The sequence below is a fragment of the Phoenix dactylifera genome, chromosome 15 (genome assembly GCF_009389715.1).
Source record: "Phoenix dactylifera cultivar Barhee BC4 chromosome 15, palm_55x_up_171113_PBpolish2nd_filt_p, whole genome shotgun sequence".
In the NCBI taxonomy this organism is placed as follows: domain Eukaryota; kingdom Viridiplantae; phylum Streptophyta; class Magnoliopsida; order Arecales; family Arecaceae; genus Phoenix; species Phoenix dactylifera.
The window spans coordinates 7,390,457-7,461,458 of record NC_052406.1 but is presented as its reverse complement, the minus strand read 5'-3'; the positions used below and the strand labels follow the sequence as shown (position 1 = coordinate 7,461,458).

Below are 71,002 nucleotides of genomic sequence, written 5' to 3'. Positions count from 1 at the left end.
TTACTCTTCATAGCTTCGCCTTGCTCCCCTGGTACCACACCTGGGGGGCGTTTGCTGTTCGTGATCTCAAGGAGCTGGTAGGTCATATACAGCCACTTGGATTCTTGCTCACAGAAGCTAGGCAATGCCCTCGAGATCAAACAGGACTGGCCCACCAACATGTCTCCAGAGCCACAACAAGAGGGAAGCTTGAGATCACGAATCCAATCACCCTTCCGAAGGAGTCGCTGAAATCAATCTTTCCAGCTCCCAAAGCTACAAATCCACAATATGGACGGGCAAAAGGAAAAGAATTATCAGTGGTAGCACCCAAATCAAATCTCTTATTCAACCATACTAAAATGAACCAAAACCAGATTGACAAAAGGGGCCAAAAAGAAATCTTCCACTAAGAACAACTCTACAAGTAATTGCTTGCAGACCAAATTCACGGATTTGGAACAGGAAAAACCAGTAAAAATTGAAATCTTCCAATGCCTTCTGAAAAAATCACCAATCAGAACAGCTAAATCACGGTTCCACTCAAACAAAAGCACAAACTTCCATTAAATTTGATCTAAGGAGGGATTTGCAGCTGAAAAGAAAAAGAACGCAAAGAAAAGAAAAAACCAAAAAACCAAAACAACAACGCCACCACCCGAAAAAAACAAACTTGGAGGAAATAAAAACCTAGAACGACGAGTTCCCAGCACCAGACCTCCCAATTTCCACCCAAAAATTACAAACAACAACACCTCATTCCTCCACGAGCGATCGAAGCTTTTTCAAAGATCTGCCACTAAGAAACCCATACCACTAGACAAAAATCAGAAACCCCTCCCCGCCCACCCGCACCGCCACCAGCGGCCCAAAACCAAAAAAAAAAAATACTTTTTTTTTCTTCTTGCCCCTTCCCGAGCAGGAATGGATTGAGATCTCGACCTCGGGAGCTAAAATATGGGAGGAAAAACGAGAAAAAAAATCTAAAAACTTACAGCAAGATTGGGAGGAAAGCTACTCGATTGCGAATCAATTTTCCCGATTACTTTGCCAAATCATTTCATCAAAATCCTCCGTTTTCTCTCATTCTCTCTTCTACTTCGTCCTTCGAATTCTTCTCTGCGGACTTCGCCCAAAATCTGGAGAGCTTCGCATGGGTCTGTGGGGACTGCGACTCGGCCCTTTGTCCCACCACCCCCACCTCCCTCCCTCCCCCTTTATTTATTTTTCCCCACATTTTAAAAAATAATTTCTTTTTCTAATTTTTAAAATTAATTTATATAATATATATACATTGCATTAAAACGAGAATTTTCAACATTTCAAATAAATACGGTATACCCAATAAAATTAGAAAACAAACTACTTAGTATCCTAGACAACTTAATTTTTCTCTCCGATCTATAAAATGCTTTCAATGAAAAAAATCACATAAGCAGTCATTCAATTCGTAATTTTATTAATCTCTCTAAATATATATTTGATTTAAAAAATAATTATATTTTTTATCGACATCCAAATATTTCGATGCAGAATGATCTTTTACCTTAAGTAGGCAGGGGTGACGTCTAGGTATTTTCTGAATGCTAGACTTTTTTTTAAAAAAAAAACTCTTTCTTAAGCATTTTTGCCGCCTGTGTGATCAGAAGTGCCCTTTCATGATTTCAAAGTATATGATTCACACTATTGAAAGTCACTTCCGACGAGAAGTGACAATTTAAAAAATACATCCGAATCGTAAAAGATCTATCTGTCTAGATTTATTCATCCGAATCGTAAAAAATCTATCTAGATCTATCCATCCGAATCAAGTATGGTTTTAAATTTCCGATCCATTCAACTCGTCCTGACATGTTTACCCCATTTCAAATTTAACCTATTTAAAAAATCTACTTAACCCATTTAAGATTCACTGAATATATTTAATTTGTTTACCATGATTTAATTTATTTATTAAATGAGTTATTGGTTTAATAAGGATTTCGTGTTCATATTTTGATTTTTTGATCAATTTAATAAATAGATTAAATTTTGAGCTGATGGATATAGGCATTGCAATTATGAGATGAGGCAACAAAGCAATCAAGGCAACCCTAGCTGAACCAATTATAAAACCAAAGCATTATGTTACTAAAATTGATCATCATTCTATTTATCGGGTCCTGTCACAAATCATTAAAATTCAATTTTTTTTAAATTTTTTTTTTGCATGAATACCCTTCTAAATATCAAATTTTACATGAATATTCTTTTAAAATTGATATTTGTATGTATACCCTCGTAAAACACTTATTTTGTTATTCTATTTTTTTATCCTTATTCTTGCATATGTAACTATGGCATCTAACGCCATTAAAAAATTAATGGTTTCATATTAAAATGACTAAAATATTCTTAATAAATAGATATGCAAATAAAAAAAATTATAAGATGGTCGCGATAGAGGAACCATATTTAATTCAAAAAAATATGGTTTTTATTAACGGTGTTAGAAGAACCATTGTATTAGGAGAATTTGCGCAAAAATAGTATTTTATGAGAGTACAGAAATAAATATAAATTTTTAGAAGGGTACTTATGCAAAAAAAAAAAAATTCTTTTATAAAAAGTCAAAAAAATAATTTCAAAATTTTATTTTATTTTTAATTCAAAAAAATATGGTTTTTATTAACGGTGTTAGAAGAACCATTGTATTAGAAGAATTTGCGCAAAAATAGTATTTTATGAGGGTACAGAAATAAATATAAATTTTTAGAAGGGTACTTATGAAGAAAAAAAAAATCTTTTATAAAAAGTCAAAAAAATAATATGAGAAAGTGAAACTGGGTCGCTAAAACATGTACCCGTGTACCTTCCACCATGATTCCACCATGATTCAAAGCTAACAAGCCCAACCCATTTTGCATGGATACAAATACAATAGATAGTCAAGTGGAACACAAGATGAACAATCTTTAGAAGCCATAGCTCCATGAAATGCCAATAGGATTCAGGGGCAAGCAGTGGTCTGAGTTTCTTATCCAGAGAATGGGGTGCAGTTTTTTTTTTTGGTTAACTTATAGAGGGAGAGAGAGAGAGAGAGAGAGAGCATGGAATGCATTGTTTCTGGACTAATTGGAAAAGATCAGTAGTTTGATTCATTTCTCCAATTAAAGTGTTACAATCAATTGTCACTAAATGGTGTCCCCGGAGGGGGATAATCTTATGGTGACGTAGAATGGTCGGTCTTATCTCGAAGTATATGATGCTTTAGTGGTTGATTTGTTCGTGATTCCCTTCAATTCAATTGGTTCTCAAGTCATGCCGTAGTTTCAGTTGCTTAACGTGGAGGCGTCACTAATAAATCCAATTGCGACCAAAGCTCGTTGTAATCTTTGATTGATTACTTCATTTTATAGTCTAAGTTTTCTTTTCATGGCCAACCTTTTCCATCCGACATGGGAGCCGGCATTAGTGCTGCTTAGCATGATTTGGCTTTAATAATATGATATTTGGCAATATTTGGCATCATTGTGATTGTTTATAGCAAGTTCGGATGTATCTTAGGGACTTATTATTATAAAATTAAAAGTATCATTAGGTAATGCCAATTTTGAAAAATTCTAAAGTCAGTTTCTTTTTTTTTTTGATGATGATGATGATGATGACAAGATTGATAAATCAAAAGGAAATAATCAACTTGATGGTGTTATAAGAAAACAAAACCTGCAGCTGCTTGACACCAGTTTCTTTCTCAGCATCTTTCTTAAGATGATATTTTCCATTCATTAGCTACATGGACTCTCAAAAGTCTGTCATAAGGCTCCAAAAACGTCACAAAACATACACAAGATCCTGAAGACCTTTAGCTTCTTGCTTAATGATGGGATGATCATGTGGCATTAAACTTGATTCATGTGGCATTATAGACGATAAGTTTGCGATTCAATAAAACTATGTTACGTTCACAAGGTTTATTGTTTACTATTGCATGATACATGTGATTTGGTCCAAAGTTACAATTTAGGTGGTTACTATTTAATAATTAATGAAAATTAATTTGTTGACAAACAAAATATGATCGGTTTTTTGTTTTTTTATTAAGTTTGTAACTAGAAAATTGGAGTTACTATAACAATAGACGATGGTTTTGATGGCAAAATGAATACCAACTTCCATTTAAAAAATAATTTAAAGTTAAATATTTTAAATATTTTTTAAGATAACTTTATTCAACTCCTTTGACTCAAATTTTAAAAAATATAAAAATTGATGCAAGTAGGGTTCATGCCCTCTTTTCTTTTATTGATCAATTGATGAATCAAAACTGAGGTATTTAATCTCTATTTGTAATAATAAGGTCCATCTTTGTACAATTTAATCCAGTTTCCTCTCCTAATTCGATGAGGATTAATTTTTCAAAAATAGAAATAATCAGTAAAAATAAATATAAAAAGACTATAAGAGGTATATTTCGACTTCTATATCGACTTTATTTTCTATTGCTTTACTTAATTCTTTCTGCATTAGGAGATACATCCTATCACCTTTTTTTTTAAAAAAAAAGATTTAACCAGCCATTTTGGAGCTCAAACGATGGAATTTTAGTCCGTTTGTACGCCTTTAGGTGTAAATCTCGAAAAGTTACCTGATTTGAAAAGAAAAAAGATTATCTCAATCGAATATCGTATGACCAAGTTTTGGTCTCCAAAAATTTGGAGCAATTTGGCTTTCTAATATGATGGATCTAGCTCCCAGATCCCGTCTTACCCTAATCCTAATAGCCAAAGTGGTTCACATCAAATCTAGTGATCAACCTACATTATTTTTAAAATTTGTCAAATAATATGCTTGGTGTCTTTTTGTTACTCTTCCCCGTGTGTATAATTTTTAAACTAGTTTCTATTCTAATGAACAAAAATGAACATAATGACCTCTATTTTATTTAGCAACTTGGTAGCGAAAAAATATAGAATACTGAACTTCTTGTTTTGATTGTGCATACTAAGTGGTGGTTGGCTTGGTTTATGCTCCACTCTGTGCAAAACCTTTTGAGACCTTCTAAGCCTCAAAGTAACACAATTTATTAGCAGCATTGTGATCCATTGCAATGCATCTGTAATTTTTGTAAAGCTCTTATTGAGTTAGTGCAAAAACGTGCAATAAATATCCTACATCTTGATAACATATCTTAGAAACCTAGGTTTTAGATTCAGTTATCAAAATTGCCGAACATGATTTAACTCTTCATTCATGTAATGGAAAAGCCCTTTAAAGAGGAAAAGTATATGGGGTCCAGAACATGGTATCTGATGAGCAAATGTCCCTCCTTTATCGTAATTCTCAATCCTCTAATTTTTAAGGCGAACTACATGTTATTTGTGGACAATTTACATTAATTGCATTTATAGAAGGATATATTTTAAATTAAATATATTATTTAATTATTGGATTTGCAAGAAACAAGTATTTTTCATGGAAGATCTCTGCAACTAATGCAAATTCCTTGGCTTGAATGACCAACCATAGAATTTGCCATACATCTCAAACTCTCCTCTCACCTTGCACTCCCATCTTTTTGATAGCTGCATGTCCCATGCTTTTAGAGAGGAGAGACCCATGGAAGTACAATGCCGAGAAGTACAAATGTTGATCTTCTTACTTTCCTCCCCAAGAAGTACATCAAGTCAAAAGGTGAGCCAGCCATAACTGTGGGAGATACAGAAAACTTTATTCACTTCCTTCTAAGCAGCATAAAATCAAAGGTTTGGCATTTTTTTTTAACATGGTCTCCTTTTTTTTTTGTTGAAATATTTTTTTGCTTTGCTGTCTTTTAGTACTAATTTGTTCATGAGAAAAGAAATTCACTGAAATATATTTTCTAAAAAACTGATGCCTGAATATACGATGTTCGAGATAATAAGTTTTGTATATTTAATTATTGATTATAAACAAATATAAAATTACAAAGTAATTTATATTTGATTGAGTATCTAAAGTTATATAAAATATCTATTATGTTCGAAAAAATCTTATTTCATTCTATCTAAAAATTTAAAAATATTTTGAAAAAAATATTCCAATTTATTTTAAAAAAATCTAATTAAATTGTTATTTTTCTATTCATTATAGTTTTTCCTCCTCCTCTTTCTGAGAGCCAAACTAGTGCTTAAGTGCAATGGGTTCCAAAGTAGAAGAGGAGGAAGACGGCTATTCTGACTCATGAGATTGTAGCCATGTATCAGCACATGCTCTTTTCTCTAATATGAAATGATAAAAAATTAGTTGGTCGATTTAAAACTTGTATCTGAATTAATGACTTAAATCCAATGCGTAATTAACTAAAGTGGTTATTAGACTTGAACCACCTTCATTAATTAATTGTTAATCAACCACAAATTAGGGAAATGGATTCAACTGCCTAAAATTTTAGCATTCAGTACCGAAACGATTTTCCTGCATAACAACCATTACCACCCCACGACCTAGTTTTACAAGCAGTTTAAAAGAGAGCGAGAATTTCATATGCGTTTGGTGTGAGGAGCCGGTCTATAAAATAATAAAAAAAAGCGAGAATATCACCTGATATTATCAATTTTCTTGAAAATATCGTGCCTAGAAATGGGTTGGCACAAGCGATCCTTTTTGATCAGCCTCTCTCGCATATGCATAAGCTCTGTGAGTATCTTTTTGGTAGAGAAGTAGCAAACATTGGTTAAACAAAATTGTGGAGTTACAATTATTTTTAGCAGCAGGTTAAGTTGGAACTAAGGTGTTTCTATTTATTACAAAATCAATATTTTCCATATAATCTCATGGTTAAATTGATTTATTTGGTATTGCTGGATCAGAAATAAACAACAGATATAGTGAGAAAAATATCAGGGCAAAATCCTATGTGAAGAGAAGTTGCGTCCATTATGTCCATCTAAAGTTTGCAATAAGTTGGTATCTTTTGATGGTAGGGGCACTGCTCTTCTTATTTTGCTCTTGTAACATGTAATTCATGATCAGTGGGTGTATTTTGTTGATAGGGGCATCGTTCTTCTCATTTTGCACCTAAGTCATGGCTAGCACTAATACCAACTTGCTAGGTTATAGCCATGCTAGCAAAAAGTTTCCAATTAATGCTTAATTATTTTAGGGTACAAGTTATGTTGCCGGTTACTAGCATTAGATGCAACCAAACGGATATGATTTGATGTGCATACTATACGACTAGTTAAAGTAATGTGCATCCAAATTTTGGTTGTGTTACCATTGGAAATTGATTTGACTAGAGCGACGACTTGGCTAGGTCGCTGGAGTGCTCGATGGTTGATCACTCAGAATGTTGAAGTCGGTAGAAAGTCATGATGTGCCTCTAAGGTGGCGAGGTGGTAGTTGATATGCTTGGGTACCGACTGCTCCTACACCAATCGTCTCCAAGATGGTGCTTGGAAAAGAAGATCGTGCTTGAACCTTCACTCCAATGCAGTATTTGACATGAAACAGCAAAGGTGAAAAAGTTCTTTTGCTAGAGAGTGCCTGACAGGAAATTCTCTGATGTCTAAATCAGACAAGCTCTTAGAGAGAACAAGCTAGATATTGTGAGAGCCGCAGAGCGATGGCATAAAGGCGTGTAAGGACTCCAGAGCACTTACCTGGAGGGTCTCGGAGATTGGTTTGTAAAGACAAGGGTTGGTGTCCATTGTCAAGGGTTTCAGGCATACAAATTGGCCATCTTTGGTAACCAATCACACATCTCGAAGGTCATATGCAGTCGTTTTGTTTGCGTATCACATTCCGCGTATCTTGCCCATGCGGTTAAAAAAATAATTCGCGATTGTGGTCAAAATGTTGCCAGTTGAGAAAAGATTTTAAAATTCAAAGGATTCTCCATGTGCCTCTAGACTGGCTACATGGCAGGCTTTGACTAGTTTGCTTGAGGAATTTATCGCGAGTTCTGATTGGTCAGTCTGCCATATCGATTGTGATTGGTTTCGAGGCACACCACTTGTCCCTCACTTTCAAGGCCGAGCTAACTTGTTGGCTCGGGCAATGAAAGTAAACTTGCTAATGAGACCGAGCAATCGAGGTGAACCGTAATGCCAAATCAAGCTGTGCAAGCAGACTTGCCCCCTGTTTGGTTCCGCTACAGGTTGGAAATTATTGAAGAGGGCATTTCATCCATCAATTTTACACATCCTGGTAGCAAATCATAGCTTTTAATCTTATCATGGTTCCATTTTGCTTCCTAGGGATGCGTGTTGAATCGAGTTGACCTTAGATCTGAGTTACTTAATTCTACTGCTTGTGGCATGACTTAGGTTGCAGCCGCTAATTTTCATTAAAATTTCATTGACCTATGATCTCAAGCAATTTAGTTCTATCTTTATTCACAAAATCAATCTAATCATATCTTCCTTTATTCGATTCAAGCTGCTTATAGCACAAGGACCTCTCATACTCGAGCTACCAATTAACTAAACGATATTTAAACCATTGCTCCCACAAATCCATTAAATATATCACCAAGACGATTTCTATGTACGTTAATCTTCACCCATCATACCAATTTGCCAACTCCCCCATGCAACGGACTAACATGTAGTTGTGTGATTAGCTTTTTTTAATATTATCGCTATAAAATATAGTGACACGAGCAGCCAGCCGTGATGCATGGAGCTTAATGCCCTAACTTTGTTTAGTCTAATCGCACCATTACTCTTCTAATAATTTGTAAGAGGTTAAGCAAAATCCAATCACGTAGACCCCTTTGCACGAACGGGCTGAAAACACGTGTACGGCTGGCATCTAAAGGCGCGTGGGTGTGTGATCCATTATTGGGTGGTGAGAAAGGTTGAAGCGTAGGCATGAATTTGGGAAACGTTTTCCAAGGCTAAAAGTTCAAACTATATTTCTAAAATATATTTGATAAACAAATTTTAATTATATTTTTAGTATAATATATATTAATATATAAATATATAATATAGTATAATATTACTATAATATAATATAATATTATTATAATATAGTAATCTAATATTTATACTATAGTATAATAATATATAACAATAAAGAAGCTCTAAACTTTATAGTATAATGCTTCTTCCAAAAAGCTGTCTCAATTTTTTTTACCAAACATCCATATTCCATCTAAAAGTGCTTTTGAAGGGCCAAAAAGTGCTTTCTGGCCCTTCAAAAGCTATGTCAAACGAAGCCTTAGTTTTGGATGCAAAAGAAACCTATAAATACCTATAAAATTGTCAAATGAGTAAAGTTTGACTATTGTTATTAATTAGTTGGAGAGAATATTTATATTTACTTTATTAAATTTCACATTGTTTCACAAATGATTAAGGTAGATGCAAACATTTAGTGCATCAATCAAATTAAATTAAATTAAATTTTATTTTATAATATAGTAGGTAAGAGCTTCGTGCACAAGGCTACCTTTTTTATTTTTTTGAAATGTGGCCTACAAGATGAGTCAAAATACATGCAGTGGAGAAAACTATGAGCATGATGACGATAAAAGCATAGCGTGGTGGACCTTTCTTTAAAGGAAGTAAGATCGAAGTTTTCTTGTTGATTATTTTTTAGACTTTGGTCGCAATTACTCGAAACAAACAGGAAAAGACATCATACTAAGGACATTCTTTGAAGATAATGCAGCACTAACATCAAGATTTAAAATTGTAAGAAGGTTTAGCACGCATAATATGCGGCTGAAGTAGAAAGCCTAAAGCTTCTTTTTTATATAAATATTTTATCGAAAAGGAAAAATGAGACCATTGAAAGGCAAGCACAACATCTCTATAGTTGTATCCTAGGACTAGATTCAAAGGATTAAATCCAAATAGTTGATTTCATGGTATATAAAGTTTAGATTTTGTTAGATACATTTATCTGGGCTTGGATTGATCTTGAATGAATTTTAATTTAAGTTTGAGAAGTGTGAAATAATAATAATAATAATAATAATAATAAAACTTAAATCAACTTGTTAGTTCATAGCTCGCAAAGATAATTCCAATAAATAGATTTATATTTTTCATAATATATTATATGCATCAATGCAAAATTTTATCTACTAATCTACATATGCCCCACAAACCTTCTCTTTCTCTCTTTGTGATCCATCAATTAGGTAAAACCGCAGCTCCAATGTACCCCCATGAAATTGAAATGCACCACTAATGCTAGGGCATAAATGGAGAGAAATCGGTCAATGTTTATATGCCCCACAATCTTTCCCACTCAATCTTTCCGGCCAACACGGCCAAGCCTCTTTCCGGTCGACAAGGATGGCGAAACAGACCGCTAAACGCTTCCCATCCAATGAAATCAAAACTTTAACCGGTGAGATCAAATTCTCAATTAAGTGACACCTAGGGTGCCAACAACACCCTCTAGAAGCAGTGATGATAAAAAGGAGGAACGAAAAGGAGATCAAAGAATCGTTCCACGCTAAAAGGCTGGCCTTAATTTCTTTCCCCCCCCTCCTTTCTTTTTCATTCATGTTGGCAGAATTCAGTGGCTAAATCCGGAAGAGAGAGTTCTCATTAGTGGGCACATGACCCTGTCACGCCCTTTCCCAAGGACCAAAGCTGCGAGGCTGAGATGCTTGTAGGGCCCTCACCCCAGGAGGAGCTGTGCGACAAGGGATCGATTCCTATTTCCAAGTCCACTTCTACGATCGTGGAGGGCTACATCAAAGGGGAATCTTGGCTTGGAAAAGAGAGAAAAAGGGGTTAGTTTAGCTAACACTCTGCAGGACCCAGTACTAAAGCGACGGGCATGATTTAATAAAGTTGTGAGCTGGCTCAGCCCAACTCAGAATGCAAGAAATCCTTATTTTGAAAATTTAAAGTTAATTATTAATATTAATTATCTGAGGATTTATGTAGGCATATGTTTAGTCATGTTGTGGAAATAAAGGGGTCTGGACTTAGTCCCACATCGACTAAATAGCAGAGAGGTCTGTTCCTTAAATAGAGGGGGCTACCCCTTTCTCTTCAGAGACGCCTTTTGCGGGGCAAAATCGTACGTTGGAAAGAGACTATAAAACCCCCTTCAAAGCGGACAATACCTCTGAGGAGAAGCAGTCGCTTCCGCTATTTAGACCGGTGGGGACGAGGTCGGAGGGCGGCAGATCCCCTTGTAGCACTAGACGCGCGGGCCGAAGGCTGATCTTCTTTGACCTCATCACTGGTGGGCCATGCAGGTCCCCTTGACCTTGGCACAGACCTCCCCGCTGGGGGGGCTATGTTGTGGGAATAAAAAGGTTTGGACTTAGTCCCACATCGACTAAATAGCAGATAGGTTTGTTCCTTAAATGAAGGGGGCTACCTTTTTCTCTTCAGAGGTGCTTTTTGCGGGACAAAACCGTGCGTTAAGAAAGACTATGAAACCCCCTTCAAAGCGGACAATATTTCTGAGGAGAAGCAGTCGCTTCCGCTATTTAAACCGGTGGGGGTGAGGTCGGAGGGCGGCAGATCCCCGTAGCGCTGGACGTGCGGGTCGGAGGCCAATCTCCCTTGACTTCACCAAGTCCCACATCAGTTATTCATTAAGTAAATCTTAAGTTCTTATATAGGATCAAGAAACCCAAATAATATCATCCAATTAATCATTTTGGATGAGATCTTGAGTTGTCACAAATTAGAACGATAAATATGATTTAGATGCACTACTCCTCTTGACGATTCCACATATCGAGGCCGGAATGGGATCGGGTGTAATGGATCTAAAAACATAGTTTCCACTTTGGAGCAAACCTAAACTTGATTAATATTAATAATAATAATATTAATATTAATCAAATATCTCATATTTCTTAGAACAATTGGGGGAAAAAAATGAAAGGGTTGTCTTGTGTTTACTATTATGCATCTTTATCTTTTCCCCACTTTTTCGTGAGCCATCTAATCCGCTGTTCAGTTAACCTTTTTATAAAAATGAATATGAAATTTTTTTACTAATAAGAGGAGCTACTTTCTTGATGAAATATTTAGCCATCTCAATGCGCTTACCAGGAACAAATTTTTCCCCTGCCAGATTATATAATCGATAGAACACAGCAAATCTAACTGATATTATGTAGTAAATTCTTGTGGTATGTTCCAAGTTTAAGACTTCAACTCCGAGCTGCCAGATTAAAATAACTTTGTTTTTAATCTGAAAAAAAAGGGGGACTCTATAGCTTCAACAATTAAGCATCACTCGGCTAGAACTCCAAGTTGCCTCAATGTGAAAGCTAGGCTAATCTAGGTCTTGGGTTCTCTTTTGCAAACCATAGTGTTAAAACTTTATTAGGTGGCGAAGTACTGAAATCAGAAATGGATTCCTTACCTACCAATGCTGCGAGAGCATTAGCAACGCGTCGATCTCTTTGGTTGGGACGCGGAGTCGACGGGTCTCGGCGTCAAGGTTCCACACGCCATTGATGGACAAGTGGAGTAGGATGGGAATGGTATTATATTAGGAGGTGGGTGACCATCAAAAGCATTCAAGCCTCAGCTTTTCCCTGTTCATTTGTTATACTTCGGCCTTAATCTATTGAGCAAATCAAGCGTAGGCTCTCTGTTAGTTACCCAATTTTGTATTGTTTCTCGTTGTTTTGTGTGAGCACAAGAAAAGTGTATCATGGTTATCTGGAGCTTTGAGCCATGGAGATGGAAGTAGGCATACCACCTTGTATGGCTTGAGAGCATGTAAGGGCACAAATGGACTGTATTTGGTCTTAACTCTTAATTGGAGGTATCAACCAAGTTACCCATAAAGTCCATTGATAGTTAGTTGTACTAGAAATCTACAATTGGATTTGTTTTTTTCTTTTTTTTTTTGTTGTTGTTGTTATTAATAGTTGTAAACATATTAGCAACCGGATATGTGCAATATATGTTAGAGAGAAAAAAACAAAAAAAGAAAAATTAAAACATATTATTTGCAAACTATTAAATTTTTATTTATAAATGTTAAAAATATTGTATGAGGTAATTTGTAATAAGTAATATTTAATCCCTAGCAATAATTATCATATTTCATTCACATTAGATTTTAAAAAATAATCCAGAATCTTTTCTAGTCTAATAGAATTAAGAAATATTCGAACAAACTAATATAATGAAGTCCATCAAAATACGAAGTTCAAAATATTTAAAGACATCCCTTTCTTAAAGTTAAAATATTTATGATCAATAATAAATAGAAACAATTTATATGCACAATAAATAAAGCATAAGAAATGAGTATGAAGTTTTACTTACCAGAGTAATTGAAAATATGCATGGTAGCAAAAGAAAACAAAATCCAGTTTGTGGGTATTTGGAAAGTAACAAAAAGATAATTACTTGATTCACTCCTCAAAACAGCCAATATTTGCTTCTCTCTCTCTCTCTCTCCTTTCTCAAAAGAATGGCTGCTCAAATTTCCGATCTAAATAAAATAATCATAAGAAATTATTTTCTATACTGCGTGCACCAGCTGGATGTGCATATTTTTGTGGATTTCATTCATTATGCGCTCGTCTTGGTAATTGGCTCACAATAACGTGTCTCAATGATTGATTGCGTGCATGGCCATGCTGTGCATGTCATGTAAGTAATATTTTTTCCAGTATTACATGATGCTTTAAATTAAGAGCAATCCATGGTCTGTTTCAAAGGTGGGTCCAAATTGGGCTGGTTCCATGTAAAACCTACATTCTCGTGACACAGTTGAGTCTAGAATCTAGGACCGCCACAATTTTAAGGAGCAAGGATGAGTCTCCTTTCATTATGTTAATTATGCTTATAATGTTGCTGTACTTTCATTAAAGCTAACCACAGAGGGTAATCCTGTGGTAAAACCAATCCTGATTCCACCTGCCATGTCATCATGCAACATCATCATTCCTTGGAAGCTGGATACCATAGACCTCTCAAATTACCTGCTGCTCAAATTGTATAAGAAGTGCTCCTCATGTATTAGAGGTTGACAAGTGTCTGCTAAAGCCTTGCACTATGAGATAACATCCCCAAAGAGTTGAACCAAGAACACACTTCAAGCAGAGCAGTGGTGTTACCCACCAGGGAATACCCAATTCACACGGCAAGCCAAACATTCAAATCCTTTTTTTTTTTAGAAAAAAGATCTTTTTCAGCATCAACTTCTAACTTCTAAATCATTTCCGTGTGCTATGTTTACTGCCTCAATGCCTTCCTCTAATAATACTAGCCGACTAATATCATGAAGGGCTGACTCACAAACCAATCATACAACATTTTTATGATGCAATTTGGCACTAAACAATGAGCGCAATCTTATGTCTTGTTTGACTCTTAAATGCAAATGGCTCCCTGCATGTTGAAGTCTTTCCCCGTCCATTCTTACTCCTACCAGACTCCTAAATGCAATTTCCCACATTCCACCACACTCAAACTAATCTTTCTCTAGAGAGCACAGAGCAGTCCCTTAAACACACATGAATGTATCAAAAACATCATGAAGCTTTGCAGTATATCAACGGCACTAATCTTCTTGAAGAAAACTGCCATCTCTAACTTCCTCATTATGACACCCCCAAGAAGATCAAAAAGAGACTAAAAATTCCTTTTTCTAATTCCTCATTATGACACCCCAAACTTCCTCTCTCTCTCTCCCTTTTTTCAAGAAAAGTGAGGGCGAGGGAGTGAATTCAAAGTTAATTGGCACTAATTCAAAGTTAATTCCTCATTAGGTACCACAATCCTATAATTTTAACAACTGCACTAATTGGCATCCAATGGAAGTAGAAAATTGTTGTTATAATCTACAAGCAGCAGGGGAGGGAAGGTTTTCAGGGAAGCTAGAAATCTCAAATGCTGAATTCATACCGAACCATAAGAAGTTATTTAGAAGTTAATTAATTTTCAACGTTCTTGAAATCCCCCGATAATTAATACCGAACGTTCTTGAAATACCGAACGTTCTTTATCTTTATGAACCATAAGAGTTCATTAATTTAGAAGTTATTTGCGACATTCCCCCGATAATTACTTCCCCCGATAATTTTCAACGGTCATTTTCCCCTCATATTCTGTAGCAGATGACCTTATCATATAAGGTCATTTTCCCCGATAATTACTTCCCCCGATAATTTTGCCTGAGATTACAATGTTCAATTCCCTAGCAGATTTAAAGACCTCATATGTCCTAGCAAAAGAAAAAAAAAAACTTATATGAAAAATTCAAAGAAATTGGGCTAGATTTCCTATTGGATCATATGTTACATAGCTCATTGATACAAGGCCCATATCAACCTAATTCCTCTCCAACCCAAGTCTTATGGTACAAAAAGAAAAAAACCTCCATATTTTTTTTTCCTGCAGTCCGACAGGCTTATTATAGAAGAGATTTAGGTCAAGACTAAGAAAAAAAAAGGAGTTAGATAGGCTGATAGATCCATTTTTTTTAGAAATTCCAACTCAATTCTACTGAATTTCAAAGCTAGCTGTAAAATTCTGAAAGTCGAATATAGCAGAGCAAGCATATAAAATTGATATTAAATGAAAGTAACTAAGATAGAGCTAATTAACGGATCATACATGGCCGGAGACCAATGAGTGCATTGGCTGAACAGAAAGTAAATAACCACATATCTCAGCCATCATCACATTGTACATCTTAAGCTCTAGTACTCATCTCCTTCATCTTCCTCACCTTCAGCTGATTCAGCCCCAACTTCTTCGTAATCCTTCTCGAGCGCAGCAAGATCTTCCCGAGCCTCGGAGAACTCTCCTTCCTCCATGCCCTCACCAACGTACCAGTGCACAAACGCCCTCTTGGCATACATGAGATCAAACTTGTGGTCGATCCTCGAGAACACTTCCGCCACGCTGGTAGAGTTCGAGATCATGCACACCGCCCGCTGAACCTTGGCGAGGTCGCCGCCGGGCACGACGGTCGGCGGCTGGTAGTTGATACCGCACTTGAACCCCGTCGGGCACCAGTCCACGAACTGGATGGTGCGCTTGGTCTTGATGGTGGCGACGGCGGCATTGACATCCTTGGGGACGACATCCCCCCGATACATGAGGCAGCAGGCCATGTACTTGCCGTGCCTCGGGTCGCACTTGGCCATCATGGAGGAAGGCTCGAATGCGCTGTTGGTGATCTCCGCCACCGACAATTGCTCGTGGTAGGCCTTCTCGGCAGAGATCACCGGAGCGTAGGAGGAGAGCATGAAGTGGATTCTCGGGTAGGGCACGAGGTTGGTCTGGAACTCGGTCACATCCACATTCAGAGCACCATCGAACCGGAGCGAGGCAGTCAGCGATGAAATCACCTGGGAGACGAGTCGGTTCAGATTGGTGTAGGTGGGGCGCTCGATGTCGAGGGATCGGCGGCAGATGTCGTAGATAGCCTCGTTATCGAGGAGCACGGCGACATCGGTGTGCTCGAGGAGGGAGTGGGTGGAGAGGACGCTGTTGTAAGGCTCGACGACGGAGGTTGAGACCTGAGGGGAAGGGTAGACGGTGAAGCCGAGCTTCGACTTCTTGCCGTAGTCCACCGAGAGCCTCTCCAGGAGCAGGGAACCGAGCCCGGAGCCAGTCCCGCCACCAACCGCGTGGAACACCAGGAACCCCTGGAGGCCGGTGCAGTTGTCGGCCAGCTTCCGGATCCGGTCCAGGCAAAGGTCCACAATCTCCTTCCCGACTGCGTCATTTCAACAAACGCATTAGAATTGGTGTTCAAAAGCTAAGATAGATAATCCAAAATCAGCATTTTCTTTTTTGGCTGTTGTTTTACTTGTGTAGTGGCCACGAGCGAAGTTGTTGGCGGCGTCCTCCTTGCCGCTGATGAGCTGCTCGGGGTGGAAGAGCTGGCGGTAGGCCCCGGTGCGGACCTCGTCGATCACGGTGGGCTCGAGGTCGAGAAACACGGCACGGGGAACGTGCTTGCCGGCACCGGTCTCACTGAAGAAGGTGTTGAAGGCATCGTCGCCTCCACCGACGGTCTTGTCGCTTGGCATCTGGCCATCGGGCTGCAAAGAAGAGGAAACCCAACGTCATCAAACATTTGGGAGAACAATAAATGGAGCTTGTTATCAAGTATGAGAGAAGGGATTTACCTGGATGCCGTGTTCGAGGCAGTAGAGCTCCCAGCAGGCGTTGCCGACCTGGATGCCGGCCTGGCCGATGTGGATGGAAATGCACTCTCTCATGTTTCCTTTCGAGTTCAACAAGGGGAGAGAGAAGAAGAAAGAAAGAGAGGGCGCTTTGGGCTAAGGCGTTTGCGAAGACGCCTTGGAGAAGAGGAAGGGATGCAGGGTTCAGGGAATGTGAGATGAGGGAAGAAGGGAAGGGGGTGGAGAGGATTTATAAGGAGGAGGAAGGGTTGGGGAATGGGGATAGCCGTTAGAGGCGGAGAGCCACTGGCTTTTAGAAATTGCAACGGGATCCAGCTGGCAGTGACCGTTGCGGGTGAACGAGCGGCCCGGACGTTTGAAATTTAAAATTTTGAAATTTGAATCATCGGGAGTGCTTCGCAGGTTCCGCTGTGATTCGTTGGACTCGAAATGATGGGGGTAGCCCGTTGCGAGACCGTTTTGGACCGTTATGTTTGGACACGACGCATGTTTCATGTCGTATTCGATCCTAGTGGGTTCAGCCCGAGGGAAATAGGGACCGGCTTGGTGGACCAAGTAAAAGGAACAAACCACCCAGCAACAAGAACTTTGTTACCCAAAAAAAAACAAGCAACGAGAACTCAAATTGACCATCTTTATCTTGATACAAAGAATCAATCTGTTTGTTCTTAACAAGTTCTTGATCTAATTGGGAGAAACAACAAATTTGTTCAACTCACTTAACTTGAATTTTGTAAGAAACTAAAAAAATTGATAAAAACATGATCTAGAATCTAGCATTGATCGCTAAGTGTGTTGAACCTCGTAGAGATTGTTGTTATATCGTACTGCTTATAAGTTACCTAATTTCTATAAAAAAAAAAACTCAACTCGACCATATACAAGCAAGTTAAGATTTTTGGAAGTTTGTGTTAGGAAAAATTTAAATGTACACGCGGCCCGAAATTTGGCCGCGTGCGCGTTACGCGGATGCGTTTGAAAACGCGTCTGCAAAATTACCATATTGCCCCTATGAAAATTTCTATATAAACTCTTTGTTTTCATCTCTTTTATACACAAGAAAAATTTGAGAAAAATAGTAAAAAAAAATTCTGAAAAAATTCTTCTTCCTCTTAGCCACTTCCAAATTTTGTTTTTACATTTTTATTCAGTTTATTTAGTTCTTTTCATTTCGCTCTTTGCTGGATCTGCAAGTCCGATCGGGTTTGACTTCTTTCGAGACGTGCCGAAGAAAAAGTTGTAGGGTCGTCGTATCTTCGAGAGAGATTGCCGGAAGACCCAATCGTGGGGGCAAATACTTCTTTGGAACAGCGTCTACGCGCTTCGACCTTTCTTCAATCAGGCTACTTTCTTCTACTTTTATTTTTAATTTAATATTAGTAGATTTGTAGGATTTGAAATTTTATGATATAAATTTATTAAATGCATAGATTTATTTTGTGCTAGATTAGATTTATTTTGCATTGAAATAAAATTATTTAGATGCCCAATAATATGCATGTATATTATTCCCTTTAAGATTTTCCATTAATCGAATTAATAGATTTATTTGTTTATTTATATGCTATATTGCTAACAATCCAAAGAAGTATTTTTTTTTATTTTTTGTTAGTAATATATAATTCATTAAATTCCATATTACAATTGTGGCATATTAGATTTTAATTGCAATAATTATCTTTGCTAGCACATCATTAATAATAAATTATTCTAAAGAGGTAATAATTTGGTTAACCTCCAAGAAGTTTATTATACCTCCATTTGGACTTCTCAAGGAGTAATTTACAGATCCTATTCAAACGGAAAATTCGGAAATTGGTTGATACATAATAATAAATCTATTGAATTGACTTATTAGATCTCAATCAATTAGTCTAATAAAGAAATAAATTTTTTAATTCATTGAATTGACATCTCAATTACAATAATTGATTTGCTACAAAATTAGTAATTAATTATTCTAATAAGTAAATAAATCAATTCTAATATATATAATTCATTGAATTGATAAATTAGATTTTAATTACAATAATTGTTTGCTAAAATTAAATTTAGTAATCAATTGTTACTAATTCGGAAAGGTCAAACAAAAAATTCAAAAATTAGTTAATCCGTTTAAATTTGCATTTAGGTTATTTTAAATATTGAATTTGTGTGATTTCTAGTAATTATATCCACTAACTAATAGTGTCTGAGAAAAGCTTGTCAAAAAGGCATACGTGCCTAAGAAAGGCTGGTACTTAAGTGAGCCTAGTGCTCCACCACCGATCTGGAGCTGATCTGGCTATTAGTTTTTTGGATATATCAATTAGACATCCAAAGTTCAATATAAATATTAGTGCAATCTTTTGACATAAATTTTTTTCCTTCAATCAGGTTTCTGTCTCTATTCTGTAACCCTGATCCTATGGCCTCAAATACTAGTGACCACCTTAGTGCCAAACCTGAAAAATTTGATGGCCATAACTTTAGGAGGTGGCAGAACCAAATGCGGTTCTGGCTCACCGCATTAGGGTTAATCTCAACCATAGGTGAAAGTACTATCGAAGTTGATAATGGGTCCAACCCAACTACCTCTTCCAATACTGAACATTCTGCCTCCACTGGCACACCCTCTAGGACACCTGATGAGATAGATTATCATTGTATCCATAGAATCCTAGGTGCTCTTTCTGAGAGGCTGTATGATATCTATTACACAGCCAAGAGTGTCAAAGAACTCTGGGACACCCTAGATAGCAAATATGGTCTTGATGATGCTGGGGTAAAGAGGTTCAAGGCCTTCGACTTCAATAAGTTTAGGGTGGTGGACTCAAAGCCTATGAATGACCAAATTCATGAATTTGAAACCCTGATCCACCAGCTTAGGGCTAATGGAACCAATTTGGATGAATCATTCCAGGTAGCCTGTCTGATAGATAAACTACCTACTTCCTGGTCTGATTTTGCTAAGACCCTGAGCCATACCCAAGGAGTTCTCACCCTAACCCAAGTCTTAAACTCCATTAGGATTGAAGAGCAGCATAGGCTTAGAAATAATACCTTTACTGGACCCAAAAATAATGCATATAATGTAGAGGCTCCTTGTAAGAAAAATCAGAACCGACCCTTCCGTAAGAATTTCAAGAAGAAATCCTACAATCCTAGAAACCCTAACCACCACTACAATGGGAAGCCTATTCAATCCCAGGAGTAGAAGAAGAAGAAAGAGGAAGGTGGTGCACCTCTTCTATAAGAAAACTGCACCTCTTCAATCTAATAAGAAGGGTCCACACACATTCAGTGCTCAAGTCAACATGGTGACTTCCGGCGCTGGCTCCTCTGAGACAGCTTTCAGATTTCAAGTGGAGGAGCTGTGATCATGGCAAACAGCTCGGAGGCGCGTGTGTTAGGAGTAGGACGTGTGGACTTAAAGCTTACATCTAGAAAAGTCCTGTCCCTGCACGGCATCCAACATGTTCTAGTTGTTAGGAGAAATCTCATTAGTGGTTCCTTGCTTGTCCAGCAAGGTTTTCGTCTTGTTTTTGAGTCCAATAAGGTTGTAATTTCTCATGGTGTAATGTTTATTGGAAAAGGATTCCTTAGTGAAGGATTGTTCAAGTTGAATGTAATAGCTCATTCAATAAATGAAAATTCTTTGATTATGAATATAGAACCCCCTTCTATTTGGCATGGTAGATTAGGTCATGTAAATTATAATTCAATTAAGCAACTTATGAACCTAAATCTAATACCAAAAAGTGATCTTAAGAACCATGAAAAATGTCAAATTTGTGTAGAAGCCAAACTCCCAAGGAAGCCTTTTAAATCCGTTAATAGGGATTCATATCTATTAGAGTTGATCCATAGTGATGTTTGTGACTCTGGTAGAACTTCTAGGGGAGGTAACAGATACTTTGTGACATTCATAGATGATCTATCCAAGTTCTGTTACATCTACCTAATTAAAACCAAGGATGAGGTTCTCAACAAATTTAAAATTTTTAAGATTGAAACTGAGAACCAACAGGAAAAGAAAATTAAAATCCTTAGATCAGATCGGGGAGGTGAATATACATCAAATGACATAACTCAATTTTGTGAAGATCATGGAATCATTCATGAAGTGACTGCTCCCTATTCTCCCCAATCAAATGGAGTAGCAGAAAAAAAAATAGGACTTTAATGGATATGGTTAACTCCATGCTTATAAGTTCAGGAGTACCAGAGAATTTGTGGGGGGAAGCTTTAATAGGATTTCCTATAAAAATAATGATCTAACCCCATATGAAGTTTGGAAACATAGAAAACCGAATCTTAGCTATTTGAAAGTGTGGGGGTGCTTAGCAAAAGTTAAAATACCTGATTTTAAGAGAAAGAAAATAGGGCCTAAAACAGTGGATGCCATATTCATAGGTTATGCAGCCAATAGTAATGCCAATAGATTTCTAGTAATAAATTCAGAAGTAAGTGATATTAGTAATAATACCATCATAGAAGCCAGAGATGCAACATATTTTGGAGTCACCTTTACCACCTGTCTCCTTACATTGTGACTATAAATCTGCAATCGATAAGTGCAACCAAGAAAATGCCAATGTAAAAATGAACAGGCACTTAAAAGTATGTCATAAATCATTAAGATATAAATTGAAAAATAATGTTATTGCCTTGAATTTTGTAAAATCAAAAAATAATTTGGCTGATCAGTTTACAAAAGGTTTATCCAGAACAGTGGTTCTAGAGTCGTCGAGGGGGATGGGGCTTAGCCCATAAAGATAGATCACCACGGTTGGAACCCAACCTTAAAAGGTTCAATGGGTAGAAACAAACCGGAGTGTGACTAAGAGGAGCACTATTTCTTATTTTCCTCATCCCTATGGCGCTAGTGCTCATAAAAGCAAGCGGTAGGATGAGTTCATTTGTATAACTCTTAATGAGTCCGAGACCCAAGTGGCAGGAGCTTCCTTGCTAGCTTCCTTATTAGGACTCACCTATATGTGCAATCGTGAGGCCGCGATTATGGAAAATGGACGATTCCCTAAAAAGCACATGATAGATACTTGCGCATGGCCATAATAGCGCAACCCGCTTAGAACCCAGATCGAGCTATATTATGTGTGCTGTTGATTTAATCTGAGCTATGGACCGAGGTTCAAGGTTAAGACCACCTTGGCTCCACAGATGTAATCAATTGTCACTAAGTGAAGGTTCAAACCGAAAGGTACCTACACCTATTACATAATATAAGATATCCAGCATTTTATTTTGATTTTAAAATTATTTAAATTTTTGTGGGGATTGTTAGGAAAAATTTAAATGCGCACGCGGCCCGAAATTTGGCCGCGTGCGTGTTTGAGAAAAAGAAAGGCTAGCGGGTGTTACGCGGCCGCATTTGAAAACGCGTTGGCAAAATTACCATATTGCCCCTGTGAAAATTCCTATATAAACCCCTTGTTTTCATCTCTTTTATACACACGAAAAATTTGAGAAAAATAGTGAAAAAAAATTCTGAAAAAATTCTTCTCTCTCTTAGCCACTTCCAAATTTTGTTTTTACATTTTTATTCAGTTTATTTAGTTCTTTTCATTCCGCTCTTTGCTGGATCTGCAAGTCCGATCGGGTTCGCTTTGACTTCTTCCGAGACGTGCCGAAGAAGAAGTTGTAGGGTCGTCGTATCTCCGAGAAGGATTGCTGGGAGATCCGTACGTGGGGGCAAATACTTCTTTCGGACAGCGTCTACGCGCTTCGATCTTTCTTCAATCAGGCTACTTTCTTCTACTTTTATTTTTAATTTAATATTAGTAGATTTGTAGGATTTGAAATTTTATGATATAAATTTATTAAATGCATAGATTTATTTTGTGCTAGATTAGATTTATTTTGCATTGAAATAAAATTATTTGGATGCCGAATAATATGCATGTATATTATTCTCTTTAAGATTTTCCATTAATTGAATTAATAGATTTATTTGTTTATTTATATGATATATTGCTAACAGTTTGATGTGTGATTTAAATTTTCAATATGGTGAATCTCATTTTTGGATTCTATCTATTTCGCCTTGTAGCGGTTGATTGGTTTATATCGAACTTGGTGACCTTTGTATATCAGACATTTTAGAGAAAAAAAAAAAGAAGTAAACATAACATGGGAGGAACTCATTTTCTTTACGTGCCTCGAAAGAGAAAATGTGACAAGCCAAATTCTATGAATGTGGATTTTAACTATTGAAAATGGTATTATAACTAGAGAAATAATTGTTGGTTTGCTCACCATGAACTCTTGAAGAATTGTGAAAGCTCTAGGTCTTAAGGTGCAATGCACCATGGTACACGTGGCTGTGTATGCAAATAATCACAGCCGCTCATTTCTATAGCGATGCACCAAAATGAGCACTTGATGAATAGGGTTCACAAGAACAAACAATTATGATTTGTTACGTACACGGCAGTTTCTCCTTCCATCTAGTTTAAGTATTACTCATTACATTGATGCACTTTGCGCACATTTTACATGCAACTGACCTATGTTCAGCGCTATCTATAATTTTTGCGCTTGGTCCATGAGCATTTATCTAATATAAAAGTTAACAAGCAGAAACAAAATGATATCATGCCTAGCTACTATATTTGCCAACTCAGCTTTGTGTCCATTTCATCGTGATCACACTTGTATGGAACCCGAGTAAAATGGCCAAACCCCTCGTGAGTCTCACCAGTCCGCTCGTGCCATAGTGGACCAAAATGAAGCAGCGGAAATTGTAGCAGCGGGGCAGTTCATTTCTCCCGCAAAAATATTTAACTATGATTGCATCAATGATGTGTCGATTTTTCAACATAAACCTTGTGAAATACAGAGGGAAATGGCTATAAGCTTCGAAGGCTTTTCTATATTGTAAATATATAGAGCCATCGTGAGAAGTATCCGTGAGAAGGGAAATGAAAGCAGATAGGATTCAGTTCTCCATCATTTTTTTTACTCCATCATCAGAGAAGTTAATATGCACATAATTTACAATTTAGAGACCGTTACATGAACCATCCAGAGTCTCTGGAGCTAACTTAGAAAAACCCTATATGGATAGCGAGGTAGTTGTATACACCACATGGTAGTATATCACGTCAATCATCTCGTCTTCTTTCTACAGGCCAATCACCACATATTCATTATAATATAGTGATTGGCCCATATAAGTAAGACAAGATGATTGACATAATGTACTGTTGTATGGTGCACATGATGCAGAGCATAATTTCTCATTCATGATGGATTTATTTTATCCTATGGTGAAATTAGAGGGATTGCTACTGAGGTGGTAGCACAGTTGGAACGGGGCTTTGCTTCCACCAGTGTGGTCCAAGTTCGAAACGCACGGGTGTCGATTAAATGTTGAGGATTGGATGCTCCCCGCTTAGTCACGCTCGGTGGAAATGCTATCTGGTCCAGCTGGCACTGAGATGGCGCTGGAGTGACGTACTTACACGTGGGGTGACCCACGGGTCGGAAAGGGTATGAGCAAAAATTTCTACCCGCATTGAGGGTTGCAATGCGGGTGAGGTTTCCTTCCCCTCCTCTCTCTTCTTTTAGCCGAAAAAAAAAATAGAGGGGTTTATTTATCCTTCATTGTGATGGGCCCAGTCCATCTAGCAGCGGATGAGAGACACCCCGTCGACAGGGGACAGATGTGGTTGCATGATTGGTGGATGGAGCGTATCCATCCTGGCACATAGTCTTTGTAGCCTCGCTTGATTAGATGCTGATGCATCCAGGTGTTCACATGGATGATGTTGTCCCGGACGGAATTTGTGCCATCGTGGAAAGCTGTCCAATCCATCACGACCATCTTGGATCGCACGGAAGTTCAATTTCGACGCCCGTTTGCTCGGAGAAATCCGAAAAAATAAGAACAACATGGAGAAGTTTAGCATGCCTTGACTGACATGAGTCTAGGCTCGACCAATAGGTCCATAGTTTTGATCCAAATTTTGGATCAAATTCTACAAATGGCATGTCCAATTTTGACGGTTGAATCATAATTCTCGGGTGTGCACGCCCCCACAAACACACCAAAAAAAACCGGTCGGTGTCAATTGTAGTGTGTCAAGCTTGTCCCCCAAAGAAGGCTTTCCTCTAGGCAGTTCGTTGATGGGCACAGAGGCGACCTATACTGCCTACCAAATCTGGCTGGCCAGGAATGCCTGAACTTTTAGTGAAAGTTGCTCTTTTCCGAAAATTATGGTGGAGCGGGCCTTAGTACAGACAGCTGAGTTTACTTGTGCAGACCTGTCAGATGAACCTTTGACAGCTTGGGACACATGAGGCTCTACTTCTGCTCGTGCAGCGCCTTGTACGATTTTTCACCTCGGAGTTCTCACCCCAAGTTTTCTCGAGATTAACTTTGACCGATGTGTGCTTGAATATGGCAAGAAGGGTGGTGCTGGCTTCGTCATCCGAGGCCCTAACTCCAAGGTGGTGGCTGCAGAAGCCATCAGATCTTTGATACCTTAGTCCCTGAAGCAGAGCTGAGGGCGGCATGGGCTGGCCTGGGCCATGCTCGGCAAGTGATGCGGGCTTCCTCTATCATGCTCGAGGGAGACTCAGCTAATGTGATTGGATGGATTCAGGATGGTACCAGCAGCGATGGAGGGAGCCACCCACTACTTCGGGACATTCGGGCTATGTTGAGTTGTGGTGTAGCCCTCCAAGTTAAGTACGTTTTTAGAGAGGTGAATGAGGCTGCGGACTGGGTGGCTTCGTATGTGGCTAGTCACTCAAGAGATACCTTATGGGTTAGGAAGAGGGAGCTACCCAGAGCGCTCCAGAATTTGCTTTTCTTAGGCTTTATTGGATGTATCCTACCCGTTTCAGGAAAAAAAAAAAAAAAGGCCTTGCTACCATACGCATAGCTCTACTACACAACCAAAATCAATATTTTCCATCTACATATATTTCTAAGAAATGGGTATTACTACTTCTCAAGAAAATGAAAGGAAAAAAAAACCAAAAAGAGTAAACATCAGCATTTATTGAAACAAATTGGTCTCAAAGGGAGGCTTCTTATTTAGATTTATTTTATTTTCAGCAACATCATAATTCTTGCGACAATTTTGCTAAGAAAGAGATATTTTCAAAATTTTCAATAATTAATCGAGTACAAGGGACGCGGAAGGGGGTACCTAGGAACCAAGATAGGGATGGTAATTTATGACTGGAATCGTTTTAAGCAGGTACAAGATTGAGATAAACAGATCTAGGCCGTTACTTGTTTAATAATTGAATAAGATCATGACATGATTTGTTTAACACCCATTTAAATACATTCGAGATCTATTTAACTTATTATTTAATTTATTGAAAATCTGTTTAATCTAATTTTTGCTTGCTTCTTCCAAATAATCATGGAGAAGGACTCGGAAGGAGCGATGCGAACTTGAGATTTTGATACATGAAATTTGGAGTGGAGGAATCCAATGTCATAGCTTCCTATATCAACTGCCATCTTAAGAACTTTCCTGAATTAGCCTTTAGATCAATGCTGGCTGGTGCTGTGTACATTGATACAACATCTCAATTGTATCGATTCACTCACTTATAAACACAACCAATATTAGGCACATCTCTCTCATGCATGCAGAAAGAGTGGGCATTCATGTGTCCAAGCCTAGTGAAAACATCTTTTGCATGATTAACAAAAATAATTTTTAAGACATATTGTCGGCATTGTTACATATTGGTTTAGATTAGTATCTCAATGCATGTTCTCGTCTTTTTTCCAAGGTGGGTCCAAATGTCTATATTCTCTTGCGCATGATGTATGCCACCTTTTGGAGGAGCTCAACTCTTTTGGGGTCACACATGTATTTCAGGAGGCGAACAGTGCGGCTGACTGGGTCGCTTCCTTCGCAGCACATCATACTGAAGTTTTTGTATGGAAGGGCACTATCCTTATTCCGCAGGGTCTAACCCGCATTTTGTACTGTGATTGCTCGAGGTGTACTCAGTAGTAAGACGCCAGTTTACTAAAAAAAAAAGAAGGATGGGTCCAAATTGAGTTGGATCTAGGCCAAATCTAGGTTATCCTGACCCATCGAGCCCATAAATAGGACCACTTGTATAATAATGAAGTGTAGGTCTCATTTTCGACATGATTGGTTTATAATCTAATCATGCTTATAATGTTGCATACTTAAAGTCATTACAATATACAATATATACCGGTCACGGGGTGCAATATTATGGTGCTATAATTCCATCTCCCTTGCCATTATGCAGTGTTATCCTTGAGCACTCCATGAAAGCTTTATCATCAAGGAAAGTAAATGCTTATCATAAATTATTTTCATTAAATCAACAGAATTGAGTAGTAAGAAGAAGGAAGAAGAAGAGAAGAGAAGGGAAAAAAGAAGAACCAGGCTTCTCACCTAGCTCTGGCCATGGCTTCACACCAGGGTTCTATAGAAAAGAAAACTATTTTTATTCAATCATTCAATAATTCTAAACAAGTGCATGGACCATATATATAGGGTCACAAAATAACAAAAATACCCCTACAAAGAAAACAATCCAATAAAGACCCCAAAATGACAATATGCAAACAAGTCGAATCAACATAAAATAAAACAAAATAAAATAACACAAATTCAATCCAAAACTGACTGAACCATTCTCCTGCGACGGCTATAGACCTGAGTGACGGACAGTCTGGCACTGGTGTGGTTTGCCACCATTTCTCTCAAACCGAAAGTGCTCATTCACATGTCCACAAAACCAAACTTTAGAATCACTTTTGACTGGTTAAAAGGGCCCATTGAATCTCTTTCAATGGAAGCAACCAATGCATTAGTCTTCTTCAATTTTGTGTCATGTATATGTTGTTTCATTCATCAATACATTCTTGACAATCACTCCATCAACTCATATTTCTAGCCTCTCAACATTCGCATTTATAGCATATCGTAGCCTCAAATAATTTCATAAGCTTCCACTTGGAAAATATCTTCGGGATTTATAATCAAACCTACGCAATTTTGTAGTGCCTTCATTGTTTCTTAAGAAGGATATTAAACCCCTGATATTTCTGGTGAGAGAAGAATTGTAGAAACTTGTGAGAGATATATATGATTAGAAGGTATCATTGTCATCTGAGTTAGTAGGGTGGGGAGAAGGTATCATGTCTGAACCGGGAAAAGTATCCAATCACAACATACTAAAATGGCCTGATCGCTTTAATTAAGGGGTAATTGCTTGTAGGCATGGGGAAAGTTGTATATGTTCGTGGGGACAATCCATGGCCTCGAAAAATTATCATGCTAAGGGGTTGGACCCCACGGCTAAAGGGAACAATCAAAAAATAGAGGCATGACACTGAGTGATTTGGAATCAGATCTTTAGGTTAGGTTTTATGGCAGAATAAAATAGGTTCGCTTTAGATCTCATCAAGCTTTTAGGTTTGGATTCATGTCTTTCGGTCGTGGGGCTGGGGGCGCGGTTTATAAATATCTCATGCACTAGTGCTTTAATGCACAAATGACATGATTTTGCAGCAAGAAATAAGAATGTAACACCGTTCTCAATTAGACTTCGATTAAATTTGATTCGAGAGCGACGAGGACATTGCTATTCATTACTCAAAATACAATTAAGCAATAGATACCTGATTGATGTGGAGGGGCCATGATATGAACCTGAAAAATCTTGAGCAGCCATAGAAAATGAACTACAAACATGAACTCTCTTTTTTATTTTACAGTTTTTTTTTATATTTTACTTCGTGTTTGATAATCTTTTTAAAAAATAAAAAAAAGTTCTTGTTTGACAAGAAGCTTAACAAGGCAATGGACTAGATTGCCAATTATGCTGAAGAAACGTTAATTCTCGAGTTCAGTTGGCTTTCTTATGGGAAATTGAGAAAGTATATTTGACGACTCGGGTTTAACTAGTTCAGACTCAAATACATCTAATTTTAGCGTGATTCATATCCAATTTGACAGCATTTGGTGCTTAGAATTGGCTCTCCTTGAAAAGCTCTGGAGTTGATAATAAGATGGCTAGGCTGTAATTTGAAATGCACAGACCAAATAAGATGGTATTAGGTCATATCACAGGGTTAAGTCTCCCCAAAATACTCTTTGATTAATATCTAATGTTGTTGGAAACTGGACCCGGGGGCGACCGGTCCGCTGAGAAGGAGGAGCTCCGGCGAGAACTGGCGGGCGGCGATCCGTCGGCAAGTGGCGTCCTCCGCGAGGGGCCTGCAAAAAGTCGGTGGCCGGGGTTTCCGGCGCCGGCCCTCCGATGCCTAAGTCAGAGGGGGCAAGTGTATCAAAGGAGAGTGGATCTGTGTATAGGTTTCAGCATCCCGCCCCTTTAAGATGGGAAGGTTCCCCCTTTATAGAGGGGCTGGGTTACCTGTGATGTGGTGGGGCGAAGTTGCCGTACGGCTGAGCACGTCGCATGAATTGATGCACGATCAAGTGAATTAATGCCTTGCCGTTGGGGATGAGGTCGGGATCAGGGAGTTGTCAAAGCCGACTGGATGCAGCCGAGCTGATTTGTCGTGGAGGACTGGAGATCCGTAGATAACAGGCGCCACGCGCATTAATTGTTGAGTAAACCAGAGATACGCATTAATTGTTGAGTAAGCCGGAGATACGCATTAATTGTTGAGCAAGCCGGAGGCCTGCAGAGGCCACGCGCATTAAATGCTAAGGGCGGTGGCAGGGTATAGTCTCTGATCGGACTACAGAAGGATGTGACCGCGGTAGGTGAGTGGCGAGGTCGGACTTCCGAGGTCGAGAGCTCCAAAGTCGGGCGTCCGAGGTCGGGCGCTTTCGAGGTCATGTACTGTCAATGCGCTCTCATGCTTTAGGGCGACCTGCATTTCCCCAACATCTAATAATCTACCAATTGGACTATAGTTTTTAAATCGGGGACATGTCTACCTAGAGAGTCACATTTGACCTTTTATGTGGCATTGTGAAGTGGTTGAGCTTTTAATTAATCAAGCATTTGAGCATGCACGAAGTTAGCCAGCTTTGCAAAAGTAATTCAGCTTTATTTATTCTCTCAATCTTGCTCCCCACCAAGTCTAATCGTTCAACCAATCACCTAAATATAAATTACAAAGGAAACAGCCCTTGGCTGTATGAATTTTGGACTTCAAAATTTCCTGATACCTGATGTTCGGGGTGAGGACCTAGTTTGAGGCAGTGGGTGCCTTGAAACTTTGATGATTGTTAATGCCAAAGAAAAGCTATATCAAACTCCTGAAAAGAAAAGTTGAGCAGTTGAAAAGCTTGTACCTAAGTGGATAATTATAAATACTTGCAAGGTTAGCCGCGTGACCTTTAATTGTTTAAAAAAGGGAATTTGATATCCATTGTGTCAAACACCAAGGAGTCAATAGATGGTTAAAAACTAGAATAAGGTGATCATTTTAGGGCTTAGATCCCTATTTCGATGTCTCAAATAAAATTTTAGACATGGTCTACTTGAATAAATTGTATACCTTTTTTGTGCGAAAATAAGTCATGGCATATCCATTTTGAATTGCATTATTGTCATGAAAATGTGATGGACTATTGATCATGGATTGGATGGAAAAGTGATCCAAGGTTGGCATAGAATGATTGGTCATACCAAAACTCCTTCACAACTTTATGTAGCCTCCCTCTGCCTCTCTTACATGCTAGGTATTAATAAGTAACATGCCAAATAGATGGAAATGGAACAATTAATTAAATATCTTATTATAAATCATGAGAACTAAGCTAAGTGATTGCACCACCCTCTTGCCTATATGGAAGGGTTCAAGGGTTCGATACTAGTTCTTTGTTGAAAAAAATCCTACGCTTTTAAAATCCTCTTGAACAAGATGGGCACAACATGGATTCCCCGCTCTTCTAAAAGAAAAATATATAACTATTAGATTTTTTTTATTATTGAATCAGTGCACTCGATGCACATAATGCTTGTCTAAATCCCGTGCTTCCATATCTATCTATCTATCTATCTATCTATCTATCTATCTATCTATATATATATATATATATGTCACTAGCAATAACCATGCTATAACTTAAAGTTCAACGTCTAATCCTAGATTAACTATGTATTATAGCATGCAATTTTCATAGTGTTCTCTATCTAAAACAACTCTTTGCACACTTATAAATTACAATTGATGACGTACGTAGCATGCTTACAAACTACTGTTGATGAAGTACTTTCATGACAACTGAAAATGACTTGACCATATAGTCCTAAAGCGACTACTTTGGCGAATGGTGCCAAATGGTAACAATCTAGGTGCAAGTGCTAGTGTTGTTTTTACATGTTTTTTGGGCATGACCTAACTAATAGCTCTTAAACAATCCTATATATTACTTGATTGTACGTCAAGCCTTGTTTGCCAAATGGGACAAGTTACTCGTCAACTACAAGCCTCAAAGCATCTCCTAGAAGTAATTTAATTGATGTTATTTAAGGGACCTCATGATGTTACTAATTTGTTGTTGACATGGTGCTGAGTAGGCTTTACCATGGAGAGCGGCTCGGATGCCTCGTCTCACCTATAACATATATATATATTTTTTTTATTATGCATGGATCCACGACTCTATGATAGATTGGCATTTTTTTTATATATATATATATACAGAATTAGATATATCATACATAGTGGATATGAATACACCCAAAAAAATTAAAAGATAACAAGTTCTGTAAGGCACCGGATGGTCCCCTCTCCTCCAGCCATAGGGTTTTTCTAGAATGGTTAGCCACATAAGAGATTACCTAATCAGCTGCTCCGTTGGCCTCTCGATACACATGCTTAGCTTGAAAGGCCATCTTTCTTCTCACCATCGCCCGAATATCTCCAAGGAGCAGATGGTAACACTTTGCTGGATTCAGCCAATAACCGTAGCCGAGTCGCCATCGAGAACTAATGTATTGGCTTGCAACAAGCGCCAAGCATAATCTCAGGCCGGTCTAAGCTGTTCTCAACTCTGTCTCCGGAACAGAGGAATCATTGGTGCTCCAATTTTTTTTCCCCTATGGATTGAGCGGATCAATCAACGCCCTCTATATTTTCATATAATTAGGACATCATCGGACATAATTTTGGAGGCAACAGAGACCTTGCATATGATGCGCCGCGTACTTGGCTAGTGTAGCTAGGTTGGGGCATGACAAGAACTGAGATACTTAGTCCTTTGATTTGGCCTCATATCTGCCAAGAGTCCAAATTGTTCAGAAAATTGATCTTATAAGTTTCTATTTCTCTGATCAGCTGGTGGTTGTTGGTCCCAAACTGCGATTCCCATTGGCCGTCCAATTACGTACCTCGCCGAGCCATGACTCCTTCAAAAGCTCAAGATTCTCGAGTTCCGAACCTCGCAACTTTGTCAAATGTGAGACATCGATAGTATGCAACCCTTTCATGACCAAGGTGGCCCATGGTCTAAAGCAAGATAGCTGTCTCCTACATCTACTTACAGGAAAACTATATTTATCCAATGTATCCACAGTCATAATAAAACCTTTTACTAATGTAACGAAAACTTCTATTTCCACCCTACACGTCTCTGCGATAAAAGAAACAACTCCACAAACAATGACTATTATTTGCTTTTCTTGGTTTATTTTTCGGATATTTTAGGATGAGATATTATTTAGTCCGATGGCCAACAAAAAAAAAAGGAAGAGATTTTTATTGCTAATTTTTGTTTATCAAATATATTTTTTCAACTAGAACGATGATTTGAATTTAAAATAAATACGTTATTATATAGTCACTAAAAAAATAAGAATAATAATTATTGTTTATGTATGGCAGCCATATGGTGAACTAATAGCTGAATTATAGTTATAATGACTTTTATCTTCAAACTTTGATCTTAAAGATCCTCCACGTGATTGTACTATACATATAGAGTAAAGAGTACTTATGATTATCAAAATTTATTTAACTTTATGTATAGTGGATCAAATAATATCATGAACTTACTACCTTTATAAACAGTTGTTACAATGCATGGTATCACATTATAACACTTTATGTTGCAGCACCTTTAAATGGCATCCATATTGATAGAGAAAATATGGAACATCTTGACCTCAAGCCAGACTAACTCTCCTGACCTCGGACATGAACAGAGATGAATGATTTTAGCTCCAACTAAGAAGAACCATTAGCATTCGTCGACCAGGGCTGACAACCTTAATAATCTACAGTTCTGGCAGTCCACAATCGTGGCAGTCCCACGTTCCGCATCAGACCTGCGCCGTACTCTGCTCATGCGGAATGATCCCAGTGCTACAACCATACCGCTGGCCACTGCTTGGCATCATTGCACGTCATGTTGGCTTAGATAACGATAAGACTGGCTCTCCTATACAAAGAGAAAAATCTGGAAAACTTTAGGTACATGCATAATAAGCACTCACTATCACTCACAAAGACTACCCTTTGCTGAGATTTCTTTCTTCGACACTATTGCCTCGTTATTTCGATTTAGGCATCGGAGGTCTCCGCGGAAAACTCTCCAACAAGTGGACTTCTTGCAGGTCACCCAGTGAAAGAAATGAATGCATGATGCCTTAACTAGCCTGCTTAGCTTATCTTTAGCCGACCTTAGGTTCGTCCGCACTGCACTTCTACTTCGGTCCGGATTCGGTGGCAACACGTATATGCCGTAATTTTTTCCCCATAAATTCCAACCAGGTGATGGCAGCCCGATATGGACGAGGGGGCCTAGGGGGGGCATGGAGGGGCCGCCGAGTCTCTTTCATGTGGCGTGAGATTGTGAGGCACTTACCGACTGCATTAGCGAGCACCAGGTGGCTGATCGGCGACGGGCAGAGCATTGATGTGACCAGCCAGCCATGGGTGGACACCTTGCCATTGAGGAGTTGGCCGACCATGGTCGATGTAGAGGCAGTAGAGGGACTACGGGTTAGCGACCTTTTGGCAGGAGGTGGAGCAGAGTGGGATGATACTAGACTTCGACAGCTATTTGGGGTACACCTCGCAGCGAGGATCCGGTCTCTTCCGTTACCAGGATGTGGGGGGCGGGATGTCAGGGTATGGGGCACATCGAGCCAGGCCAGTGTCAGGCTAGGAGACCTCTCCCGTGTCATCCAGTCAGAGCGGGAGAGGGGGCCGGATTGCACATGGATCTGGAGGCACGGTCTCCACCCGCGGGTAGCCCTCTTCTTATGGAAGGTGTTCTGGGATCGCCTTCCGACGAGAGCTGCGCTGAGTAGGCGTGGTTGGGGGATCCCTGCAGAGTGTGGAGCGTGTGGGGCTGTGGAGTCGGTAGACCATATGCTCTTTCAGTGTGTATGGGCGAGATTGACATGGCAGTGGGCCGGGATCCCGCAGGAGGCCCGGAGTGACAGGCCACAGTTCCTTCACAGGATACGACAGGGGCTACCCAGTTCCGGGACGTGTCAGGAGGCTATTAGAGCGACTTGCACAGCGCACCAGATTTGGCTGGCAAGAAATGCTCGTACTCTCGGCGATCGTAGGGTGTCACCGAGGTTTGCTGCGGAGCTTGCTCGTGTTCAGGCCTTTGAGTTTGTACCCACCACCTCTTCAGACAGACCTTTGACAGCTCGGGACACCTGGGGCCCCCCCTCTGCTTCGGCAGCCCACCATATGGTGTTTTTCACCTGGGAGCCCCCACCCCCGAGTTTCCTCAAGGTCAATTTTGATGGGTCGGTGTTGGACGGCGGTGCGCGGGGTGGTGCGGGCTTTGTTATACGAGGCCCGCACTCCAGGGTAGTTGCAGCAGGTGGCTGCCAGCTGTTCGATACGTCGGTTCCGGAGGCAGAGCTTCGAGCAGCCTGGGCGGGCGTGCGCCATGCAAGGATGATCCTGCGAGCCAGGTCGATCATTTTGGAGGGCGACTCCACCACGGTCATCGGATGGATTCGGAGGGGGGCGACGGGTGATGGTACAGACCACCCTTTGATCCGCGACATAGGGAGCATGATGGGAGATGAGCGAGCCTTCCAGGCTCAACATGTATTTAGAGAAGCTAATGGGGCAGCCGACTGGGTGGCGGCCCATGCGGCTCATCACTCAGGGTATACCCTTTGGTCGGGGGAGGAGGAGCTGCCACATGCGCTCCGCGAGTTGCTTTATTTTGATTTTCTTGGATGTATTCGTACACGTATTGTATGAAATACCCGTTTTCAGCCAAAAAAAAAAAAAAAAAAAAACTTGTTGGGATAAACAGCTGCTCTAGTTTGAAGGGTGCAGAAGTGGGTAACTTTCCTGAGTTCCCGAGCCGCATTTCTGCTTAAGAAACACCACCGGAAAACCTTTTCTGCCCTTCACCATTGAGGTCATTTCCATTTCCGAGCCCAGCCAGTAGGGTTGTTAACGAGCCGAGCCGAGCCCGAGCCTGGGAGAGCTCGGCTCAGCTCGTTTCACAGAAGCTCGGGCTCGGGCTCGGGCTCGAGCTCGGTAACGAGCTCTATATTGGGCTCGAGCTCGGGCTCGCTTGGCAAAGCAAAGGCTCGGGCTTGAGCTCGTAAAGCTCGTTTCAATTACAAGCTCCAGAACGAGCTCGAGCTCGGGCTCGATAACAGGCTATTTTTCTCTATGTGGTCAGATTTTTATGAATTATAGTGCTGAAATAAAATTTTTCAGTGGGAGACTAGAGCTCGTTTGGGCTCGTGAGCTGCTCGGGCTCGAGCTCGGGCTCGGGCTCGGGTGTAAACGAGCCTCATATTGGGCTCGGGCTCGGGCTCGTTTGACTAACGAGCCAAGCTCGAGCCGGGCTTTTACCGAGCCGAGCCCGAGCCGAGCCCGAGCAGCTCGGCTCATTAACAGCCCTACCAGCCAGATTCCGCCCGGGCTCGGCTCATTAACAGCCCTACCAGCCAGATTCCGCGAGCCCCGGTTGCTTTCCCTTCTTCACTGCACTTCCTCCTTCCCGTCACTTTCGTCACGACCTATAACCCTCACCACCCCCCGCAATCCCTCATTTACTTCGTCATGCCGGCAGCTAATAACTCCAGCTAGATCGGAGAAGCTCACCGCAAGTGACGGGATCCCTCAAGCCCCTATATCTCACTACCCCCGCTCTCTCTTTCTGTATCCCTCTCTCTCCCGACTTTCTTCTACAAAGCAAAGACTCGTTGCCGACTTCTCCAACCTAAAAGACGACACTCTCACTTTGAAGAGAGAGAGAGAGAGAAAGTGAGAGCTTAGAAAGAGAGCTTGGTATCGAGATGTAATGGCGGAAACCTCAGGCGGCGGTGATGCAATCCGGGCTTTCAGGGAGATAGGCGGTTGGGGGGAGGAGGGGGTAATGGCGGAGGGTATGGCCAGGGCGGGGGAGGGGGAGAAGAGGAGGCAGGAGAAGACCCTGGCGTTCTACGAGCTGTTCGTGTTCGCCGACCGCTGCGACCTGGCTCTCATGGCGGCGGGGAGTCTTGGCGCGGTGGTGCACGGGTCGGCGATGCCGGTTTTCTTCCTACTGTTCGGCGATCTCGTCAACGGGTTCGGCAAGAACCAGGAGGACCTCGGCAAGATGACCAACGAGGTCTCCAAGGTCCGGTCACCGCCTCTACCTCTCCTCTCTTAAGATCTCCCCATATTTTCTCTATTTTGTTTATCTTTTTAAATCTAATTCCTTGTATTATTTTTTATTGTCAGTATGCTCTCTACTTCGTCTATCTCGGTGTCATCGTGTGCTTATCCTCGTATGCCGGTAAGTCTTTTTCTTCCTACTCTTTTTGTTTCCCTCCTCAATTATTTTAAATTATTATTGTTAATTATTATTTTTGATTCCGATCGGGACACCGCCGGTGGGGTAAGACGAGGAAAAGGATGCCGTTGTTCTTCTTGGTCTCTGTCTTCCCTTTCTCCGGCCGTCATCTACTCTTTTTAACGTCGTACTCCGGCTTTACCGCTTAGAAATTTCTTTTCGGGGTAAAGTTTCTCCGCGTCCGCATAGAAATTTGTATGCATGCATCTGGATGATAGCATCCGCTCGTGTCTGTCCCGTCCCCTGCGTTCGCCGTCACCTTACCGCGTGGGTCGGGAACCAAAACGTCGCGCACTGTTATCCCCGAATTAATCCGATTTATTCGGCCTTTTGTTCTCTGGAGCCTTCACCGCCGGTAGACTTGTCTAACCGTCACCGCCCACAAGCCTGCTATCAACCGTCTGTCGCCGTTAGGCTTTGGGCATCGACGTGAGATACGGTCGTTCTCCGGTGAGCTTACCGTGTTCTTGTTTCTGCATTGAGCAGAAATCGCGTGCTGGATGTACACGGGAGAACGGCAGGCGGGTGCGCTTCGCCGGCGGTACCTGGAAGCAGTTCTAAAACAAGACGTCGGATTCTTCGACACCGACGCCCGGACGGGGGACATCGTATTCAGCGTCTCCACGGACACCCTCTCGGTCCAGGACGCCATCAGCGAGAAGGTAGCCTCACCATCGCGATTCCACTCACCTCCTCAGGCTCACGTTTGCACACTCTCATACTTATCAGCTAAAGTGCGCCTTCTGGCGGTGGTGATGCGCAGTTCGGTAACTTCATCCACTACCTCTCCACTTTTTTGGCTGGCCTCGTAGTCGGCTTCATCTCCGCCTGGAGATTAGCTCTCCTCAGCGTGGCGGTGATTCCCGGCATCGCCTTCGCCGGCGGCCTCTACGCCTATACTCTCACGGGCCTCACCTCCAAGAGCCGGGAATCCTACGCCAATGCCGGCATCGTCGCAGAGCAGGTAACCTACCAACCATCACCGGGCGGGTGACATATATACAAAAGCTATCTAAGTTTTACTATGCTTTAAAATTGGGAAATATTTTATGGGGCTTATAAGCCATGGAGGTCCCGGGGATGCGGACATGTGTGTGTCAGTTTTTGTAAGGCCTTTTCTTGATGGCGCTACCACTTGATGGCGATGGTTTCTTTGTTGCTTCTCTTATTGGTACTGTAGTTGGATTTTGAACTATTCATATCTTGTTTAATTAAGTCCAAAGAGAGAACTATGTGCCCTGCCTATCTCCAACCCCACGTCCATTGATGCTTTAATTGTCGTTAATAACGATTTTAGTTTCAAGCTTTTTTTTCTTTTGGCTGGTCTGTGTCGGATGGTGGATCACCCTGGGGTCTAAGGGTGGGTTTGCGTTTGTCCGCTTATTAGCATGTAGTTGCTGCGCATGGCATGGCATGTAGTGTCGGTCGTCCGGTTGGTAGCTTTCTTTTAGATGAATGGGCAGTTCTTTTTAGTTGTTAGCTATCAGTGAGATAAATATGTAACTTGTCCATGATGGCTTTTGAATACTACTGTAAGGAATCTAAAAAATATCTTCCGACTAGCCATTTTGGATGAAATTCTGAATTATTACAAATGATATTAGAGCGGATCTGGTTCATGGCTCATGTGGACTACTGAACACTGCAGCAAAGGCTTATTGAGACTGATCACAAGCTGATCGTGGTGCTTGTAATTAGATTTAAATGAATTTGGATCCTTGGCTTGATGTCCTCGTCAGGGCATAAATGGGAGGAATATGTAAGGACCAATAACTATTTACTCTTTCAATGGTATAGTTTAGTTGAGGAATAACATACAATAATGATGAGTAAATTGTATATCAAGCTATACACATTTGTTTGCTTGATGTACATGACTTGCCTCGGTAAATCCTTTTGTCAGGCCTTGGGAATCATTGCATGTTGCATTACAATTTATGCAGCCAGAGATGGTACTAGTCTAGAAGTTGTAATTAGCTAACAGCCTAGCACCTACTTTTGGATGGTTATCATCTGATCATCATTTTGTGGTCTGTATGATTAGATGCTGCATTCATATTTTTTGTGATTGTCATGCATATTGTTGTCATCAGGTGTGCCTTCCTTGGGTAAGTTACTAGTGTTTTTTAGTTGGCATCTGAATTCTGGATTTTCTCACATAGATGTTTGATGAATCCTTCTACTTCTGACAACTTTGCTTAGGCAATTGCACAAGTGCGAACTGTATATTCATTTGTTGGAGAGAGCAAAGCCCTCGATTCCTACTCAGAAGCAATTCAGAACACACTGAAGCTTGGGTACAAAGCAGGGATGGCAAAAGGTTTGGGGATTGGGTGTACATATGGTATTGCATGCATGTCATGGGCCTTGGTGTTCTGGTATGCTGGTGTCTTCATCAGAAATGGACAAACTGATGGTGGAAAAGCTTTTACGGCCATATTTTCTGCCATTGTTGGTGGGATGTGAGTTGCACTTTAATTGTCGGCTTTGTGATTACCTTCAATTTGGAACTTATTTCCTTAATTATAATGTCAATTGATAATGATTCGACATTGATGGAAGAGAAGTGTAGTTCTTTCTATGTTCAAGACTTACTGCTAATTTAGTGGTCTTCAGTTGGCAAGATTTTATTTCTAAAATTTTTAATTATAAGCTAGAGATATCCTGCAGATCCCAACTTAAGGACTATCTAAACACGTAACTACTTTAACTACTAGTCTATGCCTCTATGGTGTGCGCAAAAGAGGCAGAAATTTAGCATACAACTGCAATAAGCAGGATTTCACTGTCAGTGGTTGGTTACTTATTAGTGATATGATTTATCATTTGCCTGCTGCATTTATTGAGCATTACCAGCAAGTACCACTGACAGAGATTTCTTGGTATGAATTTTGTCATCGTACAAAGCTAATGCATATCATTCATTTTGTTCATAGTTTTATGTGCGCATCTATGCAGGAGTCTAGGCCAAGCATTCTCAAATCTCGGAGCCTTTAGCAAAGGGAAAGCTGCTGGATACAAGCTGATGGAGATCATCAAGCAAAAGCCCTCCATTATTCAAGATCCCTCTGATGGAAAATGTTCGCCTGAGGTCCATGGAAACTTAGAGTTCAAAGATGTTACTTTTAGCTACCCATCAAGACCTGATGTCATTATCTTCCGAGATTTCTCCCTTTCCTTTCCTGCAGGGAAGACCACTGCGGTTGTTGGAGGTAGTGGGTCTGGCAAGAGTACTGTTGTGGTTCTGATTGAAAGGTTTTATGATCCTAACCAGGGTAACTCAGGCTTTAAGCTAGTAAGGCAGCTATGTGGATTCAGTCGTTTATATTAACCTGCATTCGAGTAACTCTTTCCTTTGCCATTGCTGTTGCAGGGCAGATTCTGCTAGATAATGTGGATATAAAGACGTTACAACTGAAATGGCTGAGAGAGCAAATTGGATTGGTGAGCCAGGAGCCAGCACTTTTTGCAACAACCATACTTGAGAACATACTATATGGAAAGCCTGATGCCACAATAGCTGAAGTCGAAGCTGCTGCATCGGCTGCTAACGCTCATAATTTCATTTCTCTACTTCCGAATGGTTACAACACCCAGGTAAGTTTGTGCTCTTCATCAAGGTTAGCTGCTTAGTATAATAACCGTAAGTAAGAATCCTATGCCTAGAGTTGTTTGCCAGCATGAGTATTTTTCTTTGCCATACTACTATATCCAAAACCACCTTCTGAAACTGGAGTTCATCTATTTTGCACTTCACTGATTTGCTCTTTGCGTGAAGCATATTAGGCAGATCCTGATCATGTGCTTCATATGGGTTTTGCTTCTTAAATAATTCTCTCTGTGCATGGAAGCTCGTCCTATTATATATTTTTGTAATAATTTAAATTGGTCTTGAACCCAAGCTCAGATTGCAAGATGACCCCTGTCAATATTTTGTGTTATATTCACTTGCCATTGCTGCAAAGTGCGCTTCCATCTGACAAATAGACCACAGGGAACCTTGACAACAGCTGCAAAGAAAAGGCGATGTTCTGCTTTGATAAAAGGTGTTTGCGCGTTTAATTTTTGTAAGATTTATGGGTAATCTCCTGGCAGAAGCCATTAGGAGATTTATTTTCTATAGGGGAGAATGCAACAGTGAGTTGGAACTAAAACTATATGTTGAAATCATTTTCAAACAGAGTTCTCTTTAGCAGTCTAATAATTTGCACTTATTTCCTTGAGATTTTAGATGGCTAATTGTTAAATTTCTAGCGATATCTGTCTTTGAAGAGAAACAAGTCATTCTCTTTCCCTTCTTACATACAAATTTATATCAAATCCAGGCAGGAGAACGAGGAGTCCAGCTATCTGGTGGCCAGAAACAACGGATTGCTATTGCTCGTGCCATGCTAAAGAACCCGAAGATCCTCCTCCTTGATGAAGCCACCAGTGCCCTGGACACGGGTTCTGAGAGCATTGTTCAAGAAGCCCTAGACCGTCTCATGGTTGGGAGAACAACTGTAGTTGTTGCACACCGGCTCTCTACCATCAGAAACGTTGATATGATAGCTGTAATACAGCAAGGTCAAATTGTTGAGACTGGGACCCATGAAGAGCTTCTTGCAAAGGGCACCTCAGGAGCCTATGCCTCTCTTATACGGTTCCAGGAGATGGCAAGAAACAGGGACATTGGTGCCCCATCCACTCACAGTTCCCAATCTTCACGCCTGAGCCATTCGCTTTCCACTAAATCTCTGAGCCTTCGGTCTGGAAGTTTGAGGAACTTGAGCTATCAGTACAGCACAGGAGCAGATGGCCATATAGAGATGCTTCCTAATGCAGATAATGATCGCAAGTACCCAGTACCACGTGGTTACTTTTTTAAGCTTCTCAAGCTCAATGCACCAGAGTGGCCTTACAGTATCTTGGGTGCCATTGGATCTGTCCTCTCTGGGTTCATAGGCCCAACATTTGCAATCGTGATGAGCAATATGATTGAAGTGTTCTACTATAGGGACCCAAATGCAATGGAGCGGAAGACAAGACAGTATGTGTTCATGTACGTTGGCACAGGGCTTTATGCTGTTGTTGCCTATCTGGTTCAGCATTATTTCTTCAGCATCATGGGGGAAAATCTCACCACCAGGGTGAGGAGAATGATGCTTGCTGGTATGACTGTATTATCTATTCTGCTTTCTTCTCTTCAGTTGATTATGAAAGTAAAACATGATCGAAGTACTGCATGATTTATGCAGCGATTTTAAGGAATGAAGTGGGCTGGTTTGACGAGGAGGAGAACAATTCCAGCCTTGTAGCTGCTCATTTGGCTACAGATGCAGCTGATGTGAAGTCTGTAATTGCTGAGAGGATCTCGGTGATCCTGCAGAACATGACTTCTCTCCTTACATCCTTCATAGTTGGCTTCATTGTTGAATGGCGGGTTGCTCTTCTTATTATTGCCACCTTCCCTCTTCTTGTCCTCGCCAACTTTGCACAGGTAGTTTTCTATTTTCTGTTTTTAGTGACTACTGAGACCCCTGCCGTACTAGAAAGTAGAAAGTTTCCGGCCGAAATAATTAGGAACACCTAATATGCTTATTTGGCTAGCCCATAACTTATTGGTTTGGAATTTTCATAAAGACCCGAGAGATAAGTCATTTTCTTTGGTGAGGTAATTTCCATGTCGTTTTCACTATAATGAGAAGCATACTAATCTGGTTAGCAGCATTGTAAATTGGTTGGGAACAGGCATATATATCATCTTGTTGAGGTTACTTGCTTAATATAATTGTATTCAATCTAGTGGTTCAGATACTGGCAATTTATTCCGTTTCCCGGAATCCAATAACCCTCCCTATTGGAACAGCAGAAAACAAAGGTGTTAAGGGGAGAATAATAAAGAAGGCATCAACACATTGGACAGTCATACTGCCACAGAATACTAGAGCACATGTTCTTCCTGGCAGCTGCTGTTAACTCTTTTTAATTATTTCAAGTTGCTGTTCTCTTTCGTCCATATCTAAAAAACATTATAAATAAAACAGAGAATGGATAGAAAGCTTCCCAGCATTTATTTGCCTATTATTTATATCTCGAAGCTCTTTTGTACAACCGTCTTCGTGCAGTTGCAGCAGTTGGAGTAAATTTGGAGCCACTCAATATCAGTGCTCTACCATTCTTCAATTTTTTGTCTGAGTGTGGTAAAAAGTTACAGAAAAAGAAAAGCATGGAGAACTATTGCTTTCTGCTCCAAAGTTGGCCTGCTCTGAGCCTTTCCTGCTGCATTAAAAAAGAGAAATCACATGCTGAGATGGCGAGATTCTTTTGTTCACGATGCTTTCTGAACTTCACCTTTTTCAAATATTTTCTGCCTCCTTTGGATTCTTATGGGAAGGGTGGGGTTCCATACCCTCCCTGGCGAGCTTAACTCAGTTTTTCATCATTCATTCTAATTCATTATCCCTGCCTGGAAAATTAGTGCTGGATTCCTTGGTGCTTTTGTGCTCTTCCTTTATTTCTCTTTACTTGAAGAAACAGAGCTATGTTCCAGTAATCTTGCCTGAAAGACTACATGTTTTGAAACGAAAAAAGTATGTAAGGTCTTGTGGGTTCCCGGAATGACTACAAGTCTGATGCCAGTCTTTCAGACGGGAACGAAGGGACTAAAAAATTTGTAGTAAGTAATCTTTATCTTTAACTATCTTATAATATCTTGTCTGTTCTTTAATGGTGGCCTCTTTATCAAATAGGTCGCGATAGGAACTGAGAAATCGGAATTTCCTGTTTGTCCATTGATTATTGGAAGTACAATCTACATATTTTGGCTTGTATAGAGTTGCCATGCATTAAAATCTCGTTTGATATTTGTTCTCATAGTTATTAATGATCTTTTTGTTACTCGTGGACTTTATCTAAATGATCTTCACAAAACAGTCATCCCCAAGCCGGGCAACTTCAGCATTTGGCATTCAACCTATATTGCCAATTATTACTGTGGAATTCCAAAAATATTGTCATTTTCTTTATTAGATATACTCCAATGCCAAAATAAGATTTAAATCATATATTATTTAGTAATTCTCACATTGTATAGCTTGTTCATGAATTGTTCCCAACTCACTCATAAGACACCTGGTGGTAACAATGACCTATTTGTTGTTGGTGGTGCCAGTGTTACTACTGCTGTCAATGCCTCTTCTATGCTTTTTGCATGAACTTGTGTATACATTCGTTTGGTTTTAATTCAGGATTAATTGTCGCTCAAAATATCATCAATTATCTTAGTTTTTCCTGAACTTCTGGCAAGGTGGGCGCATTTTCACCTAATCACACATATTTCCTCCTAATTGAACTATTTCAGAATGGCAAACCTGTGACAGTGCTCACGTTCTCTGTTTTTCCTGTTGAATGTTTTCAGCAACTCTCGCTGAAGGGATTTGCAGGGGACATGGCAAAAGCCCATGCCAGGACGAGCATGATTGCCGGAGAGGGTGTGAGCAACATCCGCACCGTGGCAGCCTTCAATGCACAGGATAAGATTCTCTCGCTCTTTCATCATGAGCTTGAAGTACCCCAGCAACGCAGTCTCCGTCGGAGCCAGACATCTGGCCTTCTTTTTGGCCTGTCCCAGCTTTCTCTCTATTCCTCAGAGGCTCTCATCCTCTGGTATGGTGCTCATCTTGTCCACTCTGGTGCTTCCACCTTCTCCAAGGTGATCAAGGTCTTTGTTATCCTTGTCATCACTGCCAACTCAGTCGCCGAGACAGTCAGCCTTGCACCAGAGATCATCCGAGGTGGCGAATCCATTCGCTCCGTCTTCTCTATCCTCAACCGGCTGACCCGCATTGACCCTGATGATCCAGAAGCTAAGCCTGTTGGCTCCATTCGTGGCGAGATCGAGCTAAGGCATGTTGACTTCGCTTACCCATCTCGGCCCGATGTCCCCATCTTCGAAGACTTCAACCTAAGAATCCATGCTGGCCTGAGCCAAGCTCTTGTTGGGGCCAGTGGATGTGGGAAGAGTACCGTCATTGCTCTCATTGAGCGGTTCTATGATCCCACTGCAGGGAAGGTCATGATAGATGGCGAAGACATCCGGGGGTTGAATTTGAAGTCCTTGAGACTCAAAATTGGACTTGTGCAGCAGGAGCCTGTGCTCTTTGCTGCAAGCATTTTCGAGAACATTGCATATGGAAAGGATGGGGCGACTGAGGACGAGGTGCTTGAGGCGGCACGGGCTGCCAATGTGCATGGGTTTGTAAGCGCACTGCCCAAGGGTTACAAGACGCCGGTGGGTGAGAGAGGGGTGCAGCTATCAGGTGGGCAGAAGCAGAGGATTGCGATTGCAAGGGCGGTGCTGAAGGACCCGGCAGTGCTGCTTTTGGACGAGGCAACGAGCGCATTGGATGCGGAGTCAGAATGTGTTCTGCAGGAGGCTCTGGAGCAGTTGATGAGAGGCCGGACGACCGTCCTGGTGGCGCACCGCCTATCCACAATTCGAGGGGTGGACTCCATTGCAGTGGTGCAGGATGGGCATATCGTGGAGCAAGGGAGCCATGCCGAGCTGGTGGCCCGGGCTGATGGGGCATACGTCCGGCTGTTGCAGTTGCAACACCATTGTGTTTGATGGAATGGCACCAGCCTGCACCTTCCCTCCAATTGGACCTCCTTACATCTGCAGTTTTGAGACCGTCTTGACGGCCGCCGGTCTTTTGGGTGTTCTACTGAAGAGCTGTGATGTAGATATGAGTGTGGGGTTTTAGCGTACGCTGCGCCCCTCTATTCTCCAATGAGAGGGAGGAAATGTTGGTTATGTTGTTATCATTATATATGGATGGACTTAATTTAAACTGTTTTCTTTGGCTTGTGCAGTCGATCACTAATGGTAGGAGAAGAAAAAAAATTCAGCCTCTAGTTATTGCAATGTATCTTTGGAAATTAGCAGATGCCATGATGTAGAATGATGCACCCCCAGGTTCAAAATGGAGTTGGATGCTGCAGCTTGACTTACAGTGAAGTAACAGCAGCTCAAATTGCAGCAGTTGAGTGCAGTTTTAGAGGCTAAAGTTTTACTTGAATGTAACTTGAGTTGCTCTATCCTTCCTATAAATCTTCGTACTTGGAAATTGGACTCGAGCAATCAAACCCTCAATTAGGACATCTGAATGCAATTCATGCTTTAATTGGACCCCACCCTCCAAAAGTTACCCTTAGCTGGTGCTTGAATTTTTTTCTAAATCAAAAAAAATAAAACATCAATCTAGAAGTTAATTTTTCTAACTGAAATCAGACATAATGCATCTTTTGATCGTGCTTGCTCAGAATTGTAATAAAGATATTCCTCCATTTTTTTTGGACATTGAGGCGAAAGTTTGTGTGAAAGAGGTTTGTATATCTACCAACAGGACCTCATCCTCGGATATTACGATCATGGAAAAATACTGTTCAAGCCTGGTTGTCACGTTGGACTTCGATCTGATTGAAATCATAAATTAAATGTTGAAATTCTCGTAGAAGGAATACAGTAAAGGAATATGTGCTTAAAGAATCTGTGCTGTGCTGGTCTTTCTTAGTTTTGTTCTCACAATGTAGTAAATAAGCAACTCTTTGTTTAGGAGCAGTACCCAAGGTTACCATTCTTGCCAATAAAAGATGTACGTCTCTTCATGGATCAAGTTTGGTGTACAAATGTTACCTCCTCTATAAAGATTAGAAATAATCAGAGATGACATCTTATATTAATGAAAGCAATGCAGATACTACGGTGGTATGAGAGCATCTATGTTGACATTGCAACAGGTTGTCATTGATCAAGAAGAACGCAGCATGCTACAGACTAAGAGGACAGATTGCTTATACATATGATCTACTTTGAATGTTGGGAGAAATTGTGGTCTGCCTTTTCTTTTGATAATGTGAGGATCTGTGCGAGCGTATATTTAGTTTCATATTAGTTATTCATTTTGGGTACTTATACAGGATTAAGGAATCCAAATAATACTTTTTGGCAGTTTTTTGGATGAAGTTCTGGAAAAGTAAACTTGACCTATAGCCTATATAGACTAGAGAACACTACAGTACGGGTATAAGGAGGCTGACCAAAGGCCGATCGTAGTTCTTGTGATCGGATTTGAATGGATTTGATGTCAGGACTTGAACGAAAAGAGTATGTGAGAATCAGTGCGGGTGTGGGTTTAGTCCCACATCGGTTATTCGTCGAGATCTTCAGTACTTATACAGGATAAAAAAATCCAAATAATACCTTTCGACTATTCTTTTCAGGTGAGGTTCTAAAAGTTAGGTTCTGAGTAGGTTTTGTACCGGTACTACTCTGTCACTCTATGGTTATGGATCCATGCTCGAACGTCTAAAGCCTCTAAAGTCGCATCTTAGAGTTGGATCGGGCACTGAGTTTGCAACCATTTAGCAAAATTGGGCCTAAGGTTTAAACCCAGCTCAAATTAGGACTGGACCGGACTGGCCCATAGTCACCGCCACACGGACTTATGCTTGAAGACGAGCTACTACTTTGGCAAGTTGATACAAAGTTCTAACTTCCAAGTAGTGGACAAAGTTGGATCTTAGGGCTTTGTCACCCCAACGTAACCAGCATAATGATTGCTTATTTGACCCAAAATAAACTCCTAAATTTCATTGTTTTGCAGGACCAGGTCAATTAATGTTGGATAGTGTTAAAACATTTGGAAATTGTAGCATATCATGAATCTAAGTTGATATTTTTGATTTTTGATTTTTTTGGTTATGTTTAAGGTTTTATGTTACTCTGAAACTACTTGAAAGATAAAATATCTTGACCCATGTAATTCTAACCTTTGTGCTCCTGCCTCTCGATTTCTGAGCAAAGTTGCGTGGCCGAAATGTAATTTCTGTGCATGCTCAACTAAATTGACGTAAGCCTTTCGAATGAATCTTGTGACAAATAAACTAGATATGGAAGGACCCCCTTGTGATCCTATACCTTTTTTTTTTTTTTTGAGTCACCCAACCCAATGTTTGGAAAGAGGAGTCACAGCACATGCATGCATTCCTCATGCTCAGCCCTATTAATCCAACCTCCTTTTCCTAAACTCTTAACCTATCCATACGTACAAAAGAAAATCCAGTATTCCTCCACATTTTCCTCCATCCGAGGATATTCCTCCCTTGTATTGTAAGAAGCATGATACATTAAGGCATTCAAAACATCGAACCTTGTAAGGTCCGCTTGGAGACTGTTCTGAGGCTCTTCTTTTGAAGCCCCTCACCGACTAAGGTACAAAAAGAAAGGCAGAAAACATCGAAATCATAAGACAAGACTGCATTGACTAAAAGCTGGGATGCTTGAATCATGGCCTAACGAGGTGCAGTAGGATGCATGTGAGATGAATAGTTGGTTCTACGATCTGAGAGGATTGGAGTACTCGATCTCATGGGTGGATGAGGTAGCTTGAAATGAGAGCAAGTTGCTATTAAATTTAAAAGTGTTATTACAGTTAGGACATTCAGAATCTTTCGTATTGAAAGCGAACAATGCAAAATAAAATCCAACCATCATCTTTAGTTTAGTTATATAAATGGAGTGATTGTTGGGACAATAACAAGCTATGAGAAGCGAGGGCATAGAGTTCCTTTTGGCCCAATATTTATATATGAGCATGCAAGGTTTACAAAAGAAAAAAGTTAAATATATGATTTTATTTGTATCCATGCAGGCTGGGAGAAGAAGTGTACGTTGCTTGGACTATCCTTGGCTCAATAACTCTTTAACTTTAGCCGATGGAAAAGATGAAAGAATACAATATCGCAACCAAAAGTTTGATGTTGATGCAGTTGAGTTCTTTGTCTGTATATTAATCGGACTATATTTGATCGTCAATATGTGATATTTGTGATGAACCATACGTATTCCTTTTGTTTCCTACTTTCTTCTTTCGTTTCTGACTTTGTTTTCGTCTTTCGTAGCGTGTTGTTTGCATGACCATAAAGTCATAAGCATAAAAGAATATTAGACTACTAAGTTTATTATTGGCCAACTTGGCACATGGTATTCTAGGCAATAGACTCACTGCTGCTGCACCAAACCTTACTTGAAGGAGGTTTAAAGTTCAAATTTTAGTAGGTCTCTTTTCAATGTTTGACCTAAATGAATCTCTAGTCCTTTCTTTCAAATGATTGTTGGTTTTTGTATTATTGACGGAAAAAGTCTCTACATTTTATAAAAATATTACTATAGCAACAAGCAACCATCACTGATCACTCAAATCTCGTAAAGATGGGGTTGGTTATGAAGCAAAATATTAACAAGCAAACTTACTGTAAGAAATGATGATATGGATCGACGTACCACTGATTATGATGTATATTAGAGAGAGGAAGAGAGTACGTACCACTGATTATGATATATAAATAAGATTAGAGTTACATTACTTGTTGCCTATCATAAACGTGTTTGGTTAATTTCTCTGTCTTGATACTGTGGAAATTACATGTTGTTTTATTATGTAAATAAAGAAAAATATCCGATGCAGAGCTTGTTAGTTGCAAGTGCAACTTGCTATTGATTGTTATGTCATGTTTCAATTATCTTATTTCTTGTTCATCCAAGGCCATATGAATCTAATAAAGAATGCTAGAGTAACTAAAAAATAACACTCTGAAGTCACTCAGCTGGTGTGTGTATTCTCATAGCTCCCTTTGAATTTTTATTGTGCATGGTGCCAAATAATGGAGCAATGTGAATCCTGGAAGCCAGTTAAGTAGCTCTTTTGAGTGATATTTCAGAATTACCAAAGCATTGCTCTAACCTAATATTCTCTCTAAAGCATCATAGGAGCTTCCACATGCAGGGCGACAAGAAATTATTAGATGGATCAGGTCTAGTAGACCAGTTCAATAGTCAATCGCCACATAACCTCCTCTTGTATTTAAACTACTACAAATCAAAACCATACATATCTTGTTATCCACCATACATGTGCCTTGGGATTTGTACGGGTCCACTAGACATTATCGTTCTAATAATTTCTTGGGTCGGGGTTGTGAGTGAGCAATTTGACCGGTTAACACACAAAAGGTGCCCCTTCTCGCGTAGCCGAAGGCACAAAGATTAATGTAAGTTTCCAGGTTCATGTACCTCTAGATAGATTACCTTCCTTTATCTGTGGAATGATCTATCATCTCAACCACTAATAGGTTAGTGATCGACCTGCATGTGGTTCTTTTGACCAAAAATATTTTGTATGCACAAGATAAAATTGTTATGGAAATTCTTAGTGCTATGAGGTGGTTTGTGCAAATAATCATGCTTGCGATTTTGCTAAGTCAAGATGTAAACCAAACTTAAGGTTTTCATATAAAATTGAATAATGATTGTTAAACTAATTAAATATGATGATAAAGACCTATTTGAGATCGGTCTTATATAAAGAATCAAAATCTCCAATGTTGATGATGAAACTTAAGACAACCTTCTTAAATTTGGTATTTTGCGTGAAGTCAATAAATTTATTTTATAGATTGGATTTGTTTTGACCGTTCAAAATCTACAACATATGTTAACTCTAGGAAGAGTTTATAGCTTAAGTTGTAGAAAATTACTTTTGGTAAAATTAGTTATCATAACCACCCAAAGGGAGGTTTAGGAAAAAAAAATACTAAGAGCAGTAAACTAAGGATGGACTATGGTCTCTTATAGTGCATCTTTTGCATCATAGGGAGCACTGCATGCTTGGATTGCTGCCATGTTGCCCGTCTTGGATAAGGAGAGCTCTCATACAATTTCTTTACCTACATCTTTGGCAATTATTAATATTTGCACCTCCATATATTCCTAATTCTAGAGATGAGCGAGAGCTCTCCATTTTCAAGATAAGCAACATGGAAGTATATAATCTGAGTTTGCTCGGCTTTTTATGGTACAAAAGCTGCACTATGAAGAATCTGGATATGGCGCTCTCTCCTCTTTATGTTCTTTACTTTCTCTTGATTTGGCAGGATATGATATAGATGGACTAGTGTATATAGAACTTTATAAATTGCCGTTTTTATCAAAAAAAAAAAAGATATGGACATGGATGGATGCGTTTTTTATTTATGGATAAAATTACAATGAAAGCTCTTTATGTTAGCAGTAATGAGAATCTCAGCCCCTCTTGAAAACGTAATGTATCAGCATTTTTCCTCTTCATTTAGGCCTAGTTTGGAGGCACCCCAAGAGTGCACGGTAAATGTATCCCAAGGCGCGACTCTCTCTCTCTCTCTCTCTCTCTCTCTCTCCTTCCTGCCCCTCCCAACTCCATCCATGACGCTATAAAATGTAACACTAACCCATTTCTTTCTCCCATTGACCTCGTCTTCCTCCTCATCTAGTGCTTGCGTTCCTCCATTGCTTTTTCTTCCACCTTTCTACGTACATTTTTCTTTTATCCTCGATCCGTCTCTTCTTCCACACCCATATCACCTGCACCATATCCACTCCAAGCGTTGCTCTCTCCTCCCTGGTCAGAACTTTTGGAAACAACCTACACTAGTCCACAAAAACGCAATCCATAGCGAAGAAGATGTCTGGTAGGAGGTCTCGTTCAAGGCAGTCCAGCTCTTCAAGGATGACAGATGACCAGATCACCGATCTTGTCTCCAAGTTGCAAGCTTTACTCCCTGAGGCTCCCACTCGCAGCACTGATAGAGTAAGTTGGAGCGAGTCATCTATCCTCATAGTTATAGTTGTGTAGTTATTGATCTATAGGCCATCTCGTTAATCTTAATTCCAGTAATGCAATGGGATTAGCTGGTAATTAAGGCTTCTCGTCGGTGCAGGAGTCGGCAACCAAGGTGCTACAAGACACATGGAACTATATTAGGAGCTTGCATCAAGAAGTGGATGACTTGAGTGAAAGGCTCGCTGAATTACTTGCCACAACCGACATCACCGGCGATCAAGCTGCAATCATTAGGAGTCTTCTTATGTAATAAAACTCTTCAGTGCTTAGATGCATGTCTTAATTCGCTCCTAGTTGGTCACTATTTTTTTACCTTTTTATGAATAATTATGTTGTAGCTTGATCAAATGAGGGAATGTTTAGTTCAAATTGATGATGTTAATTCCGTTGGAAGTCCTTTGTTGTAGATTGATGACTTGTCATGGTCATCCATCAACTTATGGTTGATCTCTTGTTTTTATCCAGCAGCTAAACCTACTTTTGATGTTAAAATTTTGTCATGAGATCCTTAAATTGTTTGTAATCTGTGTGAAATGATTTATTGGCTCTCTTTTTTTTTTCTTTTTCCTTTTTTTTTTTTTTGAGAGAGAGAGACCAAATATATGCAAGTAAAAATTTTCTCTTCTTCCTCTTTTCCAAATTTTTTCACCCAAGCACACTAAATTGCAAGTTACGATGAGATTCACTGCTCTTGCTAGTACTAATTATTATCTTATACTCTTATGGCACTATTTTTTCCTCCAAAACCAGTTCCAATTGCAGGGCAAGTGAGTTCTTCCAATTTCTCAATTACCGAAAAATAAAGGCTTCTTTTAATCAAATTTTCCAGAAACATTGAGATTTTCGGCATGCAAGGAATCCTTCAAACTATTAGATAGTTGTATTGCAGGGTCCCTTCCAAACATGAACATGAAGGATATCCCTTGACAACAGTTTAGGCCGGTTTGCCAACTAAATATTAGGGATTCTTTTAGCATCCCAAGTACCTGTACGTATAGTTTAAATCATAGTACCTGATGATACCACAGAATCCTGGGTTCTTTCAGCAATCAGATTATGAATGCTTTTTAAATCATTAGCAGCATCCAGCATCTTTGTTTAAAAATTGGTACGTACCGTGAGCCTTGATTGTATCAGAGGAACACCTTATTACTTATAGGATTAGGCCAAGTCTCCCTGACCATACAACAAGTTGGATCATGGGTTATGGCAAAAGGCTAACCACAAATACTCTTACCAATGCACTGCAACATCTTATTATTTTTTTTCTTTTTTTCTCTGAAAAAAATAAGATCTCACCAAAGGTGCGCTTGATTTGTGATCGAAATCAGAGTTGGAATTGGAATCGAAATCAGAATGAGATTTCAATGCTAAAAAAGAGTAGAAACCGAATTTTGAAATATTAAAATATTTTTTATTTTTTATTTAGAATCAGAATGGAAATGCAACTTCCTCTAACCAAACGGCTGGAATGAGAGCTGCATATATATTTCTATTTCCATTGAAGAGTCCGACTTTCTCCAACTAAGCTGGTCTTAAGTTCAATGAGAAATCCAACATAGAGCTCTTTGTTCCATTTTGAATGTGAAGCCTATCAACCAATTCAAATCATTTTCAGGAGAAAAGAAAATCATTATCGGTGGAAGAGTACAAATACCTTTTTCAAGCAACACGGAGGCAAGCCAGCTCTCATTTCATTTAATAAATGAAATGAGACAATAAGGAAAACATGCAAGGAAAGAAATAAAAAATAGAAACGGAAAAAGAAGGAGCGAGAAGAGAGAAAGGAGATGGTAGAGCACGAATTCCAGCTCAAATAATTGGTCCAAGCTCAACTAAAATCAGTCCACCAAAAAGATGGAACAAAACAAAATGGCTTTGTCCCGACCTACACCGAGAATGGCCCATAACCAGTCAAAGCCTAGCACATGCCAAGGCTGGCCCAGCTACATGGCCAAATTGAGATCCAAAAACTACATATTTTTTACAATTCATTATTTAATTAAATGGTGCAAGATTGTTCACGTTGCAATTAATTGAAAATATTACTTGATTTCTTCACTCATTATCTTTTCTCGCAACTCTATAGTTGAAGAATCGGCTGATGACACCAAAAAAATGTTCTACCTTCACACTTTTTTTTTTTTTTTTGCGCTAAAAACGGTGGTATCATATATAACGTGTACGAATACAACCAAGAAAATCAAAAAGCAAAATATCATGGAGAGCATTAGGCAGCTCCGCCTCGCCCACCTATATATGGGCTCTTGAGTGGTTAGCAACAAAGGAGGCCACCCAATCTATAGCCCCATTCACCTCACGGAATATATGCTTCGCCTGAAGAACTTTTTTTTTTCCACAGATTGAAAAAAAGCATTATCTTTTTATTGAGACATGAGTACTATCTCATTTGATCAAGCCAAGATGTTCAAAGTTTCCATGATGAAAGACTAAGTTTTAAGACTGAAAACTATAAACTCACCCTATAGTATTGGGACGAAAAGAAATATAGTAGATTGGGCGGGCCAAAAATTAGCTGATTCCTGTCAGTTTTAAGTCACTGCTGAGCTGTGTGCCCGTGTCTTTGTGTGTTAAACTACAGCAATTATATTACAAGGGACTGTTTAATTATAGCTGGACCAATAGAACTCAATGAGAAAAATTTTAGTTATGTTTCCACTCCAATCCTACACATGCATTTGTACCAGGATTCGGATTGTATCTTTCCCACGAAAAAAATGAACGATCTTCTTTCATGACGTCAATCACGGGATCGTGTTTTGCACAGATTTCAAAGCACTCCAATATTTTTCTTCCATCCGTCTGTATAGATCTCGAAGCGGCTGTTGCACAATCGAATGGTTCACGTTGCGAAAGAAGAAACTTCTGAACCAACATATCAAGTTGGTCTCATGGGCCTAAGAAACTAATCCAGCCCATGAACACTAAATTATGGGACTAAACTTGGTGAATGCACAAGGATCGAGTAATTAGCCTTGGAGCCTCACAGACACTATTCAATCTTTAACTGATGGGTGCCACGGACGACACGATAAATCTTTAATATGTGCCAGCCCAATCAGGACCTCAAATACACCCTAGGTTTATCTTAACCTAACCACAATGCACTCCAATTTCATTAGGTGGCATCCGCTCAAGCCTTTTTCTTTTAATCTTTTCCTATATGACAAGGAGCACCGAGAACTCATCAAGGATGTTTGATAGAATTTGGTGAGGGGTCTCTATCTTTCTGCTTCCCAACAACAGTACAACAGTACAACACCCACCATGGACCATTGTCTGAGCAAAACGACGACCCAATTCTTAAGAAATAGATTAGATTTTCTATATTCTCTAAAAAGAAAAATAAACAGATATGTTGGATCTTATAAAATGACATCTTTGCTGCGACAAATTAGACTCCCAAAAAACATCTATTCCAGCTATCCAAAGAGAGAAGGAATTCTTAATTCTTAATTCTTGAAAGAGATATGACTCATTTCATTTCTGCCATGCGATAGCGATAAGACCTAAAAATCTCTTATCATTTGACCCGGTCGGACCACCTAAAATGTCATATCTAAGTTAGATTTGACCTAATTTTACGGACAATTATTGATTGGATCAAACCTATCAGCTCAACGGTAGACCAGTCTGATCACGAAGCAACACGTAGATATATACCCTGAGTTTTTACCATATTTTTTTAAAAAAAATTTATCTTTTGATAATTCAGAAGATATTATTACAGTTCTTTTTTGCTCCCTAAATTTACTATAGGACCAAAGTCGGTGGAGGGGAGAGACTCCAAACCGGAAACTTCTTGGTTACTTATCTTCTCCGGTAGAAGGTGGTGGATTTGTTTGTACTTTCTCACGTTGAACGCATTTTCTGGGGTATGAAAACCAGCGGCAGTTGCAGAAGGAAAGCGCTTCTCTCTTCTCAACACCTGCGGTGAGACCCAGCCACGAAAAGTAAGCTATCAATCTATCTATCGATCGATCTGTCCCCCTCTCCGAAACCCTCAATTCTGCTACCGTTTATGTTGCTGCCGATTTAAAATCATGAGATTATGTGTTGAATAAGATGCTGATACTGGTCTGGACAATTTATCTATCCGTAGATACCGCCAGTTTATCCCCTTTGATTAGGAATAGGAATAGGCATAGAACAAAATCCCTAATTTCTTTCCTATGTCCCTAATTCGTGTGAGTATTCCGAATTTCATGCTTACTTGGTGGTTCCGCCTATCTTTCCTAGTTTTCCATCAACGTATGAATTACAATAGTTGATGACTCTATTAGGAAGTTGTGCGCCTTTTTTATTGAGTTTCTTTTAGGCAGGAATTTTGTTTCTTTTTTTAATCTTCTATATTGAAATGGGTGATTATTGATTGTTTAAAACCCCTTTGAATGCATGCTTTATGGAAAAAGATAAGTGCGAACTGATTTGGTTTGTATGAGTAATAATTATCAGAAATTAGGGCTATGTATCCAACTATACAGACTCACCCTCGTAATGTATGACAGAACCTGATTATATTGGTAATGCCAAAAACAATAACAAGTAAATCAACATGGTGAAATATTCTTATTAGGTCATGAGCAAGCAAATTTTTGTCTCACTCTATTCAAGAGAAATTCGGGAGGAGGTCTTGCAGAATTTATAAGATTTTTAGTTAATGATTTTCTTTTTTGCAATTAACATAAGTTAATTTTCCGATTTTTTCCCATCTATTTCCACAAGTGCTTCAGAATATATCTTCAGTAGCATTTGTTTGCTGTTTCATGGTGACCTTCTATTATTTAAATGGCCAACTGTTGTGATATACTGACAGTCCATTTTTCCTCATATTAATTATTGTTCTTCCAATTAGCCTTTAATTTTACATAACATGATTCTTTTCTTTTTCCCTGATTTTCAGTACTTTATTTGGTAAAAAATATCTCAAATTATCTTTGGTTTGGTGAGTTGCAGGATTGCGAGTATGAGTGGGTATACTGTGGAAGTTACTAATCTGTCCCCTATTGCAACTGAAAGAGACCTTTATGAATTCTTTTCCTTTTCTGGGGCAATTGAACACATAGAGATCAGCAGGTGATAATGCAGGGATCTGAATTCAATGATAATTATAATTTACTTTTCTTCATATAAGAAGCCTGTTAATCATTGATATTCTTTTTATGGTTATTTGTTTGGTTAAATTTTCTTTTAATTGATGCAGGCTTCAGGACCTAAGAAGAACATTTTAGGTCTATCTGTCTAATTTACTCAAGAATGTTTAAAATGCATGTCTTGCTTGTGTAGGCATGCTGCTCATTATTCACTGACATGCAGTAGTTGTTCCATGCCTTTCAAACATTGCATCTCTTATAAGCTACATTAGTATTATTTTAGTAATACTTTTTAACTGTTTCACTTCTTTCTTCAGGTAAGACTATATTACAAGGTCTAGTTTCATTGCTTAGAAGCATTGAATAATTTTATGGAGACATATTTGAAGTTGTTCCTGATCTGATGCTTTTGTAAATAGGTCTGGAGATTATGCTTCCACTGCTTATGTAACATTTAAAGAACCTTATTCCTTGGAAACTGCTGTATTGCTCAGTGTAAGTTCTTCTAATACCAGCTATTGGGAGCTTTTTTGTGATGTGACAAATTAATGCTTGTGTTTAGTTCATCTTTCTGGCAGTCCTTTTTGTCGTGGTTGTTCTTCCACTGTTCTGCAGTGTTCTATTGTATGATAGCATCTCCATATTCTTTGCTTCAAAGAATAGTTCCATCATCGAACAGTCTCACGACTCACGATCCATTTGACTCTGATTGGTTTACTTTTGGCGCATAGCCACCATGGAAAACTCTGGATGACATCGCTTATGTCTTTTACATGACTAGGTTGTTACACTGTGCTCTTCAGTTCAAGTGTGGTGTTGAACTCCTAGTTTCTTTGTTTTCTATGATCCTACAACTATAGTAATTATTTGAGTATCACCATCAGCTCCGATGTTGGATTTGATCCTTGAACCCAAGCTACAGTTCCAATCTTCTCTGAACTATTGAAGATTTTATTTTTTTCGTTGGTTTTGTGCTGCAACTATTGCTGAATAATTATATTATCCATGTCAGATAATTCGCAAATTTCATGAATTGTTTGCAGATGGTACTTAAGTCTTTGAAATACTGGCTGACTACTTTACTAAAGCTGTTATCTACAGTCTATTTTCAACAGTAGTGTTATTGCTATTCTTAGTTAATGCTGTCTCTCCCTGTGCTTAATTTTGCATGCACTGTTTTATAGACACATCAACTATTCTATATATTTTGATTATTTTTAGTTTTTATTTTTTTGTATCCTTGCCAAACTTCTGGCAAATTCTCCACATTTGTCCCCACAAATCTTGTGATTTTTCCCTCTTCACCACCTGATTAGGCTTTTATGGTTAATCTCTTAATCATTCATTTGATTAAATGAACTTTATAACCATCAGTTGTTTTATCAGCTAAAACATTGATTACTCTGTTGCATGAGATGGAAACTAGTCATTTTTTATTTTATCAGGGAGCTACTATTGTAGATCAACCTGTTTGCATAGCACGCTGGGGATACCATGATGAAGCTAGTGATTTCTGGGACAGGCCTTATTGGAAGCTTGAAGACGATAATGTGTCCACGGTATGCATTTTAGAACTTCTTATTTTAGCTCTTTGATGACTCAAATCATGAATTAGCCTAAACTTGAATACAATTTACTGGAGGTTAAATACTAAGACATCTGATAATAACATTGTGATGTTTTATCCTTGCGTCAGTCCTGGTTCTAATTGGAAAAGTGATGCAACCCTAAAGAGACAATGTGCATTGAGAGAAGGAAGAACCACAAGGACAGAAGGGAGAGGACATGGAGATATTATTTATTTATTTTTCAAATTGAAGTCTACTACTCTACTTTGTCCAAAACCATAGGCAACATTATATAGGCAAACCCTTTAAAATTTTACTAAAATAGGAAAAGTCCTGAATTGGGTTAAAAACACCAGAATGATAAAGTATAATTTGTGTAAAACATGCCTGTGAAACTCTAAGGCAGTTCATATTTTTGTTCGTCCTATGAAATTAAGAAAACAAATTTCTTAAAATGGTAATTTCCACTTCTGGGCTTCCATTGACATTAGAAACAATAGAATTGCAGACAAGTCTGGGCTTGATGGACTTCATTGGCAAGACCATCAGGCTTTCAATGTTGATTTTAGAATGTGGCCATAATAGGAATTTTGATCAGCAGATTGAATGTTATGTCAGTTTTTGTGACCTGTGCATAACACCCAATCAAGCTTCAATTTCCACAATTCTAGCCCTTGTTGCACTGTTTCTCCTCCAAGTAATTGCTATGATTGCTGCATCACAAAGTGCTCCTCACTTGCCATTTTAATTGTATATTTGTTCCTTGTAGTTATCTTTACCATGCTATCTGTTGATGTTCTTGCACAATTTTTTTTAAAAAAAAGAGAGACAGAGATTAGGCAACAATATAATCACTTCATGAAGGGAAGTACATAATAGAAAGAAAGACACACGAAAGGTCAAAAGGAGATGAAAGTGGGAGAGGTAAAATATTACATCCCACATAAGCAAAGTGTAGAGAGGGGAGATCTTAGCACCCACAGTTGATGAGCGCAATCTAGTCGTATCCTTAAAGAAAAACAGAATCTTTAATAACATGCAAAAAAGGTCTCAAATCACTATCAAAATGTCTTCAGGTTTTATGATTCCTAATGTAACAGTACAGCGTTCAGTGTGAACCATCCTAGCCTCCAATCTGACCAGAAGCTAAATTTGTCATTAGGGATATTCTGAATACCCAGCTTATCTATAAGGAGTTCCTACGCGTGACTACTAACTGAAGAGCCAAAAAAGAGATGGTTAATAGAGTCCTCCATCTGTATTACAAGATAGTTGGGGAAATAAATAATCAGGGTTTCCTCAACGTGACTGAGATAATTAAGTCGTCAATTATTATTGTTTCTTATGGTGGCTGTTTATCATCATTTTCCTTAGTAAAGCTAAAGAAGAACAAAGGCCTGGAATGCTTTTATGTTTCACAAATCAAACTATAATCTAGGGAAGTGACAATGCATATAGGAGACTTAACACCCATCTTGATCTGCCTTTTCATATAGGCACATATACAATTTATCTCGATCCCAATTTTGAATAACAACCCTATATTGTCTAGAAACAGCAAATCACTAACAGTTTGAATTAACTTTCTTAAAAAGACGTAAATGAAGATTCAGATAAAGACAAGGTTTTCAGTTTTGGTCCAATCGATTGAGAACTTGCAAACAGATAAATAACTTTGTTTAAAACTTCAATATTTACCACTTAACTAGTGTTTTGTCTGAAAATTTAAATACTAAAGGGATTGTCAATTGGTTATTTCAAGGCGTGTTGATTAGTTTTTCTTAGATGTGAATCTTATGTACACATCAACGGCCCTTTTTGCTTCAAGGTATATGTGGATGGTTGAGATTGCTTCACTAGCTTTACATTAGGTTATATAATTATGCAGCAAATCCAAATAAGGCTGCAACAAGAAGAGACAGTCAAAAGCTCTCTAAGGATATCCATTGGAGGAGATCTTTAAAAGTCTTCGGAAGTGACCGTCTCTTATTCTAGTTGTTATATTCTTTATCAAACTAATGCACCTTATATTCTTTAAGAAAGAATTTTCTTAAAAAAAAAAATCTTTAAGAAAGAAAATGGTTTATCCATTTCCAAAAGGGTAATAGTTGTTAGGGTGTTTCTGGCTCTTCTTTTAGAGATCAGATGGTGAACATTGTCCGGTTTGGATTGAACCATGTCAAAGTCTTGTGCATTCTGCTGTAGTTTCTCTCATAGTTCTATGTATTGTTTCTTTTGTACGATCGTTACATATTTTTGGTAGTCATAGTCATATAACAGAAATGCTTGGATTTTAGGGATGAATAATGTTTGCAGCTTGAAATCGCATCATGAGTTTTTGTCCATAATCTTATTCGGACAGATTAGCAAGGCTTCTCTTGTCATTTCACTCCTCCTGGAGGAACTTGATTTCATTGCACATTTATCAAATTACTATAACAATTTTCTGGCATATCCTGCTGCTAACCTGAACAGGCTGCGAACGCAAGCCATTTCACAACGACTCCAAGGGAAGCCATGACAATGGCACAAGATGTGGTCAAAACCATGCTGTCTAAGGGATATACACTAAGCAAGGATGCCTTGATCAAAGCCAAAGCTTTGGATGAATCCTATCAAGTCTCGGCCACTGCTGCAGCGAAGGTTGCTGACCTGAGCAAGAGAATTGGACTGACGGATAAGATTAATGCTGGTGTTGGTGCTGTTAGATCAGTGGACGAGAGGTATCATGTATCGGAGACCACCAAAACAGTCGCATCTGCCACCGGGAGAACAGCTGCGAGTGTTGCAAATACTATTGTCAGCAGCAGCTACTTCTCTGCTGGAGCTCTATTGGTTTCTGATGCCCTCACAAAAGCTGCCAAAGCTGCAGCAGATTTGGCCGCCTATGGTCACAAAAAGTGAAATAAGGAATGCTGGGAATGTGAAGTCCATGTGAGGTTAAACATCGAATAAGGTTTTGGAGATTGTAAATTATATGGTAAAAATGGATTGTATGGTACATGACTATAGGTGGTGCTTGCTGTTGGATGACTCGAGTAGATATGCAGATATAAAAATTGATGTAATCATGATTTCGGGAACTCAAGTTTTAGTTGTAAAATGTGGAATCCTGTTTTTCTGTTGTCATAATTGACATCTTGACATGCTATATGCTTCTGAGGAAATAAACAAAACAAATGGCTAATCATTCAAAATCAGTTTCGGAGGCAAAATCTGATAAAATGCATGTCAAAATTATTTCATCGAGTCCAAATGTTTTGAAAATCTAACATATAGAAATAGGGTGCGGTGCGTGTAAGGGTGGCAATTGGGTTGGATGGTGTCGAATATAGGCCTGGTTGGACTTGGATTGGGTTAAAAATTTGTCAGCTCGGATTCAACTTGTTTATCTAATGAAATAAAAATTTAGTTCTCAACTTGTTTATTTATTAAATAGGTAACGCATTCAATCGCATAACTTATTTATTTTACAGATCAAGTTAGGTTTAGCAGATTGAATATATTAAGTAAGTTTCAGATATCTTCTTCATACCTGTACATCATATACATGTCCATTGTTTACTCTCGACATGTCCCTTGTTGTTGGGTATCAAGGGGAATCCCCCATCGCCTATGAGAACTATGTCACAGAATTGCATTCATTGCCACCTGGAACTGATCCACTAGTATCCACAGTTTGACATCAGTCTCTGTGCATGCATTTTGAAGGGAAAGTTCTTTAAGCTGATGTGTATGCAGTGTGAAACTAGAAGTGGTTGCTATTCTAGTATTCAAATTTTATTCTGAACCAAATATGTGAGAAAATGAGACCATTCCGATTTCCATTTTGTCTTTGATTTCGGTCTCAAATCAAATGCACCTTTAGTCCTTTTTTTTTGTTGACCTAGGCGACATCTTGTTGATATTTGCAGAACTTTTTTATTTTTTTTATATCTGTTAAAAACTAAAGCCTAAATTATTTACTAAAGTTAGATGTCACTTTCATTCCAGCTACGTGCGGTGCAAACAACTGGATTATAATTTAGAGATTTTTACTACCTAATGTCGCACATAAGTTGACAACAGAGGAGCACACAATTTGGTGGTGGTGCTGGCGAGACCAACTGCTTCCTTACGATCTATCAATGGCATTGTTCCTGAAAAGTACTGCAACAACTTTTTTGTTTTTCTGTAAGAAGAGGAGCATTGAAATCGTCATACAAAATTAAAATCTAATAATTTTTGAACGACCATATATCAGCAGCATGCATCTAAGTGACAAATTTTTGAATTTGGGGTGTCATAGGGAGCCAGAGATCTCCCCAGCATAAGTTTCATCTATATATATATATATAATAGTTTTGAAATTAAAGAATTTCTCTTTCTTTGGTTCTGTTCGTCATTTGTTATATGTTGAGAATGTTCTTTCTAACTATATTAAAAATAAGCTAATTACATGACTTACTTTCCAGCCATCATGCACTCTTCTTATTTCCAATCAGATCGGACACCTTTCATAAAACTTCAAAATAAATTAGCTTCCATCTCTTTCCCTAATTCAACTCCCAAACAGTTTGTACTCTTTCTCTTCTCTCAAAACGTGCATTGCATGTGCCAAAAAGAATGAGAAGACGCGAACACAAACATACAAATAGGCAGGTTACAGTTTTTGAGGAGCAAATAAAAACAAAGATAACAAAAGTGAGATTTCTGCTAACAGAAATCCAAGTTGTACTGCTTCAATCTTTTTTTAGTTTATAGATATGCAATATAATTCCCTGTGTATTCTACTTAGAAAGTCATTGAAGAAAATGAACAATTAAGAAGAAAAAACAGAGCAACAAGAAGTAACAGAAATATATAAAACAAAGTTTTCAAGAGAAATATTAAGAACTAAAGACAAGAACCAGAAGTAACCTAAATCTAGGTTGTATTGGTTCTTTTTTTTTATTCTTTTTATTACATATCAATGCACTTCAATTCTTCTGTCTTCTCCACTCAAAAAGAAAAAAGAAAAGAAAAGAATAAAGCCATAAAGACATAACTGGGAACCTTTCAAAACTTTATAGACTCTCTTGGCCCTGCACTTGTTCGTCTCCTCTCTATAGATATTACAACAATCCATCAAACACCTCGCTAGAACACTCTGCAACTCCCCAGAATAAACCTACCGATCCTCAACAGCACAGCGGGCACCGGACGAGGCCATTCTCATTGCAATCGGGGCACCGCCGGAACCCCGCTTCCTCCTCCTCCTCCTTGCCGTCCTCCACCACATACACCTTGCAGCTCCCTGAGCAAGTCTCGCATGGTACGAACCTCACACCGCCGCACCCCTCGCACGCCTCCACGACGCCGCCGCCTTTCCCCACCGCCGCCATCTCGCAGCCCTCCACAGCCGTGCCCAGTTCTCCGGCCTCGTGCATTTGGCGCACCTCGTCGGCCCCTCCTAAGTACTTCCCATCTGCAAAGATTCTTGGGAGTCTCCCGCTGCCATACTCGGCCCCGAGTATCTCCTTCAGCTCCTCCTTGAATCCCCCATGCATCGAGACGTCCCTCTCGTCGATGCGAACACCGTAGCCTTGTAGTATCACCCTCACTGCCCAACAATCCTCGTAAGTCTTTCGAATTCCTCGGAGGCTTGTGAAGTAGAACACCACCTTCCCCTGGCCGCCCGGTGGGCATTTATCCAAAGGCGTCACCTTTGCGGCATTGGAATTGAAGCTAGCCCTCCTCGCATCGATTCTCTCTTGGAATGCGTTGATCCGAGCTCGAACAATTCCTTGGAATTTCGGCATATCGCCGGAATGTCTGCAATCTGTCACCTTCTCTGGCGGCTCAAGATGCCGTTCGAGGGCTGGGTGCGGCGGGGAGAACTCCTCAAGGACGTTCCGGAAGGTGGCGAGGATCTCGGGATCGAAGTCGGAGATGATGGAATCGCCGGGGCCTAGCTGCATCCAGCCGGGCTTCGGGGATAAGCATCCATTGGCCAATTTGGAACTTGGGAGGGACCCCGGCGCCGGGAGGGCGTCGCGGGTGGTGTGGAACGAGAAGGAGCGGTCGGCGGCGGAGGTGGGGCGGAGGGGGCTGGTGTCCTCGAGGCCCTCCATGAGCTCCCAGGCGTTGATGGTCTCCGGCTCGTTGGGCGGGGTCTTGGTGGGGGTCTTCGGGATCCGATGCTCGATCATCTCCGACCAGGCCTTGGCCTTGCCAAGCTCATCAGCGAGGCGGTCGCGGCCGCAGTCGTTGGAGCTCTTCATCATCTCCTCGTCGGAGCCGGCGAGATCGTCGGGTCTCGGGCCGCGGTCGAGCTTGAGAGAGCCGAGGGTGGACGATGCGAGGGTGACCACATGGTAACCGTCGCCCTTCTTTCGGCAGCCGGCGCCCGCGTCGGGGCCGAGGGGAACGGAGTAGCTCCGGGCGTACGGCGACAGGCTCCGCCGCCGGTCCCTGCGGGCCTGCTTCGAGCTCGTGCAACCCATGGGCAGACCAAAATAGGAGAATCAAAGTCCACGCCTTGAATCAAAGAGAGATTGGATTCAGGGTTCCAAAAGAATGACAAATCGGAATATGCGAACGCGAAGGGATAAAAAAGTACAATTTTGACGTTTCTTCTCCGAGAAAGGAGACAGTTTTGGGACGGCGAGAATCATAAAAAGATGCAATTTTAATCCCGAAAACGTATACGAACGGCCAATTCGATAAACCAAAACGAGGATTTCGATGCAGTAAAGTTAACCGAGGGAGGAGAAATGGATCGAACTGCCTCGATAGGATTGGATTCGTGGAGCCAAGGCCACTGCGGCCAGAAACAGGGGAAGCAGGGAAGGAGGAAACGCGGAAGAAAAGAAGGGAGAAGAACCGAGAATGGAATGGGGTCGGTGGAGACCGGGTCGTAGCTCATGGAAGGAAGGAGTCGCCAACCATGAACAAGAGCCAGCCAGAGGAAAAATAAAAAAATAAAAAGAGAAGAAAATGGAGGCAGGAGGGAGAGCAGCCGGCACGCACAAGTCAAACCAAAGGAACCACCTGCAATGACTCGGACCTCTCTACTATATTCTCTCCCGATCTCTGTCTCTCTCCCTCTTCGTCCATCGGAATTTAGAGGCCTCTCCGAGATTTCTGGAGAGAGAAACCAGGCCCGACGCTCTCCAAGCTCTCCCTTCTTCTTCTCCGAGATTCCTGGAGAGAGAGACCAGCCGCAACGCTCTCCAAGCTCTCCCTTCTTCTCCTCTCAATAGCTAGCGCGAGAAAGAGAGAGAGAGAGAGACCACAGAGGGGAAAAGAGCGAGGGAGATAAAGCAAAACCGAGGGCAGGGGGGCGGTGGGAGGAAACGTTCGGCCTAAGGAGTCCTCGGGTTCCCTCGCCCGCTCACGCGGTGGGGCTCGATATTTAATTTATTGTGGGGCCCATGGGGAGTATTAGGGTACGTGGCATCTAGAGAGGGGTGGAGAATGGTCAGGTTGGTAGTTTAGGGTTGGTAGGTGATCGAATTGTAAGGGGCAAGAGGGATTTTTGCCGGCGGTACAGCGGAGGAATGCCGTCACCCGCCGGGCCTCTTTTACAGGGGTGGTTTGCGTTATTTAGTTTGGAGTCGGTCACGGGACTCGGAATGGATTAGCTTATTTAGTAGACTTTGTTCCAAGGAAAGGTAGCTGGACTCCAAGTAACTCATAGGTGACCTACCCTCCCCGTCGAGGACTTTGCACTTGATATGGATTGATGTAGTTTGGATGGATAATAAAGAGTAAACTACCTCAATATTTTGACTACTTGAGTCACATAGTTGAACACTGGGAAGAAAAATATTTCTAAGGAATTAGTACGGCTTCGTTAAGTATTTTAAACATATAGTAAATTTAAACAATGTGCATTGCTATCTTTTCTTTTGAAAAACAAGCAAGGGTTACATCTTACTAATTAGCCTACTTAGCTCATTGGGATTCAAGGTCAAGCCTTGCAATTATTTTTTTTAGCGGGGTGACTATAAGCTTAGTTACAATGCACTTGGGTGATAATCAAATCTAATTATTTTCATATTATGAATGTCTGAGTTGATACAAATATGATGATGAGTGGTAGTCATGATCAAATGGATAAACAATTCATGATAAATCTCAATCATCAGGAAAAAGGCCCTTAGGTGAACATGACGGGGGATATTATAAAATAGAGAACTATTGGATGTGCAATAACAATAATAGACACTAGTTTTGCTTCATTTTATAGTATGTATTGTTTAGGTTAATGCATAAAAGTAGCTTCATTTTATTTTTTTAATTTTATTGTTTCATAATAATTAATGAATATTACTCTTAAATTAAACTACGCGATGTGATGGACATTGATATAGTCCAACATCATGATATGGTGAAAGATTTAAATTTCAAACAAAAATTGCACTTGAGTGACGCTATGCTCTTTAAGGGATTTTAGCTTGTTGAAAATGCTTGGATTGATTGTTTTCCGAAATAAAAAGTTTGGATTGATTCTTTCAAAGAAAAAAATAAAGAAGCTTGAGTTGATTTCATATAAAAAAAAAACCTTGGATTAATTGGGCTTGCTAAGAACCTAATAGAAATATACATGAAGAATTTCACTAGTTGTATCTTAGACCTAATCTAATTTCACAAAGGTATTAGAATAGTTGTCCCAATACAATTTAAAGGTTGAATCTAACATGCCAAATCTATTTAAGTCCGTCTAAAGTTATCACCTAGTTGATCTAACTCGTACCCTTCTCAGTGTCAAAGTATGTTACATTTTTTTTGGCAGATATATATTTTTTTTGGTAGAGTCAAAGTATGCTACTTTAACTATCCCTGTTGACAACATTCAGTTTTGTAATTCTTATGCATCGTAAAAAGTAGTGCTCCAATGAGGAGGCCAACTAGTTCAGTCTTTTAAATTGTTTGAAGATTGGTTACGGGAAGATGAGTTCAAGTACTCTTGTCCTTCCCTTGATTTCTATTAGATTTCTTCGGTCCTAGTTCTCAAAACGATGCAAAAGATTTGAGGAAATAGACAAAATCGCATTAACACTTTAGTTATGCTCTCCTACATAAGAAAATCTAAAGCCTTGATATTAGACATGACTATAGTCCATAAAATCAGTTCTAATCGACTAAAAAAATCACTTATAGCAAGAGTAGGATACAATTCGTTCAATATATTATGAACCAGTGCTTTCCAGAGTTAAGTTGAGACCTCAATGTTTAGCTTTAACTTTTTTAAAAAAATAAAAACTTTAGTGTTTTTTTATTTTAATTATGATAATACATGCAGTCCAACTACATATATATATATATATATATATATATATATATATATATATATATATATATATATATATATATATATATATATATATATATATATATATATATATATATTCTTACCATTTTGTTGCCCATAAGATTCATGGCCCTTACAAGCTTCCTCGACGACTCGCTGCTTGTTTTGAGCCTTCTGATCGATCCAATGATTACCGCACGAAAATCTAGGGCCGTAGGATAACTGGCCACGTGATATCTGGGCGCCCTGGATTTCATGCAGTCTATTTTCAGTATAAAATGTCTAAAGGCCTCCCGGATGACGTTCGCACGTGCACTTCACACGCTTCGAGAAAGGAACGAAGTCCTACGGTAACCGATCCTATGATCCGTTCCGAACAGGAAACAGAAGCTTCGGTTGCAATGGCTTCAAATAATATAATGACAGTTTAATAAATAAACGACTGTCAATTACGCGTTATGCTATTTAATGGACAGCTTTCAACACGGTTCCCGCGGGACATTCTTGTTCCAACTTCCAATATCATCTTTCATACTCTTCTAGAAACCCTAGCAAATCCAGTATAAGAGAGTTCTCCTTGCTCCATCTTTGACTACAACTTAATTTTCAATTCATGTCTTCTTTTAGGTTATTAATTAGATTATTAGTTTAACAAGTGACAAATCACTAGATTTGGTTAGAGATGCGGGCGAATCTGAGTGGCTCAAGAGCTTGAGCTTGGGTCGGAATAAGCTTGATCAAGCCCGATTCAAATTGCAATTGAATTTAGCTGGAAATAAATGTTGCCACATCGAACTCGGCTTAAAAATACTCTTTTTAAATTTCAGCTAGTATACAATGAATTTTTGGATCTGCTCCAACAACTGATCTTTCATCATAGATTTGGTTAAGAAATGAGTAAAAAAATAAGTTAAAATTGCGACAACCATGTAGATTTCATGTAGGTGGGTGGCGTATTGAAATGAGAAAAACAATAAGAGATCTCACTTTTTTTTTTTGGGTATAAAGAGATCTTGGTATATTGGCTTCCCAATTTATCATTGTCAAACTTCGGCAAATCTCAACTGCTTATTATTTTAGATAATCTAGGGAGTCCTTGCCTCAAAATTCAGTGTCAAACCAAAACTTGAAAATCCAAAAGATTCCTTTATAGTATATGCTCAGCAAAATCTAATCCTTCTAAAGGAGGGCCTTAGTTTTTAGGTCCAACAAATTTTAGTCCATGGTCATAAGATTGGCGTTGGGGACTGAAAAATTGCAGAAATTCAACAAATTCGGACATGATTTGGTTTTGAAGAATTAGTTAACTAAATAATAGAAAATAGATCTATCTATTTAAGTCAAAAATAGAGTCACCATTGGTGGGGTGGGTTTCAACCCACCGTTTTGCAAGAAAGAATATATATATATATATATATATATATCATCTCAGTGATCATTCTCAAAAAAATCGCCTTTTAATTATCAATGATACTGGATATCTTCATTCCGTCCACCTACTCAATACCATCAAATTGGAATTATGCAGGGCTTTAACAGTTCATTTAGCAAGCCTGTGGACACTTTCAAAGGAAGAGCAAGGGAAGTAAGCTTTTTTTGTCTAAATTTTTTCTTCTAAATTTTTTTTCTCCCTAATTCACTGTGCAACTTTAAGTGCCTTCTTCACTTTTATTATTATTTTTTAAGAACTCCTTTTTTTTTAAAAAAGAAAGTCTAAGGCACGTTGTTTTCATATTGTAGGATATCTTATCATTTATTATTTACTTGGTTAGTTTCACACACCAATTAGTAAAAGTCTGTTTTCTAGAATTATTTTTGGTCCATGAGAATTATAACATGGAGTCATCCCTGAGATTTTAAGAACTCCTTTGGTATCCCTAAAGCTTATATTCAAAATAATAAAAAAATAACATATCCCAAAAAATTCGTTTGCCTTATAGTCGATGTGCCTCGTAACAAAAGAAATAGCTCCAAATAACCTGCAACAGAGGTGTTTACCCAACTCCCAGCCTGCTCCTGGATCCCATCCAATCACTGTATATCAGGCCCTTTACTAGTTTTATATAAGATTGTAACAAGAAGAAATCTAGCCAAATATCAAATAGCGGGATCACGCTCAGATCTATCTCAAGAAAGAAAGATTTTACCAACTAGGCCGTTCTGCACTCTTAATGCTAAAAGAACTTTGTCGATTCTTGCATTAGCCAGCCATAGTATTATTAATTATTTTAGAATAAAAAATTATTATATACTGTTATAATTGCTAAATATGGATCGTCCTACTCCAGCGTGGAGCCACTCAATTCCGGCCGAGTAGGCCAGACCTTAGAGCCGAATAGCCCAGACCTCTGTCCCGCTAAGAGCCAGGCCGACCTCAGACCCTGCCAAAGGCCAAACCGACCTTGGCCAGAGGCCAAGCCGACCTTGGACCTTGCCGAAGGCCGAGCTGACCTCGGCCTAAGGTCGAGTTGACCTTGGCCTTATCAACTTTGATCCTGTCGAAGATCCCGCATATCCTCAGAACAAATCTAGAAAGATATCTTCCGAATCCTCCGCCTACAAGATTGATTTCCGTGATTCACGCCGTCTCTAGCTAATGGCCAGCTGATCACAGCTCGGTCCGAGATTTAGGTAACGGTCGAGACCCCCACCTTATAAAATGGGGGTAGGGAAATGCCCTCAGTAAGGGATAAGAAGCCATTAAAAGCCATTAGAGGCTATAAAAGGCGCTCAGAAATCTCTCCAAAAACTCTACTAACTTAGCCATTGGAGGGCGTTCGCTGGAATCTCCGGCCAAGGCTTTGTGTAGATACCCCAAAACGCAGGAGATGACTCCCTTTCTCCATCCTGGCCGGCATCTTCTCGGCTTCCTCCAGCATGGTCACCCTCAGGCCAAATTTCAACCACAACAACTGTAATCTTGGCTTATATTAGCCACCCACCTACTTGATCATCAGGGTTGTGGCAGCTACACTACGGCAGCCATAATTCCTAAGCATAGCATCAAATTTTCTATTTGGCATCGAACAACAAATCCGGCTTGGCTTTCAACGCATGAGACAGAGTTAGTTGGACCTTTGTATGGTTGCTTAAAAAGACCGGTATATAACCATCTAAAATATAGCAGTCATTTTAAATGCTTGCCCTCTTATTGTTTAATTGTGTCCACAGTTGATTGTTAAGCTTGTCGGAGTTATGTTATCCTCAGGTTGTTATTTTACTCCGTCATACTATGGGCAGAATTTTCTTTTGACTTACTCATTAGATGATGGTGAATTAGTAGCTTAATTTGATTGTGTATCACGATTTAGAGATCATTTTCTCAGGTTACAATACAAGAAAAGGAACCAACTTGACTGACCCAAGGCTTGGTTGGGCTAGGTAAGTTCAACTCGGGTTTAGCAAGAGGGGTGCTGACCAGCTATTGTTGGCATGGGTGGGGTCAAAAACAGTTCAACTTTTGAGGAAATGGTTCAAGTTGGTTCGAGTTAAAGTCTGAGCCAATCAGATTGGGTCAGG

The 71,002-nt window shown here is 39.7% G+C and overlaps 6 protein-coding genes across 10 annotated transcripts in view; 3 read left to right on the top strand and 3 right to left on the bottom strand.

Annotated features, from left to right (window-relative positions):
* Positions 1-1,172, bottom strand: part of LOC103720229 (F-box/kelch-repeat protein SKIP11-like) — a 6,015-nt gene extending 4,843 nt beyond the window's left edge. For all 4 annotated transcript variants that reach the window (XR_606119.4, XR_001880152.3, XR_606117.4 and 1 more), the window contains exons 1-2: positions 975-1,172; positions 1-255 (exon numbers count right to left, since the gene is read on the bottom strand). The exon at positions 1-255 is cut by the window's left edge. Coding sequence is in view for 1 of the 4 variants with exons in the window: in XM_008809836.4 (XP_008808058.1) it covers positions 1-161 (161 nt within the window). In the remaining 3 variants the exon portion in view is untranslated. The remainder of the gene's footprint in view (positions 256-974) is intronic.
* Positions 1,173-15,415: 14,243 nt separating this feature from the next.
* Positions 15,416-17,277, bottom strand: LOC103717748 (tubulin alpha chain-like). 2 transcript variants are annotated; one of them, XM_008806242.3, is made up of 3 exons: positions 17,039-17,277; positions 16,717-16,951; positions 15,416-16,623 (listed from the first exon to the last, which is right to left on the bottom strand). In XM_008806242.3, the coding sequence occupies exons 1-3, from the start codon at positions 17,129-17,131 to the stop codon at positions 15,599-15,601; spliced, it is 1,353 nt and encodes a 450-aa protein (XP_008804464.1). In that variant the 5' UTR covers positions 17,132-17,277; the 3' UTR covers positions 15,416-15,598. The 2 variants fall into 2 exon arrangements, with proteins under 2 accessions (XP_008804464.1, XP_026664506.1); XM_026808705.2 differs by having other exon boundaries at positions 17,087-17,273.
* Positions 17,278-35,945: 18,668 nt separating this feature from the next.
* On the top strand, positions 35,946-45,656 carry LOC103717750 (ABC transporter B family member 19-like). The gene is made up of 10 exons (XM_008806243.4): positions 35,946-36,609; positions 36,714-36,768; positions 37,312-37,487; positions 37,589-37,789; positions 39,028-39,287; positions 39,784-40,100; positions 40,199-40,422; positions 41,151-41,976; positions 42,063-42,304; positions 44,225-45,656. The coding sequence occupies exons 1-10, from the start codon at positions 36,292-36,294 to the stop codon at positions 45,431-45,433; spliced, it is 3,828 nt and encodes a 1,275-aa protein (XP_008804465.2). The 5' UTR covers positions 35,946-36,291; the 3' UTR covers positions 45,434-45,656.
* Positions 45,657-51,093: 5,437 nt separating this feature from the next.
* LOC103717751 (transcription factor ILI6-like) lies at positions 51,094-52,027 on the top strand. Its single transcript, XM_008806245.4, has 2 exons — positions 51,094-51,491; positions 51,622-52,027. The coding sequence occupies exons 1-2, from the start codon at positions 51,366-51,368 to the stop codon at positions 51,772-51,774; spliced, it is 279 nt and encodes a 92-aa protein (XP_008804467.2). The 5' UTR covers positions 51,094-51,365; the 3' UTR covers positions 51,775-52,027.
* A 3,292-nt stretch (positions 52,028-55,319) lies between these two features.
* Positions 55,320-61,339, top strand: LOC103717752 (binding partner of ACD11 1). The gene is made up of 5 exons (XM_008806246.4): positions 55,320-55,498; positions 56,502-56,621; positions 57,058-57,133; positions 58,084-58,197; positions 60,682-61,339. Exons 2-5 carry the CDS (start codon positions 56,512-56,514, stop codon positions 61,108-61,110), a joined length of 729 nt encoding a protein of 242 aa, XP_008804468.1. The 5' UTR covers positions 55,320-55,498; positions 56,502-56,511; the 3' UTR covers positions 61,111-61,339.
* A 1,684-nt stretch (positions 61,340-63,023) lies between these two features.
* On the bottom strand, positions 63,024-65,515 carry LOC103717753 (uncharacterized protein At3g28850-like). Its single transcript, XM_008806247.4, has one exon. The coding sequence runs from the start codon at positions 64,668-64,670 to the stop codon at positions 63,366-63,368; it is 1,305 nt and encodes a 434-aa protein (XP_008804469.2). The 5' UTR covers positions 64,671-65,515; the 3' UTR covers positions 63,024-63,365.
* Positions 65,516-71,002: the final 5,487 nt, after the last annotated feature.

Excerpts from the sequence above, each read along its gene's own strand:
- LOC103717748 (XM_008806242.3), bottom strand. The coding sequence starts at position 17,131 with ATGAGAGAGTGCATTTCCATCCACATCGGCCAGGCCGGCATCCAGGTC. Across the intron at positions 16,952-17,038 it reads GCCTCGAACACGGCATCCAG|CCCGATGGCCAGATGCCAAG; the intron begins GTAAATCCCTTC and ends TCTTCTTTGCAG. Across the intron at positions 16,624-16,716 it reads CGCTCGTGGCCACTACACAA|TCGGGAAGGAGATTGTGGAC; the intron begins GTAAAACAACAG and ends GAAATGACGCAG.
- LOC103717750 (XM_008806243.4), top strand. The coding sequence starts at position 36,292 with ATGGCGGAAACCTCAGGCGGCGGTGATGCAATCCGGGCTTTCAGGGAG. Across the intron at positions 37,488-37,588 it reads AGGACGCCATCAGCGAGAAG|TTCGGTAACTTCATCCACTA; the intron begins GTAGCCTCACCA and ends GGTGATGCGCAG. Across the intron at positions 37,790-39,027 it reads CCGGCATCGTCGCAGAGCAG|GCAATTGCACAAGTGCGAAC; the intron begins GTAACCTACCAA and ends AACTTTGCTTAG.
- LOC103717751 (XM_008806245.4), top strand. The coding sequence starts at position 51,366 with ATGTCTGGTAGGAGGTCTCGTTCAAGGCAGTCCAGCTCTTCAAGGATG. Across the intron at positions 51,492-51,621 it reads CCACTCGCAGCACTGATAGA|GAGTCGGCAACCAAGGTGCT; the intron begins GTAAGTTGGAGC and ends TCGTCGGTGCAG.
- LOC103717752 (XM_008806246.4), top strand. The coding sequence starts at position 56,512 with ATGAGTGGGTATACTGTGGAAGTTACTAATCTGTCCCCTATTGCAACT. Across the intron at positions 57,134-58,083 it reads AAACTGCTGTATTGCTCAGT|GGAGCTACTATTGTAGATCA; the intron begins GTAAGTTCTTCT and ends TTATTTTATCAG. Across the intron at positions 58,198-60,681 it reads AAGACGATAATGTGTCCACG|GCTGCGAACGCAAGCCATTT; the intron begins GTATGCATTTTA and ends TAACCTGAACAG.
- LOC103717753 (XM_008806247.4), bottom strand. The coding sequence starts at position 64,670 with ATGGGTTGCACGAGCTCGAAGCAGGCCCGCAGGGACCGGCGGCGGAGC.